This window comes from Cucumis melo, chromosome 8 (assembly GCF_025177605.1).
Source record: "Cucumis melo cultivar AY chromosome 8, USDA_Cmelo_AY_1.0, whole genome shotgun sequence".
NCBI classification, from domain to species: Eukaryota; Viridiplantae; Streptophyta; class Magnoliopsida; order Cucurbitales; family Cucurbitaceae; genus Cucumis; species Cucumis melo.
Genome location: NC_066864.1, coordinates 15273699 through 15345787, shown reverse-complemented (window position 1 = coordinate 15345787; position 72089 = coordinate 15273699). Strand labels below are relative to the sequence as shown.

General features: G+C 34.1%; 1 protein-coding gene, 2 long non-coding RNA genes and 1 pseudogene across 3 annotated transcripts; 1 reads left to right on the top strand and 3 right to left on the bottom strand.

Annotated features, from left to right (window-relative positions):
• Positions 1 to 3525: 3525 nt before the first annotated feature.
• LOC107991763 (uncharacterized) lies at positions 3526 to 3918 on the bottom strand. The gene has a single exon (XM_017047114.1). It carries the CDS (start codon positions 3916 to 3918, stop codon positions 3526 to 3528), a length of 393 nt encoding a protein of 130 aa, XP_016902603.1.
• A 14820-nt stretch (positions 3919 to 18738) lies between these two features.
• On the top strand, positions 18739 to 24481 carry LOC103499543 (uncharacterized). Its single transcript, XR_539858.3, has 2 exons — positions 18739 to 20856; positions 24199 to 24481. It is a non-coding gene; the product is annotated as an uncharacterized LOC103499543 (long non-coding RNA).
• An 18459-nt stretch (positions 24482 to 42940) lies between these two features.
• LOC103499572 (uncharacterized) lies at positions 42941 to 61590 on the bottom strand (annotated as a pseudogene).
• Positions 61591 to 65848: 4258 nt separating this feature from the next.
• Positions 65849 to 68014, bottom strand: LOC127150551 (uncharacterized). Its single transcript, XR_007822940.1, has 4 exons — positions 67412 to 68014; positions 67242 to 67314; positions 67109 to 67158; positions 65849 to 66113 (listed from the first exon to the last, which is right to left on the bottom strand). It is a non-coding gene; the product is annotated as an uncharacterized LOC127150551 (long non-coding RNA).
• Positions 68015 to 72089: the final 4075 nt, after the last annotated feature.

The window sequence follows — 72089 nt, the reverse complement described above, 5'->3', positions numbered from 1 at the left end:
GGACATGAGTTGCTACCATTTCAATAATCTATCAAAATGGAGTTCCGAGAGTTGAACGACTGTTTGGAGAGGGCCACTAGGAAAACGAGGAAGCTAGAAGCAGAAAAAGAAAAGAGTGGAGTCTCAAGTGTTTGTAAGTGATCCTTATAAATGCGTATTTGTTTATGAATGATCCTTTTAAACAAACGATTCTTTGTATGTGATCCTTATAAATGTATATTGATTTGTGAATGATCCTTTTAATCAAAGGAATGTTTGTGATTGATTCTCACACCTAAAACTGCATTTAGCTGAATGGATTTCATATGATAAATGAATACCTCCATGAATGATTTTCATTGAATATGTTGAAGAGTTACATTATGTTCCTTAAATCCGTAAGATCTATATTTTGAGTATTTATGTTGTTGTATCCTTTCATAATCAAGTGAAACTGAATGGTATTGTGTTGATATACCACTTTGCATTGTTAAACTAACGTTTGTTGTTATATCGATAGTGTATTGTTCGTAATGAGTTCAATCGCGATAAATGTTATTGGAAATCCAAGGAAACTCATGAGACGCTGGTTGAGATGTGTCGCAGGTCCAAGCAGAGGGAGAATCCCAAGCTAATGAGGCTAGAAATGTTTGTGGATATCTCACCTAACTTGCGAGACGCTGGTTGAGCTGTGTCTGAGGTCCAAATGAGGAGAGAATCCAAGGCTGACGAGTCAAGAAATGTTGGTGGATATCCTAGGAAACTCGTGAGGCGTTGGTTAAGATGTGTCCCAAGTCCAGGCAAGGGGAGAATCTCAAGTCAATGAGGCAAGAAATGATTTATGAAACGATGGTGGATATCCTAGGAAACTTATGAGACACTGGTTGACATCTTTAGCAAGTCTAGGCTAGGGGACAATCCAAGGGTGATGAGGCGAGAAATGATTTGGAAGACGTTGGTGAAAATCCCAGGTAACTTGCGAGACACTGGTTGAGATGTGTCTTAGGTCCAAGTCAGGGGAGAATCCTAAGTTTTGGTGATGAGTAGTGATTGTCTGATGATATAAATCATGTGGGAATTCTTGTAATTGTCGTGGCTGTGTTTGATGTGACAAAGGCGAGTGATTATGATTTGATGAGTTTATACATATATATATATCAGTTTTGGCATTAATATTCCTAATACCTATCCCCCGAAAAGGTGTTTCCTAAACTTATCCCTTACTAGTCTTTCACTTACGCTTTAAGTTTCTTACTTCCCATGTTCTTAGGCGTTTAAGCCAAGTAAATGAGAAGAAAGAGGGTGGTTGTGTAGACTTGTGCAATGTGCAAGTCATCTCATCTTCTCTCTCATTTAAGGAGTCGGTTGGTAAGTGAATCACTCCTTAATGCCCAAGGCTCGATTCAGAAGGAAGGCGAGTGCTAGCCCAAAAGACTAAAGATGATGAGTGTGAAGAAACTGAACCACGAAAAGAAAGCCCCAAAAGACTGTCCTTGATTTCAGTTGTTGAGTGACTCAGGAGATGGATGAGAAAAGGCACTTACACCTTTAAGTACCCCGTCTCAAGAAGCAACGTTAGGTGGTGAAGGAAGAAAAGTCAGTCAAAATTTAGTTTTAGTTTATGTTTCGCGAGAAAAGGAATGATTTTGTAATGCATGGACATTGTAAAAGTGTTGTGTTAATAAAGAGAAGTAGTTATGTTATTCTGCTGCTTTATTATTTTTTCTTTGAGCTTATTGCCTAGAAGCTAAGTTTAAGTTGTAACATGAAAAGAGTACTAGCGATGTAGCAAAAGGTCCAAAGTCGTAAGTGTTCTACTGTAACAAAAAAGTCTCAGTTTGAGGCAAAGGCATCGCGAAAGGATATGATATGAGTGTCTAGGTAGCACACCCTTATCTGGTGTCACGAAGTGGCATTTAGGGTGGGACATGACAACTTACTATTCTTTGGGCCATGCAACCAACCAAAGCTTGACACGTTGCCAGCAGTTAACTCATAATATTTAAACACTTTCATTGGAAGGCTAAGCTTATCATCTTAAAATGCTCAACTTTGGATTAGTCATTTCCTTAGAAATACTAGGCTTCTCTTCTTGGAATACTCAACTCTTCCTTGCCTACCTTTTCCTTGCGACAAACAACAAATAACCACTCATTCTCGCCAAACTTCATGTCTTGTTGCTATGCAAAACGCCTAGCTAACTCTTCCTCAAAACGCCTGCGTTGCAGCAACCAGTTCGAGACACATGTACTTCTCTCTACGTCGTCTTTCCTTGAAATGTAACACTTTAGAATATTCATTCATTTTTATTTAGAATAATCATTCCTTTCTCGAAGGTTTCTTCTCAAAAGAACTTACTTTTGGATCTGAGCCTTACAACCAGATCGTTTAGACTAGGTACAAGATCGCTTAAACTGGATATAAAATCATTTTCCATCCATGTATGACCGATTAATTACGGCAGTATTTTTGTTATTTCATGTTGTGGGTTTTTTTTTTCCTTTCTCTAAATTATTCTATATGGTGTAAATATTTTTGCGATTTGTTATATTTTTTTTAAAAAAGCCCTTTTCCATTATATATATATTAACAAAATAGGTAAATAGTAAATGTTTCCTCCCTACTCCTTATTTCTAGACCTATCTTGTCGTACAATTATCTATTTTTGGACCTAGCATTTTGCCTCCCAATATTCTCTATGGGGGTTTAATTTTCTCACTTTCTACCCTTTTTTAGTTTTTATCCATTCCATTTCTCTGAAGACTAAAATATTTTCAACTATAGGTTCTTGATATTTTCATACAGGTTATCGGTTGACAACAACCTATATCACTGTATGTTAGGATCCTAGGCAGTCCTGTAATAAAGTCCATAAACACATTCTCCCACCTCCACTCTTGCACATTCAAAGGTTGCAACAACCTGTGAGCTTTTTCTTGGTGCTTTCATCTATTGGTACACCAAACATTTACTAATAAGATTTTCCACTTCTTTCTTCATATTACGCCACCAATAAACTTGTTTCAAGTCTTGATACATCTTTATACTACCTGGATGCATAGAAAATGGGGAACTATGAGTTCAGTCAACAAATTTGTCTTAATTGCACTGTCAACTAGCACACACAATCACCTCTCAATGAAAAGCCTATCACCAACGGATTTGGAGAACTCATTAGCTTGCCCTGTTTCTGCTAGACAACTTCTCAACAAAATAAGGATCATGACACTATGCAATAATAATTCTCTACCTCAAAGTCGGTTACACTAACAACTGTATCAACTGTGAGGCGACTTCCCTTATTGAAATTGCAATCTTAGCTCTTCGAAAGTCTCAGTGCAATAGAGTTTGTCTACTAATATGTGCTGCTGAATGTGATACATTCCAACTAAGAGCATCAACTACCATATTTGCCTTATATAGGTAATACTAGATCTCACAGACATAGTCCTTAACTAAGCAAGCTACCTTCACTATCTCATGTTCATCACCTTTTAAGTGAAGAAGTATTTCAAGCTCTTATGGTTAGTAAAGATCTATATCTTCTCACCATACAAATAGTGCCTTTAATCTTAGTGCAAAAACCACTGCTGCCAACTCTAAATTATGTGAATGGTAGTTCTTCTCCCGACTCTTCAATTGACGAAAGGCATAAGCAACCACATTAACTTCGTGCATCAAGACACAACCCAGTCTCTTCTTAGAGGCAACACCGTAAATCACAAAACTTCTAGATCTATTTGGTATTATAAAGACTGGTGCAGTAACAAGCTTCTGCTCAAGATCCTTGAAACTACTCTCACATACTTGGCTCGAAACAACGGGAGTCTCTTTCTTGGTCAATTGAGTCAATGGACTAGTGATAAATGTGTCACAAAGTGTAGATTCTAGTGCAAAATCATAAATATTAAAGAATACAACTTGCATAAGTCTCCACATCTGTTTTAACTTGTTTTCAGTGTTTTACCGCAGTATTTTAGACAAAAGTAGACATAATGAATCGCAAAGTTTATGCGGAAGGAACCTTATGTAGAAAAATATCTCTAGGCGAGGAACGACGTCATTTCACGAGGAAAGCTCACTAGAAGACAAGAATGGTAGTTGGAGTTGATGTGACTTGACAAAGGCTACAATCGACGCTGACATGATCAGAAGAATAAAAGTTCCCGTTGAATGTTGGCTTTAAAAGAAATCCATCTCTACCAAGCAATGTGTGCCTGAATGGGCCAAAACTTATAGAAATGGGGAAAGGACTAGCCTTTTTGTCGTATGTAAAAACTTTATTCTTCTTCTTCGATTAGTTTGTAAACGAGAGCTTAGAGAGAGATTAAAGAAGACTCAACCATTCCCCTTTCCCCTAACTTGTACTATTTCTCATCTTCTTTACTTCCCACTTGTATATTTCATTGTAATGTATACTGTTCATATTGTATAGTGGCCTAAGGCCTACATTCTTTTATACATTACGTGTTTATCCACTTTCAATCCACCACTTTCCTACTTTTCATCTGTCAAAGTGTTATAGGTAGTTTAGGTTAGTGATAAGTTCTTGATAAGTAGTCTAACTTATAAGATCTATCACGTTAGTTGGGGTATATTCCATCGTATAGCCACCGCTTGTTGCCAACTACTCGAGAGAGTAAGTAGCAAGGACATGACTAACACGCACAAGGAGGATCGTGGAGATAAACTCCACCTTGATGAGATAACTTCCATCACTTATGTCTCGAAAAAAGAATGTGTGTAGGTACTTGGCGCCAAGAGGTTGTCACCCTTAAAAGAGAAGTACTATAAGTTTTGCAAGTAAACACTTCTAGATAGATGTCGCTTAGCCAAGCTTAGTCATTTATATCTCGAGAGGTGAGTAAGTGTTGCATTTAAGGCACTGAGAGGTGCTCGGCTTAATCAGAAGCCAGTTGACTGGTCTCTATCGCATCAAGGTTGTCGTATAGCTTAACCACTTAACAACCCAGAGATATTCCTTCACGCTTCCTTAATAAACGTTAGTTCGCTCCATCTCACCATCATTCTTACCGCCTTTTACAGATTCTTTAGTGTAGATAGTAGATTCAATACTTAGATACACATTTACTTTGTAATGTATAAATATTCTATATCGCTAGATGAAAGAGTAAGTCCTATAACTAATATTCGATATCAGCTCCCTATCTTTGACCTCAGATTACCCAAGAAACCTATTATTTGCCTTATACTTAGGCAAGTAATCGAAAAACTTATACTCAATGAGGATTTATTTGTTCACGAGAACCAAAGACATAATGAGCATCTCATATGCAATAACCATGACTCGCCACGTAAAGAATATATATATAAAGTAGAACACACACCAAATCCATAAGATTAAATCAAAACCTCACCAACTAGCTATACAAGAGAAGCCTTCCACGAGTCTTTTGTAATAACCTGCTGAACCTTAAAAACTATGAACTTCATTGATTGTGAAACAGTAAGGTCAACTAGTAACAGCCTCAATTTTTTCTAGGTCCACATAAACTCCCTCACTAGACACTACATGGCCAAGAAAAGACACTTGCTTCAACCAGAACTCACACTTTGAAAACTTGGTGTACAACTTATTGGCTAAAAAAGTCTCCAAAAACTTATGTAAGTGCTCCTCGTGCTCAGCCTCTCTCTTGAAGTAAAGCAAGATATCAATAATAAAAACATTACTAAAGTGTTTAGGAAATCCTTAAATACCCTGTTCATCAATCCATGAATACAGTAGGAGTATTTGCCAACCCAAAAGACATCACAAGGAACTTATAATCCCCATATCCAGAACGGAAGGCAGTCTTAGGAATGTCACTGTCCCTAATCCTCAATCGATGATAACTTGTGTGTAAATCAATCTTAGAGAACACAATGGCTTCTTTCGGCTAGTCAAACAAATCATCAATTTTGGCAGTGGATATCTGTTTTTAATTGCCATCTTATTCAGGTCTCTATCATCAATACACAAGTGCATCAACCCATCTTTCTTCTTAGCAACAATACTGTTGCTCCTCAAGATGACACACCAGGTCAGATAAAACCTTTGTGCAGTAATTTCTGCAACTGAACCTTCAACTCATTTAGTTCAATTGAGGCCTTTCTCGATGGAGCTCCCGATATGTCAATAGTTCTTGGCTCTAACTCAATGAAAAAATCAATGTCTTTATGAGGTGGTATGTAAGGCCCTAATCGTATGCCACCAACGTGATGAAGGCCCTATGGTAGGGATATTGCACAATGACACTTCTATTCATTACACGTATTATAAAAAATAAGTGTGTAATGAAATGTCTCTTCGTGAAAAGAGTTAGGGGACGAATGATAGAAAAATCTCAACTACTTTACCAAGAAACAATGATATGACTCTGATGTCAGTAGGCCGCAATTGATTAGACCTCGCCACCCTATCAAAGTTCAGGATAAGGGTTAGATAGAGACACTTGGCGTTTTGAGGTTGGGCTAGTTCTCACTACCAGTTAGAATTATCATTTCGTTATGGGAAATTCAACTGGGGAAAACTAATAAATAGAGGAAATTTAGGTCAATTTAAAGATGCTTGTTCCCTGAGTTTGTTTAAGAAAGGATAAGGGAAGTATCTTAGATTCTAAAGTTAGAGAATGAGCTTATTTTCGATAAGGATTTCAATGGGTTTCAAGTAGACTCTTGGCTAAGGAAGCTAAGAGGAAGAGCATGTCGATTCTGGCAGTGAGTGGTTCTTCTTATAAAATGTTTCCAAAATGAAAAGATTTCAAAAATGTGTTTTAATCCTTAAATCCATTTCTATTTATTCCATGATCTGTATGAATTACCTTATGCTTTTGAATCCTTAAAATGCATATAACTTATAAATGAAGTAGATTTATTGTTGAAATGATGTATTCGAAAGAGTATCTGAAGTTTAATAAAGTTTAAAACGAAATGATCTTTTGTACCCTATGTGAGCAGAATGCCTCATCTTGCTGTGTTATCTGGTATGAGATGCCTCATCATTGTTGTGTGATATGGGATAAGATGCTCTATTCATGCTTTGTGATCTTGAATGGAATGCCTTATTCATGTTATGTTATGTTATATGCCTTATAATTACTATGTCATATGGTGTGGGATGCCCTTTGCTTGCTGTGTGATCTGGCACTGAAAGATGCGTTATGCGTTGTGGAATTGATGGAGCTTGCTAAATACGTTGAGTTTACTCACCATAGTTTCAACTTTGCAAAAGAGTGTAGTAAACGTTTGAACTGAGTAAAGGGGTACAAGGATGTAATTAACTATGTAGAATGATTCTATGTTATGACGAAATGATGAGTTTGATAAAATGTGTTCTATGCAATATGAACTTTTGTGCATGATTTTCAAGGGCACGAGTTAGAAGGAAATGATTTCCATGTGATTTACGAACGTGTGATGATGAGATTTGACTTGTGTTAAATTGTCTAATGCATTGAAATGATGGATTTTAGACTTAATATTTTACCATTGATACTTATACCATTTGTATCTATTGGAATTTATGTCCTAAAACTCATATTTTGTAGTTTAAATTACATTCTATTAAATAAAGTGGTTATTGAGTACTTATTAGCGAAAATAGAATACTATAATTTTAAATGCAATAAACTAAGGACCCGAGGCTATTTAGTGCATAATTGAACTTTATGTAGAGACATAAACGTGAATCATGTTCGAGTATATAGTCCAAAAGGACTATAGTGTATGGATAAGGGTGGGTTCCTTATTCTGGGAACATTATAGATGTGGCCGACTTTGTACTTACTACAAACGATGTGATCCTAAATCGTTCACATAGAGACATGGAAGTGAGGGCATCCTTCGTAAAGAGTTTACATTAGACTAGAACTATGAAATAGTCACTTTTAAGTTATAATACTGTTGATTATATAAAACTGACTATTTCGATTATTGATGACCTATGTAACTTAATCTTAATCCTAAGCTAATTATGAACTTCTGTTCAAACCGAATTATCCTTAGATATGCATAGGTGAGGGCAGCTCATCAATGCTGGCCCAATACACATCCCATTTCGAGGGTAACTTCGGGTAGATAGCTAGGGATATAGGGTGCAAGAGGGAATTCACTCCTACCCATTTTATGGTTAGTAGATAGGTTGTTCCCTTAAGGTCTGAATCCAAGGGTTGAACAAGGGGCCCCGACGTCTCATTGACCTGAGAGAGATTCAGTTTATAGGTTGAACTTAAAACAAATTGTTCAATAGTGGATCAGTGAGACTTAAGGAACAAGATGTAATCTCAGGGGTAAAATGGTATTATGACCCAGTTGAAGTTACAAACAATCTAGTGAATGATTAACTTACTAATCATGGTTATGTTAGGTGGACATAAATATATCTTTGATTTAAATGGTCAGATGACCATATTGCCCTTGAACTAATTTAGTGAAAAAATCCAACATTTTGTTGAATAATCTCACTAACACTTAGTGGGATAAGTGGCTACATGAGATGTAGATACCTACTCCACTATGTTCTACTAATAATTAGTGAAATGTTAGGTGTTGATTTTTTTATAAACTAATTGCATGCATTCATATGTAATTATGTTAGAAATAGGTTCTTTTCAATTTTTGAAAAACTTTTAAAAATTTGTTAAATTTTATAATTTACAAAATTTTACCAATTTCTTAATTTTCTCTCTTTCTCAACCCTAATTTTCCACAACCAATTTCCATCACTCTCTTAATCTCCTTCACCTAATCAGATCCCACAACCGACACTAAGTTCGGAGAATAGCGGGTCAACTCTAATGGTGGTCGCGACTTTTAGTTAATCACAAGGATTTGAAAATCTTCAAAGGTAAGTTTTCTCTTAACTCCAATTTGTTTTAATTAGGGCTTTTAAAGCATGTCAATCACTAAATAGTTTAGATGCATATATAGTAATTTTTTTATCCGTAATTCTGCTACGCATGTATAGTATTCCATCAGTATTGTACCTTTTGGTGAAATGAATTATAACGCGTTAACGCAGAATTTTATATACTAAAGGTTATGATTAAAGACCCCACTTAGTAGACATATTTTCAAACCTTTCAAATGTTTTTTTTTATGCCCCCAAGTAGCAAAGGACATCAAGCGTTGAACTTGCAGCCTTGATTGCATCATTTTGGTAGTGGCCACTGCCAGGTCACACAACATGTACAAGCTAGGCGAGACAAGTCTAAATTTTGTAAAGTTGTGTTTTGTTCTCTCCAGAGAAACCATGTAATAAGTACAAAATGTACTCACTTCTTTTGAAAAATCAATGAAGTCGTCTCATTCCATTCATGCTTGATTCCCGCATTCAAAATTGTTGTTTGAATTTATTTTCACTTACTAGACGTCCAATGTTTTACCTTGTGGAAGTAAATGCGTTGAGCGTCTAACGACATGCCTTCACTTGGTTGCATAAACGGACATTTGGGTTGGGCATCACAGTTGGTATTAAAGCATACGTTCGTGGAAAAGGTTTTTATCAGAATCATGCATAAGAGTTGTATGGTTGTACGAAAGTGCCTAACGTATCGATGTGATATAGGAACTATGGCACCACGAGGAAGGCCAAGGCAAGTCAGGTAAGTGGCAATGGATGTTCTAGCTGTGGGAAGCACAAATAGAGCACAGGTATCTGATGAAAATCTAGTAACCTAGACAATTCAGTAGGGAGGAAAGCTGGGGAACCTGTGTTTGATCCCTTCCCTTATAAGTTAGACAAAAGATTTAGCATTGAAAGGTTAAAGACACTAGGGTCAATGACCTTTGTAGGGACCACTAATCCAGCTAACGCAAAAAAATGGTTGAGATTGATCGAAATTTTGTTTGGGGTAATAGACTGCCCTAAAGAGAGAAAAGTGAAAAATTAGCAACGTTCCTGTTGTATGATAGTGCATAAGACTGATGGATTCTTCACGCACTGAGGGCATGAGGAGAAGGCCTTGTCATGTGGTAAGAGTTCAGAAAGGCATTTAAGGATAAAGTTTACCCTCGTTCCTTCTATAACGCAAAGAGAAATGAATTTATAAGTTTGGTTCAAGGCAACGTGACTGTCACAAAATACAAAAAATGATTTACTGAGTTGGCTAAGTATGCATTAATCCTTGTGGTTGACGAGGTAAATAAGTAAAAGCGGTTTGAAGAAGGTCTACGAATTAAGATAAGAGCACGGGTCACGACCAACATGGATTGGTCTGACTTTTCTAGACTAGTTGAAGCTACCATGAGGGTTAAAAGATGCATGGCAGACGATAAGAAAAATAAAATCTTATGGAGGGGTCATTATAGATTCTCAACATTTCTTTTTCATTCATAAACTATCATCAAGTCAATCAATAATAGCACTGCGTGAATCATAGCATAGCTTGAGAAATCAGTTTATAATGCATTTAGCTTTTACAACACAATGGAAGATGATAGCTTAAACATTTATCTTGAAACATGCCTTGTTCAATAACTTAGAAACTATGCTTTATAAACATTATAGAAATCATTTTATCACTCATTATACTTAAGCTAATCCTTGGTTTGGGAATTCCTTCAAAGCCTCTTTGATCTTAAAATTTCACACTTAATTCTTAGTTAATCTCTTGATTAAGAAAATACCTAAATCATTCCTTAAGATTTCCAAAAATAGTAAAACAGCCTAAAAACAACCCAAAAAACAGCCCAAAAAAGCCTAAAGTAGTCCGTTGACGCTTAATTGCATAGTGGTTGTGCTTGGCGCGGTGTATGGCATGGGTAGGCCTTGCCGCATGCTAACCTCATAAAGGGGTGTCGTGTGGCACGTGCTAACCTTGCAATAAGTTGTCGCACATGTCTTGGCCGCACACCTTGAGCGCACTACCATTGCATGCCTTGCGCATGTTGTGTTGCGCTCCCCATCCTTGCACTCTAACTTATGCATGCATTCTTGTTGCTTCAATGTGCCCTGTGCCTTAAAATAAGCCCAATAACCTCCATGAAAAATAAATTCACGTTCATCTTGCCTTGACATGCTTGACACTTGTCCACTGCCCAAAAACCCATTTTCGTCTAGAAACTTACATTGACTTTGAAAAATCATAACCTAAAATCCATAACTCTTTTGAACCAACATTTGGCCACCTAACACATATCACTTAGAGGTTATTTTTACCATTTTGACCTCCTACCCAACCTCTAAACGCCTAGTTCTCTTCCTTTTGACACTTATTCAATTTACTATTTTTTCTTCCTTAATGTAAGTTGAAAACCTCTAAGACTTATTTTGGTAGTGGCCACTGTCAACTCGCATAACATACAGCAGCTAGGCGATGAGAGTCTAAGTGTTGTTTTAAGTTGCATTTACGGGTTTCGTAAAGAATGTTGCACAAAGTACTTAATGTACCTTATTATTTGAAATATCAATGAATCTCCCATATTTCATCTAAGTTCACATTCGACATTAAGATTTTATGGTATTTTTTATTTTCGCTTACTTGGCGTTCTGCACGTTGCTTCGCAAAGAAACTTAAAGTTATTGTACTATGCTCGGAACTCAAGGTTAGTTATATACGTAATTAGTCCTATGCAATAAGTCATCGATCATGATCACGGTATGCAAAATACTCACTATGTATCTCTTTATTGCATAAAAACTAAGTCCTAGTTGATCTCAAGTTTTCCTATTACTTACCCAAGTATAAGCAAAACAATAAGTTTGTTGGAATGATCTAGAGTCGAACACAGAGAATTGATATCAAAGATTAATTCGAGGATTTACTTATCCTTTAGGGAGTATAAAAGAATAATGAATAATGAATAAATAAATGTAAGAAAAATTATAACTACTTATGCACGCTAGAGATTATGTAAAGGGGAGTTAGATGGATGCGAAATGGAGATGCGAACTAACTTATATTAAGAATGAGTAAAGGAATGTCTATGCATGACTAGGCAATTAGACCATGAAAGTCTTGATGCGATATGACCCTCATAACTAACTTATGATTAAGACGAGCTCCTCTCGGAGTCTTTAAATGCCACACTTGTCCTCCTATCGAGATACAAATGTCTCAACCTAGATAGGCGAGATATATCTAGAAGAATTCACTTATAAAACGTATAGAACTTCATGTTTAAGGACAATAACTTCTCGATGCTTATTGCCCACACTTGCTCGATGTTCGGGATACAAATAGTGGAAGTTATCTCGCCAAGGTGGAGTTTGTCTCCAAACTCCTTCTTGCATGCGTTAGCCATATCCTTGTTACTTGCCCTCTCAGGTAGTTGGCGATATACATAGGCTAAGCAATGAAAATAACTTAACTAATTGGATAAGAATTATAAGCAAAACAACTTATCAAGAATTTATCATGAGACTAAACTACGAATAACACATTGACAAGTGAATAGTAAAGAGAAGAATGGATTGAAGGGATATAAACATGTAATATATATTTAAAAGAATATAGGCCTTCAACCATTGTACAATATGAACAACATATATTACAAAGAATACAAAAAATGGGAAGAAAAGAGAATGAAAAATGTTTACAAGTTAGGGAAAATGGGAATAGGCTTCCCTCTATTCAAACTTCAAGCTCTCACTCGCAGGTTGTATGGAGAAGAAGAAAGTTACTTTTACAGATGGTGGAAAGGTTACTCCTTTCCGCGCTTCTCTAGTGTTTGGGTCCATTTAGGCCATGGCAGACATCAGCACATGACTCTTCACATAGTCGACCTTTCTTTTGCCCTATTTAGGCCTTCCTTTGTTGATGGAAATGGAGTATTTTATGTAGGCAACTTTTGGCGGAAAACTTCTATTCTTTTGATCATGTTAGCGTTGAAAGCCACCATTGTCAAGTCACATTATCCCCAACTACCATTCTTGCCTTGTAGTGAATCGTCCTCGTGTAGTTATGAAGCTCATCTCCTAGCAATTGTTCTCACCAAACGACTCTTCTCGTGTAGCTCTTGCATAATATCCTCTACTATTCACTAATCTCTTCTTTTGCTTTTATTCTTGCATTAAGAAACTGAAATGCAGTAAAAAAGACATGGATGCTTATATAAAGTGTATTTCTAAATACTTATGTTTTTTCAACATAATCATGGCGTTTTGATACACTTGTTCTACATTTTGTCCTTAATATTCTATAAAAAAGGCTACAATAACTTGTATTTTTTATAAAGAAGTGCTCTGGGGGTGATGGATTAACTTTAGGAAGGAAAGGTAAAAATAAGAATATTCTTGTTGCAAGATAGTGATGAGGATTGGTGGATTTTCTATGTGCCAGAGCAAACGTTGTAAGCTTTGTCACATGAATAGAGATCTGCAAGGCGTTTAAAGATAAGTTTTATCCTTGCTCTTTTTACGACACGAAAATAAAAGAATTCATGAATCTGATTCAAGGTGACATGGTCGTCAAAGAATATGAAAAACGATTTATCGAACTGGCTAAATACGCTTTAGCCTTTGTAGTTGATAAAGCTTATAAGTCCAAGCTGTTTGGAGAAGCCTTGGTAGAAGTTTCCATTAGAGTCGAGAGGTGCTTGGTAGATGAAAGGAACAAAATTCTGATGGAAGACCTATGCGGTCAAAGTTTTAGTGACACACGAGGTGCCGAATGATGCAACGATAATAAGCATCACGTGCCAGGCGTTCATTAGTGAGCGATTTTAAATCTTGCTCTCATAATCCATGTGGACATAGAATGAGTTACGGATGAGGTTTCTCGAGGTAGAACAGAGGTGAAGGATGAGGAACTTCTTTATGGGTGGAGAATGTTCCTAAAAAAGACGAGCAGCTGGACCAGATTCAAGTTTTTAGGAAAGGAATAATTTTTCAAATAATTACTTCAACTGCAGACAACAAGGATATTTTGCTAAATACTACCGTATCTTGGGAATCTAAGGTAACCCAAGAACCGTATTTCAATCAGTCAACCAGCCATACTGCCTAAATAAAGCTAAAGTTGAATCTAGTAATTTAGAGGACTAGGAAGGCCCAAGTTGCAAAGAAACGTTTGTGCTATGACTTAGAATGAGACCAGAAACAACCCTCACGTGATCGTAGGTTTGTTAATGATTTGTAACTCTTCACTCTTGTGTTATTTGATTTTGGAGCCACACATTTTTTCATTTCTCTATCTCAAGCTAAGCTTTTAAAACACAAGATATAGTCTTTAGAAAGTGGATTAATAATTAGCACACCTTGAAGCAAAGTGTTTATAGTACAGTCAGTATGTAGAGATTACGAGGTAATGAATGAGAACGTCACATTGAAGGTTAACTTAATTTTATTTTAACTCGATGAATTAGATGTGATCTTGGGAATGGATTTCCTTACCAAGTATCATCTAGTATTGGATTGTTCCTATAAGTAGGTAATACTAAGAGAGCAAGGAAATTTTGAACTCAAATTGATAAGCAATAAGAAAATAGAATTAGGAGGAATTTTATCCATTTAAGGCAAGGTAACTGAGAAGAAGAGGGTGCACTAGGTATCTTGCTCACGTGGGCAACACTAAGGTAGAAAAGAATGACCCAAGACGTGTACCAATGGTTTGCCAATATTTAGATGTATTCCTAGAGGAATTGAGCGAACTAATAAATAGGAGGGAGGGGTTTGACAAATTAAGAGCCGTTTTTCTACCTTGTTTTTCTTAAGAAAGAGTGGAATAATTTCAAAGGATTTTAGTGAGGTACCACGAGCTCAAATTTTGCATGAAATTGTAAAGAATTGCTAGAAATTTGAGCTAAGACCTCAATGAGGAGAAGTCTACCAATTGTGAGTGGTTTCTACTTAAAATGTTCTAACTAAAAGAGTTTCCATTGTATTTGAATCTTTTATTAAATTTTTGAATTCCATGATTTATGTTATGTTCTCATATTCTAAAAATATAATTGGTTTACAAAAGAATTGAATTTGAAAATGAGCTAGAATATTGTGATGAAGTAATATTTGGTACCCTTCGCGATGTGATAACTCACACTTACTGTGTACTTTTGTGTGGGATACGTTATCCTTGCTCTGTGGTCTGGGATAGGATGCCCTATTCTTGTTGTGTAAATAGTATTTATAGAAATACAACCATGTTTTATATTTCCATATGAATTATAAATATTTTTTAATGAGATTTGGATTGTATAAATCGACTAAAGCATTGAAACACATAATATTTTATTGCATGGTTTTGCGAAATGAGTTGCAACACGTTATGGCAGAAACTTATTAATTCTAATGGTGAAAAACCCCATTCACTAGACATTTTTTATCTAATCTTTTAAATGTTTTGCTTTATTTCCCTCCCCCTGCCCCTAGGTAGCGAAGGACATTAAGTGTTAGACTTGCCAAATTGAATGTCTGTTGTGCCATAACTGTATCACATTAACTTATTAGTATTTCTAGTAAGTTCACATAACATGAAGTGTCCTAGGCGAGATGAACAAGATTTTTGAGACTTGTATATTTTTCAGTTTGAAGAAACTCTTTTACTTGTTTTATGTACTCTTATATCGAGTACCAATGAATTCTTATCTCGCGTTAAGTTTGATGTTTGTGTTTCTTCCGCTTACTAGGCATTTTGTATGCTATCTCGTAGAGAGACTTGTGTTGAATGTCTAGGTGATCATGTCCCCACATGATCGCATCAAGAGATTTTGGGGCAGGGTGTGACAAATGTAACTCAAAAACTAGCTCAATCTCTAGGTAATAGTTATTTCACAAACTATCAGTTTGTGTACCTTTAGTCGTAGAAAATATCTCATCAGGTGAGCTTTCATGTGAATAGATGTTGCTCGAGGGACCTTAGTGAACGTCTTAATATTGTGAATCTACTTACAATGTATAGCTCTTTGGCCAAATGTAGATACATGTAGTTCCAAATATGAGTATTTTTTAGAGCCTTGAATTCTTCATTGATCATTTTCTTCTAAAGGTGTTTAGAACTAGTCTCGTGATAAGATGAAAAATATATACTAAAGACATAATGGTTCAAGAAAAGTGGGCTTGGACCATACTTCTTGAAGGATAGCATACTAACGCAGCGGAATTAAGGATCAAAATTTTACCCTAGATGCATCTAAACTAACTTAGATGTTAACATGCTTAAGACAAAAAGCCCTAATTACACTATTAGAAAAAAAAAACCATACCATTGTAGCTTCTCCCGACTTCTCTAAATCTCTTCACGATCACGAACCAGGTCTACCATTAGTGTTAACCTGCTATTCTCTGGACTAAGAATCGGGTTGTAGGACCCGTTAAATGAAAGAATTAGAGAAAGAGATGGAAATTGGAGGTGGAAAAACAAATTTGAGATTTGAGAGCATAAGGTTTGTAATTCAAAATTACAAAACTTACAAAAATCTTTTCCCAATTTGATGTCCCTTAAGTAGACTAATTACATGTAAAATGGCATGTAATTAGTTTATTGAATCTCAACACCTAGCATTCCACTAACATTTAGTGGAATTAATCACCATTCCATTATCTCTTAGTAGGTTTGGTGTCATCATCATAAGCTTCCACATAGTCTACTAAGAGTTAGCGGGATTATGCAACAAAATGTTGGATTTTCTGTCTAACTTTAGTCAAGGGGCAAAATGGTCATTTGACCATTCTAGTCAAAGTCAAACTTTGACTTTTTATGTCAAAAGTCAACATTTTGACTTTTTTACCATTTTGTCTATCTTGACTAATTTCGACCTCCCGAGCATGAATCCACATCCATTTGTTTAAAATTCAAATTACATTTGAATATAAAGCCCGTAAAAGTTTGACTTTTCAAAACCAAAATTCAACATTTTGACTTTTCACAACTTTGACCATGTCCATAAATTTTGTGCTTCTGAATATGAATCCATGTTGATATTTTTAACATTCAAATCACGTTTAAACATAAAGCCCTATAACCGACGATTATATCACACATATTCGTCGGTTTCTCTCTCTATCTAATTCGAACAATTTGAATTATTTCAACATATTGTTCTAAGTTAGTTCCGTATAAGCTAGCAGGGGAACCTAATGGACTTATAGATCGTGGGCTCCACTGATCCGAGATTAAGTGGCTAAAGCCTTTTAGACCGAGCTAATCAACATTCGTTATCTAACGGGTCATTCCACTAAAGTCTTGTAGTTGCTCTCCCCTCACTATAAATATATTTGTGTCCATTTGATATAACCATGATCAATAAGTTAATCCTTCACGGTTGTTCGTAACCTCGGCTAGGTCAAAATACTGTTTTACTCCTAAGACTACATCTTGTTCCTTAAGTCCCACTAATCCACTAATGAACATTTGGTTTAAAGTCCAACCTATAAATCGAGTCCCTCTCAGGCCAATGAGAGGGCGAGATCCCTTGTTCAAAACTTGAATTCAATTCTAAAGGGAGCAACCTATCTACTAACCCTAAAGTGAGTAGGAGCAAAATCCATCTTGCACCTTATGTCCCTTGCCATTTACCCGATCTTACCCCTAAAATATGAGGCTTATTGGGCCAACGCCATTGAGTTGCCCTCACCTATGGAGATTAAAAGATAATACCGGTTGAACAAAATTTCATAGTTAGCTCACGTCTCTACATGAACGATTAAGTTACCTATGTCAATCATAAACAAAATAGTCAGTTTATATAGTCAACGGTGTTATAACTTAAAAGTGACTATTTCGTGGTCTCAGTCTTATGCAAACTCTTTACATAGAATACCCTCACTCTCATGTCTCTACATGAACGATTCAGGATCACATCGTTTGTATTAACTGCAGAGCAGGCTGCATCCATAGTGTTCCCAGAAAAAGACGCCTAACCTTATCCATATACTATAGAACGTTCAGGCTATAAGCTCGAACTTGATCCACATTTATGTCTCTACATAAAGTTCCAGTCTACACTAGATAACCTCGGGATCTTAGTTGATTGATTCAATATTATTGTATTCTATTTTCACTAATAAGTCCTTAATAACCACTTTATTACATAGAATATAATTTTAACTACAAAGTACGAGTTTTAGGACATAAATTCCAACACTTCTTACACTGGAAACAATATTAACGTAAGTGCGACTATTGATCTAAAAACCAACAAGATCTTCCATTCATGATAAGATGAAGGGTAGATCCATTATGTTGTTAATTAAATCTTCATATGCTGCCAAAAAGGATTAGAATTGTTTGTGCAAAGAGTATTAATAATTCGAAAAAAAATCTATTTTGTAAGAACGAAAAAATAAAGGTAATTTTCAATTTAAATATCTTGAATAATTTTCAATTTAACTATCTTAAATTTTTATTTAAGATTAATTTATTATTGTGTTTTCTTTTTGTTGTGTGAAACTTAAATTAATTGATATTGGTTAGTCTATTATGAATTAATTAGTTTTATGTAAGATATGGATTTAATTAAGGATATGGACTTTTACGGAATAATATTGGTTGTTTATATTAATTGAAGAAAAGAAATTAAGAAGAAAGGCTTATGAAGGGAATTAACTATGAGGGAGGAATGGTTGATGTGATGGAAGAGGATTAGAGGAAGAGAGAGAAATGTTGATTAAGTATAATTGATATATATGTTTAATAAGGATATTGTGGGAAATAATTAATTAGAAGAGATCGGAATTAATTGAATAAAGAGAAATGGGAAATATTATTATTATTATTATTATTATTATTATTATTATTATTATTATTATTATTATTATTATTATTATTATTATTATTATCATCCATTTATTTAAAAGGCCTAGGGAAGCGTGGTGTTTAGAAAAAAGGGTTTCCTCTTCTTCATGACCTAGCCGCCGCATGCCCATCGTTGTCCCGACCTCCTCCACCATCCATTGAACTTCAAGCCCAACTGCACATCTTTGTTTCATTGATTGAGCCACGCAAAATAGAGAGTCGACCCACGCCTTCCTGTCTTCTTTTCACCCTAGTCGCACGAATAGTCGTACGCCATCTTAGTTCTGCATCAGTCTATTCCGAGTTGTACCAGGTCTACACTCCTACAAGTGCTCCTCTTTTTGGTTGCAATTTAAGACCTGTCGCCCCTAGATCTTAGTCGTTCGCGTCGTTGGTCATAGTTGGCTTTGATGTGGGTTTTCTTATAAATTAATGGCTTTAAGGATAAAGTTAATTTTGGATCAAATTAGAAGTTTTCTTTAAAGAATTAATCAGATTTTTTAAGCAAGTATGGATGCTCTCAAGGGGAATTGGTTTCGACCTCAAATTTGGGTAAGATAAATCGGAAAATTTAGGTTGATGGCTAGTTATTTATTAAGTAAGTTATTAATTTTTTTCCTTTATGTTTAGGACTGATTTAATTGGGAATTAGAATATTTTTAGTTAATCTCAGGTAAGTTGGACTTTCAAAATTAAGATTTAAGTGATGCATGGTTTGACTAATTATGCAATAGCTAAAATGCATAGATGGGTTTATAGGAGATGTTGTCTGAAATTATGTGACTTGCATGTATGACTGACTGTATGATTATGGATTATTGAATGATGTTGCATGTTATGCTTATTATTGGATTGGGTTGATTGTGACATACTTTTGGGATTGTTGCTGTATGTTAGCTTTAGCTAGTAGGTTATACCCTATATGTATGATGTCCCTCGAGATCACCACCCTTCGACTGATATGATTGATGTGTGTAAACCCTAGATCCCAAGAATTCTTAAGTCTTTCAAAGAACTTAAGAGATGAATACAGGTTGAGTTTAGGGATTTAAGATTTATAATAAAAGGAAAAATGGAAAGAAATCTCACTAATGTGATGGTTGTTAAACCTTGGTCATAGAGAACATAAAACATCTTAAAACAAGTATAATAGCCTTAGTTAAAAAGGAATTCTTTTTCAAGAATTAGTTATAACTAGCATTCGGGTATCATGATTTATGTGACATAATTTGAGTGTTATAATTTAATTGTCATGGTAGCCTTAGACTAAGAAATGAATGAAGTTTAACAAGGAAAAGGGTAGTCGACAAAAAGGGAACAAGTCAGGAGAAAGGAACTTTGTGGGTTTTAAGCATGGGGTGGATAACATACAATGCGTTTGATTCATACAAGTAGGAGGAGTAGGATAACTAAAAAGGACGTGTCAATGCAAAGCCACAGAAGCATGAGGTGGAAAGTATAAGGAAGAAGTATTATCACCAAGGCACACAAGGAGCTCTATAAACAAGAAACTTTGGAGAATGAGAGCTTCAAAACTACTTGTGCCATTTGCTTCATTCGAATTGCAAAATCTTAGACAATTAGTCTAATTTTTTGGGTATGCCTTTCGCACTAAAAGGAGTTGAGGAAGAAGTCCAACATCGAAGTTAAAGCTACAAAATACATTTCTTGGCATTAGGAGGTTGTTTGGCTCCTAGGTTTGGAATTATGTGGGCTTGGCATTTAATGCCCAGCCCATGTTTGGCCCATGGTCTAAAATGAATGGCTCAACAGATGGGGTAAATGAAGGGTTTATCTTTTTACATGTGAAAATTAAAAAAAAAAAAAAAAAAAAAAGTCTCTCCTTTTACTTTCTCATTCAAACCCTAACCTTTTCATCTCCTCCCTTATGCATCTTTTTCATCTTCTTCATGTCTTCCCCTTGTTGGCATGTGATCTTTCGTTGGAGTGAAGGATAACAAACAAAAATTAGGTCACTTATTTCTTTCAACGAAGGAAATACGGTCTCTTTTAGTATTTTTCTTTTTCTTCTCTTTTGGTGGCAAAGGAAATCGAATCCCAATGGAGGAAAGATCAGATTTACGGTGGGTTCACGGATTTATTTTGGCGAAGGAAATCAGAATCCTAAACTTTTGGTATATTCACACGGCAAAAATTTCTAAAAGAGGGAAACAAGGAGTTGCGGGTCTGTGCTAACCTTCCTTGGGTACGTAATGCTTTTTCTTTTTCTATTTTTTGTTATGTAATGCCTTTTTCTTATTCTGTAATGCCATTTTTTTGTTCTACAAGGCATTTTTTATTCTAGAATACATTTTTGGTACTGTAATGCATTTTTGTGTGATGCATGCTTTTTGTTATGTAATGCATTTTTTGTCATGTAATACATTTTTTTTAGTTGTGTAATGCTTTTTTTTTTTTGTTTTATAATGTGTCATGCTTTTTTTCCTTTTTTTTACTCTAATGCTTTTTTTTTTCCTTCTGTAATGTTTTTTTTTCTTTGTTTTGGCTCCAAGATACACTTGTTTAGACCAATCTGTTAATGGTTTTATTTTGGTTTACTTTTTCTTTAATTTAGTGTTGTTTTTCAATTGAATAACTTTTTTATTCTCTTGATTTGTTTCAACGGATCGTTCTCCTATTAAACCTTCAAACTGCAATTAAGAGCTTGTATGTTATTTAACCATTATGCATTAATGTAGCTAAAATGCTTAATGTTTTGATGTTAATGACGGGTATTTATGACTTTTTTTATGTTGATGATGATGATTGATTTACGTTGATAATGATGCATGATATATTAATCACATGATTAAGGACGTTATGATTAATATTCATGCCATGTTACGATGTTTATGATATGCTACGCACATGCTATGGATGGGTGTTTTGTTACCTTTGTCTATTAGGATCGTACGCATATGGGTGTACCTCGGGATCACCACCTTTTTATGACTATATGGTTCGACAGAACCACCAGTCTGTCATGATATGTTAAGTACATGAGTGGTTCGACAGGGTCACTTACAACTCGATTGTCTTAAGTGTTCCTTTGGGTTCACCAAAGACTAGTTTGTCCTAGGTGTTCCTTCGGGTCATCGAAGACCAGTTTTGTCCTAGGTGTTCTTTTGGGTTCATCGAAGATCATGTGTGTTCCTATGGGATCACTAGATTACGTGTGTTCGGGAATGATGGTAAAAAATGATGATTATTAAGGCAAATGACGATTAATTTCTTGTAGGATCTCGTCTTCTCAAATTTTAGTTACATTCTTTGTTAATGTTTTTTCTAGTTGATACATTATTATTGAGTTTACAATTTTGTTTTGATTGGTATTATTTTTCATCTATTATTTTTTAATTATTTTTTTTCAATTATGTACTTGAGAAATTTAAGTTTGACAAAACAGATGGATTGAAGTGGTTTGACTGTGATAACTTTCATGTTTACTTGTGGTAGTTGAGAGAGATTTAAATATGGAAATCCTATTTTTATTTGCATATGTGGTAGTTGTATTTGTGAGGCCTTGATCATGTAGTACCAATGCGATAAAGATCCTTGGACAAAGATACTAAACAAAGTGACTCCTGATGAAAGAAATATTATGCAAAAGGAGTATGCGTTATTCTCTGACAGGGAGAAAGGAAGTTCAGATGGAGAGGATCCTTTCTGTGAGGTCAGTTTGGAAAAGAGTATAGCAGATTCTGCGAGTGAACGTGCAGAAGGGAAAAAGGCGACGCAAAAAGAAGTGCTTAAGTCTAAGTTCCATTGCGAGAAGGCAAGCGAAGTGATAAGAATAAGTTTGCAAGGAAGAAGCATGTGTTGGAGACCAAGAGTTAGGTGTTTAGTATAGTAATGCGAGAAGAAGTGCCTACGTCTAAGGAAAAAGGTGAGGAAGTGTCTTGTCAGCTGGACTTGACCACTCGCTACGAGGAAGTAAATGTTTGTTCTTCCCGAGAAAATATGAGGGTCAGGTAATTTAAGAGTTTGATTCACAAGGAGATAAGGTATGCGTCTTGAGGAAATGTCCAATCGCCGCTGACGGATAGCCCACAAGTGAAGTTTGGGTTGGTTGCATGACCTGACGTATTGGTAAGGGTGACACATGTAAAGTATTGAAGCGACCCTTGGATATGGTAGGTCACTATAAAAAGGGCCAAAGGCCAAAGAGGAAAAGAAAATCCTGTTAAAAAGAGTTAGATTTTCTAATGAAAGTGACAAGGGAAAGTTTAGAGAGCTAAATGGTAGATGAGAAAACCACAAGGTAAGAAAAGGAATCCAATGACAGAAAAGGAAGGGGTTGATGCTAAAGTATATTTGTGAGTGGTAAAAAAAGATTCGACGTGATTACTAAACTTTCATTTATTGCTGATTCTTTTTTGCGTTTGTTTAGCAGTTATGAATGAATGTTGTGAAACGTTCATCTTAAATGAATGAGTATCCTTATAACAATGTTGTTTTCTAGTGTCTCGTATATGTAGAATATATGTTAATCTTCCATCAATGGAAGAAAGACCTTATGAATGACTTCAGTAAATAGTTCATATTGTATCCGCAATAGTGTTAAGTTAATATAGAAAATTTTTGTACTCATTTCGCTGCATTATCTTGTGTTTATCGCATAAGTAGTTAAAAGGTATTGTTAAGCTGGGTATTAAAGGTTAGACAATAAGGCTAAGTTAATGAATTTTAAGTTGTTGTATTTCACTGTTGTGTTAAAAAAGTTTGGCGTTTAAGCTTAGTGTAAGGTTGTAAAAAGAGAAGTTGTTCAGTTCACTTGGTGTTTGGCGCTTACTCCGCGGTGTGGTAAGCGTCGAGACATAGGCGGCATGACTCCACCAAGTTGCGAGAAACAACTTTAGGAATGGGGCGTGACAATATTTGAATAGGATAATTTTAATGTTTACTTCTGATAGTTGAGAGATTTAAATTTGGAAATCTTATTTTTATTTGTATATGTGGTAGTTGTATTTGTATTTAATAATTTCAATGTTTACCTTCGGTTGTTAAGAGATTTAAACTTGAAAATCTTATTTTTATTTATATATGTAGTAGTTGTATTTGTATTCAATACATAGTAATCATTATTTCTTTATTTATTAATGGTGGTTGAGTGATTAGTTAACACTACCATTTGTTTTAATATAAATAGATCACTTTTCCTTCCTATACACACCACCTCTCTCTTTTGTATCTAAAATTTACTTTATTGAAGCCGAGGTCATAATGTTCCTACTTATTTTGAGTTGTAAATTATTTTCCATTTATTTTTGTATAGATTTTGTCCTATGCATATTAGGACGTTATTTTTTTTTATACTATTATTTTCCTCATCAACCAATGCACTTGGTTTTTCCATGTTTTTTGATATTTTGTTTGAGGTATGTGCATTTTGCTTGGTTAATGTGGACTTTTCTTTAGTTTCAAACTATCATGAAGTAAGCTCTATTGTATTACAAGGTAACGTCACATTCAACAATATTTTATACATTATTTCCACTTATCTCATCTCATTTATTGTTTTATTTTGCTTTTTTTTGTTTTTTTGTAGGTTTATCTTGTCTTACCTTGCACACTTAGACACTCAAGATTACATAATGTGTTCTTTTCTTTCCCACATTTGTACATGGACTTTTGCATTTTTTTTATTTCTTTGTTAGTACATTCATGTTTTGTATATTATGATTGTGTTATATTTGTTAGATTATTTATTTTAACTTTTGAGAATATTTTATTTGAAATGTAATTTTTTAATATTAATTTTTTCTTTTTAAGTTAATTTATATTGTTCACTTGTTATAATAAAAACAAAAGGGCTACACACATGTTTTTAATAAACATAAAAATCCCTTGAAACCCCTATTTGAGAATAACAATGATACTTTTTATATAACAAATGGGACGAGTGTGTTTGTAACATTTTTCTTAAAAAAGTTGGCTAAAAAATAATTATGGTTGATGCGGTATTGGCTTGTTATATAAAGAATAATAATGCCTTTTACCCCTTGACAGAATTGTTTAGGTACATTAGATCGTACACACATCAAGGTAAATGTAAGTATGAGTGATCGCCTAAGGTATAGGCCGGTAACGTTACCACAAATGTACTTGGTGTGTGTTCGCAAAATGGTGAGTTCACATTTGTCATGCTTGGTTGGGAAGGGTCTACAATCGATTCTAGGGTACTTAGAGATGCAGTGTCATGACCTACTGGTCTAAAAGTCCCAAAGGGTAAGATGATGCATTCTCTTCTCCTCATATAGTGGTGTTAGACCATATGCTCATGTAATTTGGTGTGCCCTAATAATTTTCATTATAGGCGCAACATGGGCAGGTTACTACTACTTGTGTGATGCTGGTTATCCAAATGCTGAAGGATTCCTCGCTCCATATCAAGGTCAATATTAGCATCTAACTAAACGGGTGGAGGAAACCTATCAACATGCCGAAATATCTATTTAACATGAGGCATCCCTTTGCTAGAAATGTTATTGAAAGACCATTTGGATCATTAGAAGGGTTAGTAGGCCATTCTACGAGAGAGATCCTATTACCTCGTTGACATACAATGTAGAATAATAACAACATGTTGCCTCTTACATAACTTGATATATAGGGAAATGGGTTCAGAGGCAATATTTGAGCAGCCACATCTTGGTCAAGGTGATTCAAGCGATATGAACATTTAGAATATAAACTTCGTGGAAACGACTAATGTTTGGACTGAATGGAGTGATAATCTTGCAAACCAAATGTTTAAGGAGTGGAATAATGTATGACTTATATATGTAGTTTGGGTTCCTATATAATTTTGTTGTTTTAGCACATGATTTTTTAACTATTTTTTGTGTGTAATTGGAGTCAGAAATGCATGGGTGTTCCCTCTAAATTATGAGAACTAAGCTATCTATATGTCAATCTATAAATTTTGTATACATTAACTTTTCTAAAATTCATGTGCTAACTTAGATGACGTCGATTTAAAAGCAACTAAGAATCGGTGGACAACCATTGAGCATTAAGCATTAACACTACATGAAATAACATATACGATAGCTAACGGAAAAGGTTACAATAGAATTTTTATGGTCTTTTTCAAAAGTCCTAACAGTCCATGTTATTAAAAATTTGAGGTTTTTTATAGCGTTTTTCCGAAGCTATAATGAGTGCTATTAGAAAGTATGAAGATATAACTTATATATGTTGCTATAGAAATATTTGATAGCGTTTTTCATTAGACATATAATAATGTGCTATCTTTGACATATAATAGCCTTTTTTCAACGCTATAATATAGTATTTGTAGCTATAATATTAAGCCATAATATAGTATTTACAATTGAAATATTAAGCTATAATAGTGCTATTTAATAGTTTTCAATTATTATAAGAATTATAATAACCATTTGATACCATTTCGTTACTGGCTATATAAATCTTTCTATAGCTTTAACTTATGAATTTCAAAGAGGTAACCTTTTTCCCAAGAATAATTTTTGAATTAATTAGATTTTGATAAATTTTAGTTCAAGGACTCAACTTTAGTTAAATTTACACACATAGATACTTCATTGCACAATGAATACTAATAACTTCCATTCATAATATATTAAAATTACAAAATAAAGTAGTCAGTAATTTACTTAGCTAGTGTTGTGGTCTAAATAATACTAAGATAAATAAAATATTTAGTAAATGTACCAAGCACACAAATTAACCCTCAAAATACAAACAAAGTTCATCATAAGTGTTCAAGATTATATGAGCTAACTGTCACCGTTGGTTCTTTAGTCCTTTGGTTAAGACTCCATTTCATTCACCTACATAAATTAATAAAACATATATCAATAAATGATTATGTATACACCAATAATAGTGGATATTAATTAAATGAGTATATAAAATTTTTAACAAATGTAGACAAAAAAGATTAGATTTAGATAACATACCAATGATCACATTATCAGATGACCATACATGTCATTTCTGATGCTGGCCTCCACAAATATGCCTTTCATTTAATTGCTACATCAATCCATACTCTAATCCCATGTGGACTAACAGAAACATGATGAACCAAAGTAGCTGGCTCATCAGAAGACCATCTGCTCCTGATATCTAACAACTAATTAAATATGTCGATGCGATATGAAGATCTAGTTATTCTTGAACCTTGTAATGGTAAAGATAGTGATATAAATGCAGAGGTTGATGAATTATTTGGAAATGAAGAAAATATAGAGCAAGAAAATGAAATGATACCATCTAAGATATAAACAAATAGATTAGGATATTGCAAACTCTATTTGTGAACATTGAGAGATAGAAATGTATGTGTAGACATATTTTGTTTAATTCAAGAGGGAATGTTATTTGACTGTAAAGAAGATCTTTAGCCATTAAAAATTATTGTGTGACAGAACACTACGAAATTGTTGTAGTTGAATCAGACCAAAATATTTGGTATGTTAGATGAAAATAGTGGAAATATGATTGTAATTGGAGCCATAAAATGTTTGAAATTACTAGGCTCAATTGAGAACACTCATGTTAGTATTCACACTTAACACACTCACAACTCAATTTTAATTTCATGAGTGTTGAAATTCTGAAATTTAAAACATGGTTAAAGTTGGTCCTAGTGTTACTGTGTCATTACTCCAAGAAATAATAAAACAAAAGTACGATTATAGTGTCAAGTAAAGATGAGTATGACAAGAAAAGAGAAAAACACTTATTGCTATTTTTTGGTTATTGGGAGAAATCACATAACGAGCTTTCATACTGGTTGAGCTTACAATCTTGGAACCCAAGTTGATTGGTCTTTTTTTCCATCTGATATACTAGGCACGACTACTTTATGAAGAGTTTTCTCATCATTTGGTCCTATAATAGAGGGGTTTAAACATTATAGGCCCGACTTAGTGGAACCCATTTGTATGAAAAGTATAAGGGCAAAATGTTAACTTCTTTATCTATTGAAGCAAATGGTCATATATATTTCCTCTTGCATTTGCTATTTTGTAAGGGGAATACGTTATTGATCGAGATGATATTTACTTAATCTGTGATAGGTATAGAGGCATTCTTTCTACCATTAATAATGAAGAGGTATGTTAGAGTGAAACTGGAGCATACCATTGATATTTTTTTGTCCTGTTGCTAGTAACTCCAATACGAAATAAAAATTGTAGCAACTGAAAGATTTGGTGTTTAAGGAAGGTAATTAACACTATAGGTGCTTGTTTATAAAGTTCATGAAAAAACTAAAACAATTGATCTAGAGTGTCTTGAGTATTTTTAAGATATTGACCTTGAAGAATGGACTCACTCACACGATAATAGGTATCAATATGGTAGGATGACAAGCAATGTAGCTGAATGTATGGATGATGTATTGAAAGGAGTTCGAATGTTACTCATAACTTCTTGACTCGTGTGTTGTTGCTTCAGACATAAAGAGGTAAACTATATTTCATTTGTCACAATGTGTCATTAATTCAATATCATTACATGCAAAATGCTCCTTCTGAATCTCTTCATTATATTAAAGTCAAGTACTTGTCGTGTACATGTTTTCCTATTGCTTGGCCAAGCCTAAGTGAAATAATAGGTTTATCCGAATGATTTAAAGTCAAACACAGGGACCTGATATCAAAGCTTAATTCTAGGATTTACTCATCAACTAGGCGATATAAAAAAATAATAAAGAATGAATAAATAAATGTACGCGAAATTAAAACTACTTATGAATTATAGAGATTTTATAAAGAGGAATTAGATGGATGCAAGATGGAGATGCGAACTAACTTGTATGAAGAATGGGTGTAGGAATATCTATGCATGATTAGGCGATTAGACCATGAAACCTTTGATGCGATATAGCTCTCCTAACTGGTCTATGATTAAGGTAAGCTCCTCTCACAGTCTTTATATGTCAAACTTGTCTTCCTTTTAGGGTACAAATGACTCAACCTAGTTAAGCGAGATATATCTAGAAGGATTCACTTATAAAATGTATAGAGCTTCGTGATCAAGGACAACAACCTCTCGGTGTCTATTGCCCACACTTTCCCTTCTTTCTGGGTACAAATGATGGAAGTTATCTCACCAAGGTGGAGTTTGTCTCCAAATTCCTCCTTGAGGGCGTTAGCCATATCCTTGCTACTTGCCCTCATGGGTAGTTGGCGATAAGCACTGGCCAAGTGATGAAAATAGCTAAATTAAAGCAATAAGAGTTATAAGCAAAGCAACTTATCAAGAACTTATCACAAGACTAAACATGTAATATAAATTAAAGAATGTAGGCCTTCGACCATTATACAATGCAAACAACATATATTACAAAGAATACAAAATGGGAAGAAAAGAGAGTGGAAAATGTTTACAAGTTAGGGGAAGTGGGAAATGGAATTCATTTTCTTCAAACTCTAAGCTCTCACCTACAACTTGGTCAGATAATAAGAAGATGACTTTTACAGATGGAGGGAAGGCTACTTCTTTCTACCACTCTAGGTTTTGGTCCATTCACACCTTGGCCAGACATAATCCTATGGCTTTTTCACATAGTCGACTCTCTTCTCTTGAGACTTTATATAGGCAACTTTCGATAGGAAAATTCTATTCTTCTGATCATGTCAGCTTCGAAAGCCGCCATTGTTAAGTCACATCATCCCCAACTAACATTCTTATCTTCTAGTGAATCGTTCTCGGGTAAAGATAAAGCTTCTCACCTAGCATTTATTCTCGCTAAACGGACTCTTCTAGCATAGTTCTTGCGCCATATCCTCTACGATTCACTAATCTCTACTTTTACTTTTACTCTTGCGTTAAGACCTACAACGCGGTAAAACAGGTATAGATGCTTATGTAAAGTGTATTTCTAATTACTTATGCATTTTCAGCATAATTAAGGCGTTTTGATACAAGTCTTATATATTTTAGCATCGTTATTCTATAAAAGAGGCTACAGTAACTTGTATTTCTACAAGTTATCACTTCTTTAGTTAGATTGACATTTTATCGCACAATTTTGTATTTTGAACATCGAAGATATGAGATAAGTGAAGCAGTTGACCGGGAAGATGTTTATAGAGAATATCCAATAAGAAAACTTAAGCGGTAGGAAAAATACACTTCTGCACATTTAGTGACATCCATCGATAGAGAAACTCAAATGTTTGAAGTTCATATGGGAATGAGAATGATTTCTCCATACAAAGGCAAACACACACATGTAGTAAATTTGCTGGAAGGGACCTATTCTTTCAACAAGTGGCAATCATTTAAAATTCCATTCTTACATGTAATTGAAGTTTGTAATTACATGCACTTGATTTAGATACCTTATTTTGATGAATGCTACTTACTGTCCAACCTCAAACATTGTTATGACAATTGATTCCAACCAATACAACACCCATAATATTGGCAAGAGTTATCATTCACCAAAGTTCACCCAAATGCAGACTTACTTAGAGAACTTGATCAACCCAAGAACTACTAGGATTGACAATGAAATGGATTGAAAAGAGTCTGGTTAATCAGTTAGATGCACAATCCATAAATCAAAAGGACATAATAGACGTACTTGTCCTCAACGTGCTTCTTCTTCTAGAAACTAATGTGCTATATTTTAGGGTTTTTGTAATTATTAATGGACTACTTTTATGTAATTGTATGATTTTATGGTTTGATGTATATTTTAGGGTTTGATGTATATTGTAGCTTAAGTTTTAGTCTATTGATATGTAAGTTTTACAGCTTAAATTCATAGTATTGCATTGTGTAATTATTTAATTTTATGTTTTTGAATTTTGGTTTCATAAATTGGACATGTAATATTTTTAATTCAGCACTTTTATGTAGTTTAACCTTCCTTTTTCATTTTATTACTGCAATATATTTATGTTATTAATGAAATATTTTTTAGGACATTTGTACAATGGAACCTAGCCTTGTTTTACTATGCTTCAGTGCTATTAACTTGTGATTTTAGACAGAAAGGAGTGAAGTTCGGTGATATCATATTTATGCGAGAAGACTCGTTCAACCTTTCTGACGAAAAGAAGTACAAGTTTGGTGTTTAAACCAACTAGCAACCTAAAAGTAGTTGGTAGGAATTTCGGAGAAAGGACAGAAGGACATCTGCGCAACATTGTTGCAGCTTTTCAAAGGTCTTAATGGCGCGTAGCGTCCTTTCAACATCAACTCTCGTCTTTAAATAGAGTCTCTACCCCAGAAAAAAGTGTGCACATTTGACTGGAGAGCAAGTTCTTACATCATTCATCCTCTCCCTTCCCTTGAGTTTTATGTGAGAGCTTAGAACAAAAGAGAGAGAGAATCATCCCCTGCATCTTCCCCCTCATCAATAGGCAAAAATCAGAGCCAAAAAGTATAAGAAATCAGACTGTACGACGAAACATCTTCTGTGTATCTCAATTAGTATTTTTTTGTGTTGTTTGTAAGATGAACACCATGACCGAGAGGCCTAAAGCAAGTTTTATTAAAGCAATGCATTTCTTCTTCCATTCTCTCCTATTTCTTATTATTTCCATATTCACTCTGTTTGGTTAGCTAACTAGTAACAAAATTGTGCTTTTTATACTTAGAGAATTAGAATGATGTGCTATGAGTTTTGCTAAATTAAATGCTCATATCTTAGTACTGTGCATTTGAGAGAAGAGAAATGATATAGATTGTAATCGTCTGATAAGTGAGAACCCTAGTTAACTAAACGAGTGGCGAGAAGATTGTAGTAATATGATCTTATAGCCAAACTCAACCTTTACATACATTACTGAGAGTGTACTGTGTGTGGCCATAGCACTAAGAGGTTTCCATTTAAGATGATCAAATACAAATCATAGCTTAACTTTGTGTATTTGCATCATGAAAGGCAAGCATGACAAAAGCGCTGAGAAGTTGCTCGCCCTAATTTTTAGTTAATACATGCTTTATATCGACTTGAAGTATTAAAGCACAAATTATGGCATGTAGACAAGTAAACTTTTCCTTCCTCGCCATGCTTATAATGAGTTTATATTCCATTGTTCCATCTCAACATGCTCACCTTGCACTACCACGCACAGTAGTGTAAATAGTTAGGATAATTAGTATAATGTTCATACTTATGCTTTATAGCTTATACCACATGATTCAGTGCACGATAGGATAAATTAGGAGCTTAAATTCTCTATGTTCGACCCTAGACGTACCAGGAAACCTCTCTATGCTTATACTTGAGCAATATAGAGGAAAACTAGTGTGATAATGTTTATTTTTTTTCGTTCAGCAACGCAAGAATAGGAGTGCACCTTTTATCGCATCACTCTATTTAGTCGCACATTTAAAGCCCCTTATGTTAAATATAAAAGCATAATACTTGTAAAAATGTAACGCATAAAAGAAAATTAAACCATATACTTCCTCTACTATAGTTTTGAGTTGTCGGAAGAGAGAGGTAGCATCCCACTGCATGATCCCCTTTGGTTCGTGTATTGTGTAATACTGAATGGTTGCTGGATTTCTTGGGTTTCTGAGATATTATTCATGCAGTTGAATTGGTACTTAATTACTGCTTTGGTTGAGTGGTTGGAGACTAGAGATCCACACATTTCATGTGCCTTGTATGGAATGCACGATCACATTGTAGGACACTACGATTCAGTTGAGGTTACCGGTGGATGGTGAGCCTGTTGTAGGATCGATATTGTATAATTGGTGAAGCAAGTATGTGAAGATTTGTTCAGAGTTCTACCCCATGATATGATAGGTCAATGGTTGACTCTTCCATGGTTGGTCGAATAATTTACAGAATTGCCACCAGATGTTGATGTTGTGAGCATCCATAGATATGGGTGTCATACATTATGCAACTCAATGGAGGCTTTTTGTTTGCCAACAAGTTTACAATACCTTGGTATACTATAAGTTTCTTCTCCTTTTAAGTGATTTCGACCAGGCTCGTACGTACGCTTGTGGCATTGCATGCCTTGCATGGCTGTATAGGGAAGTGAGTCGAGCTAGTAATGCACAATCTTTAGATATAGTTGAGCCACTAATGCTACTGCAGGTACGGACATATGACAGATTTCCTACCGTAAGACCACAAGTAGCGTTATAGGCTCCATTTGCTCGGCCTTTGAGTTTTAGCTATTATTTTATTTATATACTGTTTTTAATAAAATTTACACTATCTATAACTTATTATTAATTTTTTCACACATTAGATGAAATGGTGTTCTACCTACAACGGAATAATCAGCAAATATGTTGTTGACGTATCAACAGGTATTTGACTAACTGATAGACTTTCATGGTAGTAAAGCACTAAACAAATGTTGTCTACTTATTTTTAGTTGTCTACTTATGTTTGTTTTTCTTTTCAATAGATTAATTTGACACCATACACACTTAATATTATGGCATTGCTTCCTGATCGATGTCATAATGGTGTAGTGGTTTGGACTTACACGTGGGCCCTATGATATGCTTTCATATCGTTAAGATGCGCTTACCAAATCATGTGTTGCAACAATTCGATATGCTAAAAATATTACCAATATTTAATTTTATAGATCTAAAAATGCTCCAGATTGATTGAAGAGGCAAACACGATCAAGATTGACGTAGGATTCATGTGCAGTATCTCACGATGTGGCATTTGCGAACTGATTTTTGTGTATGAGAAGAAGCAACACATCATCCAATTGTATCATGTGACTATTTTTCCTAGTACACGTCAATTACAAAACGATTTATCACACATGATGATGCTTACAATTATTGCATGGAAAGAATTATAATATGATTTTTTATAATATTATAACATGCACATTAGTTTATTATATTATTTGTTATCGTTCAGAATAATTTTGTTCAAGATGTACATGTTTACTTGATAGAACATAATTCATAAGATTTGAGCTCAATGTGTGATCAAACATTGGAAACTATAGAACATAATATTCAACAAACCAGTCGACTAAATGTTGCCAGCACAGATCGAAGACTCATTCGACGTAGATGACGACACGACGATGATGTCGTAGAGGGAGATCAAGATAATATTTAGTTTATAAATCAAATTTTTAATTCATACAAATTTCAATTTTAAATGTAGAATTATATAAAAATGCATTTTTATTTACACCAAAGCCATAGTCATACTACAAACTTAGCTAAAAAATTGTCTTTCAAAGCTTAAAGAAAAAAGTTACCTAAAAATATACAATCTAAAAAGAAAAACAAAAAATATTTATAACAAATCTCACGGTACTCTTTTAATTAACTACTTCCAAGTTTCAAGAGACATCCTTCAACCATGCATTATGTTATCACTATAATTTCAAAATTTAGACCATAAAAAAATTTCTAATTAATTACTTTAAATTGTCAATATAGTTTCAAGGGGATTAGTTGGAGAAGGAATTTTAAAAGTTTGTGTTAAAAGAGGAAAAATTTGTGGAGGAATTTATAATGAAAGTGGATATAAAAAAAAAAGAAAAATTGAGGATCGCTGTAAATGAGCATAATAATCATAATAATAGTGTTTGGATTAGGACAACAATAAGGGCATGATTCATTAAGTTTTTAAGAAATTAAACCAAAATTTGCCTATTTTTTAAGGAAGTCCTATATCGAGTACACGACTTCCTTTAATCCAGTCACATCTCACGTGGATCAAACCGGTCAATATGGGCTGATGTTTATTAACAAAAGTTGTGTAGTTACTCTAATTTTGATAATAATTTGAAGTTCTACCCTATTTTTATCATTTCTTTATATACTACCCTATTTTTGTCATATTTTCAAAAAAAAAAAAAAAAAAAAAAAAAAACTCATTGAAGATAGTCAATAAGTTTCACCCCAATTTAAAAATAGATTCTTTTTATATGGTTCACGTCTCCAAATAAGGTAATCACATTAAAAATATATAATAGTTATAAGAAGTGTAAAGTTGGATCTTATCTCAGATTAGAATTAATGAAATTGTTTGAATACATAGAAACACTTTGATGGTGGAATAAATTAAAAAGAATTTGAATTAAACAAATGCAATCCTGTCAATAGTGCTTATCCAATGCTAAAGATTTGACTTTGATCATTACGTTACTTTTTCTTTTTAATCTCTTTCTTTATTGTTGAATTAAACTGAGTTTGAGCACAGTGTTACGGATTATTTCCAAGTATATTCAATCATCTTTCCCTATAGGAATTACGTTTGGCTAACCATTCCGATATTTATTTAACAACCACACTAAATCAAACTTAATATTTTATATTTACCAAACAAACTTATTTTTTAAAAAAGAAAATTACATCAAATGATAATTTTTTTTTCAAAAAAAAATACAGTCAATTATATATATTTCTTTTTGACAAATATGATAAGTTATTAATGATATCAAACTACTATCAAACAGTTATCGAAAGACTATCACATAGTTATCTGCTTTTAAATTTGCTACTTTAGCAGTTTAGAAAATGTAGTGATATAAATCCTATTATCATTTTTCTTTTACTATTTTTGCAAATGACCCTATGAAAAATTTAAAATAAAAACAGTGAACAAAAAAATTAATTGGTTACCTATAAGATTTTAATGAAAATTTCAAAACATGGCCTCTTAAACATTGAAAAAAAAAGCAAATTTAAAGATTTCAATAAAAAATCGTTAGAGAAACATTTTATAAACGTAACAAATCGTCAAAATATTTACGGTCCGTGTAACAAAATGAAAAAACCCATGAAAGTAACAATTTTCTTTGAATATTCCACATTTGTCCTTCTTCTTTTCAGCGATTTTTTTTCTTTTCATTGTCTTTCTTCTCATCTTCTTTATTTTTTTTTTCAAACTGTTACTTGTTTCAAGATCGTGTACCAAATATAAAAGATCTCTAGAATAAAATGTCATTTAAATTTGAGTAGCCAAATCAAAACGATCATGTACAAAAGAATAAACGATCGTGTAGTCAAATCTAAACGATAGTGTAGCAACCTTTAAATGATTGTATACTAAAGAATCTTGAAAATATCGTTTAGATTTGGTAACGATCAAATCTAAACAATCGTATATCAAATCTATACGATCGCGTAACCATAACGATCATATAAAATAATCTTGAAAAAAAAATTGTTTAAATTTGGCTACCCAAATCTAAACTATCGTGTAACTAAATTAAGCGATCGTGTAAAAGAATCTTGAAAAAAAAAATTCATACAGATTTGCTTAACCAAATCTAAACGATCATTTACCAAACAATAATCAAATCTAAATAATCGAGTATTAAATATATTACGCGCGTTGTTGACATTGCATTTTTGTATTTTTCATCGTGGGCCTATGAGTTTTTTTTGTTTTCAAAATTGTTTCTGTATAGTGTAAATATTTTGCCACTTTGTTATATTTTTTAAAAGATCTCAAAATCTTATATAGCTTGAAGTTTGTTTAACTTTAGTCCGTGGTTATACTTGTAATTATTCAATTTTCGTTTGTTTTTCTTTAAATAAAATTGTAAATCTGGTATTTTAAGGCTACTAGCTAGTTTATTGTCCCTTTTCTTTCTTTCTTTCTTTTTTTTTTTTTTTTGTCATCTATAGCAATTTATTATAAATTTTAACGTGCACAATAAAATTTTTCTAACCTTCTTATGAATCATATATATTTTAGAGGAGAAAATTAAAAGAAAGATGCATACATAAAATGTGAAAGTGAAACTAATCTGAAGTCAAACTTAAATTCATGTTTGGATGTCATGGAATGTGAAACCTCATGTACAATATGCATATTTATATAGTTTCAAAAAATTAACGATAATGCGTCACTATATGGAAGAATTTTCCAAATAAAAAGAGCAATATGAATTGAAAATCTTTGATTGGACCAATTCCAACTTCTTTGACGTTTAATGGACCACTAAAAAACGAAGCCAGAATGAAAAAGAAAAAGAAAGTGACAACCAAAGTTATCGTATTACGACGTAACCATAAAACTAAGACCCAATTGTTTGGTTTATATAATGTCCTTGGTCCTACAAACAATATATTGTATACATTATCCATTTGTTCGTATTAAATAGGTTAGTAAGTAATTTAAAGGGAAACTTATATAAATCTAACAAAACTGTACATTATTTACAGCCCGTATAACAAAGTTCATCAGGTTAGCCATTTTTTAATTATTCTAGGTTTGCCCTTCCATCTTTCTTTTCTTACTCGCGATTCGTCTTTCTCCTGTTATTTCGTCTTCTCCGTCTTTCCCTGCGATTTCATCTTTATTCTTTTCTCTTTTTCTTTTTTGTGATTTCTTTCCATCATGTTTCTTATTTTTCAATTCTTTATTTATGTCGTTTAATATCTCCATCGTGTTTCTTTTTTTCCTCTCTTTTTTTTTTCACTTCGATTTCTTTCCATCGTCTTTCTTCTTTTTATTTTTTACGTGTTTACATTTGGGTAACCAACCTAAATGACTGTGTATAAGACTATGTACAACGAAATAGCAAAATCTAAAAGATCGTGAATAAAGAATCTTGAAAAAAAATAATTTAGATTGGAGTAGCCAAATGTAAACGATCGTGTAAAAGAAATAAAAGATTGTGTATAAAGAATCTTGAAAAGAAACCATTTAGATTGGAGTACCCAAATGTAAACGATCGTTTAAAAAAGTAAACGATCGTATAAGCTTGCTGCAACTTTTGTTACACTTTTTTGCTTCGCTTCAACTTTTGTTAAAACGCCTTATTTTTAAATGTCTTGATAGGATTTTCAAAAAGTTTCAAAAGCTTTAGCTCAAACCTCGCACACCTCCAAAGTTAGTGGTTAGCGATGTTCTCATTGCTAAAAATGAATGATAAGATTATGCGCATAAAAATCATAAAAAAAAAGTTTGAGGTAAAGCTTTCTCGCCTAATAAACTTTAGAATTGTTTCCTAAGTAGGTTTCCTTAACAAGTTAAACACCTAAATAAAAAATGAAACCTTATTTCACATGGTTTATATCATTGAAGTTATCGTTGAAATGCAAGGAAAAATTAAAGTACTAAAAGTCGGTGAGCTAAGCTTGCGACAAGCAAAACTAAACGTATGCACTAGAAGAAATCTGCGCTTTAACGTCAGTATTGAAAAGGGGGATCTTTAATGTTGGTTTTCAACCGACATTAAAGAGAGAGCTTTAATGTTGGTTTAAAACTGACATTAAACATTTTTCTTTTTCAAAACTGACATCAAAACTCCTTTTTAATTTTTTTTATTTTGTAAAAAAATAGCTCTTTCTCTCTCATACTTTACTCTTTCTCAATTTTCTCGCCGAATAACCATTTCTTCTTCTTCTCCTCTCAATCGCTTCGCTCACTCTTTCCCTTTCTTCTCCCAAAAACCATCCCCACTTTCTTCTCCGTATAACCATCGCTGCCACCATTGTGCTCGTCGCCACCACTGTCGTTGTGCTCGCTCACACCTTCTAAAAAAAGTCATATGCATCTCCCTCCTTCTAAACAAACTGGCTCACGTCTCCCTCTCACATTCTCATCCGAGACTATTAATGCCACTCTTACCTGATATAGTCACAACGTCTGCACCTACCTTTTGAAGTCTTCCCTTACTATTCTACATAAATTCATAACTTATTGCACTTTGAATCAAGTTCAATCAAAAGCTAAGAAATTCCAAATAAATTTGGTATTTTCTTAAGTTCCCTAATTCCAAACACTTCAGAAGAAACAACTGCCATAGCTAATATCACAAATTAATTTGTTGGTTTCTCATTCTGATCCCTTCTTCCACCAATGTTCAGGCTGAAGGGATGAAAACCCTTTACAGCGGAAAATATACAGAAACTAAATTTTAATTAGAACCTTAAAAATACCAATACATTGGCAAAAAAATATTGGTTAAACATGCTTTAAAAAATTATAGAGAAGAAAACTTACGCTCGTTGACGACTTTGAATCTGCCAATCACCAAATTTTGGGGCACCACCACTTGAAAACCTTCCTATTCTCTGATTGAGATGGTTTGTGGGAACCAAAATTGGAATAAGGGAATGGAGAGAATTTTTTTTTTAGAGAGAATGGATAGACTTCTTTGCAGAACTCTCTCCCGTTCAAAAAAATTTTGTTACGCAAAAAATTCCCTCTTCTTCAGTCGGAAGAAGAGGGAAGTTAGAGAGAATAATTGGGAACGTGGGAAAACCACCCACGTTCCTTATTAATTTAATAAATTAATATTAAATTAATATAAATTAAATTAATTAATTAATTAATTATATTAATTAAATAAATAATTAAATAATTAAATCATATTTAATTAATATTTCATTTAAATCATATTTAAATGAATATCTCTCACATAACCTATAGTTTTAATTTAATTAATTTAATTAAATCAAATTTAATTAAATCAAATTAAACAAAACTATTAATTAATTCTCTAATTAATTAATTTCTAAATTAAATATCTTATATTTAATTTAATCCATAATTTGAATCATATTCAAATATAAATTTCTCTCATAACTTATAGTTTTAATATCTATCATATACACATTAAATTTTAACTTATAGTTTTAATATGAATCTAATTCACATTAAACTAATATTTGAACTTATTCAAATATTTTATTCTCTCATAATTTAATTTTGAATCATATCCAAAGTTAAATTTATATAATAAAGTCTAATTAAAATATAAACTTTATATTATAATGTATCAATATACATTATATTAATTCCCAAAGTAAATTTGAACATTTCAAATTACAACCAATATAAATAAATCTCATTACTCTTTATGAGCTAGGAAGTGGACCTAATGGACCTACAGATCAGAAGCTACAACGATATGAGATTAATTGGCTAAACTCATTAACCACATTAATCAATATTCGTTAACTGTGTGTACACTCCACTTAAGACTCACAGCTGAACTCTTCTCACTGTAGATATATTTCTGTGTCCACGGATATAGACCAATACCAGTAGGTTAGTCCTTCACAAGTGTTCGTAACTCCAGCTGGGTCAAATTACCGTTTTACCCCTGGGTTACCTCTAGTCCTTAAATACCAGTGCTCCTCTAATGAACAACCTGTTTATGGTCCAACCACTAAACAGAAACCCCTCTCGTGTCATTGAGAGGGTAGGGCCCTTTGTTCAAGTCTCGGAGACACCATTTAAGGGAACACTTATCTACTTACCCTAAAGGTGGGAAGGAGTGAATTCCATCTTGTGTGATTATGTTCCCAGCTCTCCACTCGGTATTGTCCCCAAAATGATAAGAATATTGAGTCGGCAATCTGGCCACTCTCACTCGTATAAATCAAAGGACAATCCCTCGCAAACAGGAGTTCATAATACACTCAGGATTAAGACTAAGTTACCTAGGTCATCCTAGGGAAATAGCAATCCAACTAGTTAACGGAGTTACATCTAGTGATTACTATTTCGTGGTCCAGTCTTATGCAAACTCATTGCATAGGATACCCTCACTCGCATGTCACATACATGAACGCATTTGATTAATGTGTCTGTATCAAATACAAAGTGAGCCGTATCCATAGTGTTAACAGGATAAGGTACCCAACCTTAACCCTATACTATAGACTCTTTAAGCTGATCTTGAACATTAATCCCTGTATGTCTCTACATACTGTTCAAGACTCATCAAACAGCTTAGGATGTTAGTTTATTGGATTTGGGTTATTAAGACAAAACTAATAAAATAATCAATAACACTTATTGAAATTAAATAATAAAATACTTTATTAATGACGGTCAATTGATTATATTTACTATCTACGAGTTTCAGGACATAAAACCCAACACAGGCAACCCAAATGAAAACATTGAATTGTTTGTTTGTTTGATAAGTTTCATTAAATTATTGTTGGTTTGATAAGTTTTGGAAGAAGAAGCCTTTTTTTTTTTTTCTATTTTTATTCCTTCATATTGTTTTGTGAAGAGTTTCTTGGAGAAGTGTTTGTTTGTCTATCAAGGAAGAAAAATCATTGTGTTTTTCGTTTTGGGAGATAAAAGAAGTTAAATGTTAGTTTTACTTTTGATTTTGTGGAATGGTCATGGTTTGTTTTAAACTTTGTTTTTTTAGTGTTTTTAGGTTCTATTTCCTAATTCATTGGATAGAAAATTTCAAATCTTCTATGATTGAAATTCTGGGTTGAGTTGGGTTTGATATTTAAAGAGCAATAAATTGATGATAAAGAGAAGGTTTATACATGGAGGTAGCAAATTAGGTCAAAATTACAATTACAAAAAATATTTGGTTCCTACTATATATATTTCAAGGTATCGATTTTTCTCTTTGTTTATGTTTTACATTCTTTCTCCATTTATGTTGTTTTGTTATATAGCCTAAATTTCAATTCACCTTTAGGTATTTTTTAAGAATTCAAATGAAAAACCATAAACCATATAAAATAAGAAAATTTATCATTCTTCTCCAATGCAGGCTTTAATTAATAGAAATTAAGTAGAAATTTTTTAATTAGAAATACAATAAAGAAACAGAATAAAGAAATCAAATCCTAATGCACGTGGTAAAACTAATAATGCTAATTAAGAATTCTATTTTCTATATATATGATCAATATCTTCTCATCTCTATAGTTTAAGGATGAAGTTTGCTTTAGTTACTATGGAAACAAAAAGTTAAGAGTAAAGATTCGAAGGGATGGGACTTTGATTTCTATGAAAAAGATATAAAGAAAAAAAGTATAAGGCAAAAAAAAGGGATTTATTATCATGTGTGCATGGCAATTGGTGGGGTGCGCTTCCATGAAGTTCTTATATATATTGTCTCAGACTCTCACTACTAGAAAAATGACCTACGATGTCAGTTAAACGCTGTCATAGTAAGATTTAGTGACAATTATTTGCAGTCATTGTTCCAAAAGTCTGGAAAGTATTTTATGACAGTTCAAAAAAATTGTCATGAAGGTATTTTTCATGACAGAAAATCAATGTCACGAATCTCTTATTGATGACAGATAATAATTATAATTATTTATATTTTACGACAGATAATAACTATCATTATTTATAATTTATGACAGATAATAGCTGTCATTATTTATATTTTATGACAGATAATAGCTGTCATTATTTATCTTTTATGACAAATAATAAATGTCATTATTTATAATTTATGACAATGATTAACTGTCATCATTTCACCTACCATGACTTTAATTAACTGTCAAGAATACCTTTTCTATGATAGTTTTTTAAATTTAATTGTCATAATTTTACTTTCATTCCCTTTTTTTTAATCCCTGTTTTTCTTGTCGTTCTGCCATTACACATACCAATTCAATCACAAAGTACTATACACAACACACTCATATGGAAAGACACCTTGAACGCTTTAATATATAATATATGTACAATTGTTGGTAAAAGGTTTATACAATGAAGGAATGAACATACATGTTTTGGTACCAACAAGCTATTTACATAAGTACATTTGAACCAAAATTTTGCTACCAAACCTACAAAAAGGCCTATAAATCAATCAATTGTCGAAAATATGACTTCACTACCCCAATGGATTCTTCCAAAACCTAGTAAGAAAAGAAAATGCAATTTTAGAGTATGACTCTACACATCAAGATAAGAATATACATAGATTGACATACACTGCACATTCACTTCAACAACACAGCACATACACAACATAGCACATACACATTTAATGATGATTGTAGTAGGAGCTGCAATATAAGCTTCTATCAACTATGATAAAGGGCAATTCTAATTTTGTATAGATAAGAATACACATTTTCTCTGTTCTATAAAGAGAGAAACATAAATTAGATAAGGAATATTTTTTTATTGATGCATTCCATCACTCATATGTTAATATATCTTTCTTTAATGGATTTGCTCGAATGAATGTATATAAGATCAACCAAAACTTGATACATATGATGCCAATAGACTAGATAAGAGAGAACCAAATACTAGACAGAGCAAGAACACAACACATACACAACACATAAAAAACATTCACCATCCAACACAACACATACACAACATAGCACATACAGAGAATTCTTTAGTCTCCATTTCAATAGAAGACCAGCAACATATGCACGTATATAATCAGATCAGCTTCAAAAATTGCATTTTACTAACCTCTAAGATAATCTTACCTCATTGATAAGCTTCAAAAAAACATCTTTTGTGGTACCTATGGGGTTCGTTTATACCTTAATCGGAAAAACATTTATATCCACAAAAATATGTGACAAAATATTTCAAAAAGTTAATCAACGATCTTATCCTAAGTACAATACACATGTTTCCCTACAAACTCTGCCCACTTTGACCTTATACAATCAATGTCATTCTGTGTGTAAGTACGACGTGAATCTTTCATCTATAGACAATAAAGTGATTGTAATTGAGTTTCATTCATAATAAATTATACATGCACAATAGTTTTAAAACTGTTATGCTTACTATATCTATGATAGAAATACTCTTTGACAATATGATGTCAAGCATAAACCGCATCATGTAATAACCACATTCTACTACTTCTGATTGCTTAGGACACTGTGGATACACATACAAAAGACTTAACTTCTGTTAAAAATATTCACATACCTTCACACCCTCCAATTTTGTTTTGTCTTCTTCATTATGTCGAACGACCTACAAAAGAATATCAGAGTTTAAGTAAGAGGTATGTGGTTTGAATCCTCTATATTTAGTGTACTAAAAAAATTAATAAAAGATACACATATGAAGTTTCCCAAAACTAACATACATCCATAATGTGCAAATTATACTTAGTTAGTTGTGTAAAATAAAAATGTTAAATTATAAATTTAGTCATTAAACTTTGATGTTCTCCAAGCTTTCAAAATTATAAATACAATCCTTGAACATTTGATTTTTTAAAAATTAATTTTAGCTATACTAGATAAAATTGAAAATTTAGAGTTCTATTAGACATAGGTCAAATAAGTTTTACTAAAAGTTTAAATGTATCATCTACCTATTAAAAATAACATTAAACGTTCAAAAACTTATTCCACACAAAGATTAAAAGTCTTAAGCACAAGGCAAAACAAGGACGTAGAGTGCCAACATGAACTCAGCTTAACTGACATCTGTTTGTTTATGAGAACAAGAGGTCTCAAGTTCAAATCCTCCACCCCAAGTTCTACTTAATAAGACATTTTCAAAAGGAAAAAGGTCTTTATTTCGAAAAACTTGTACATATGGCCTCTTTTTAGAGCCCAAATGAAATTTGGTCTAGGTTTGAAAAACACTCCAAATATATTTGGAAAATGGCCTCTTTTGACGACCGAAATGAAATTTGGCCTAGGTTTTAAAAACACTCGAACAATGACCCTTTGCTTATGTGAGTTATGTGTGAAAGCAAACCACAAACCACAAATGAGGGCCTGACACTCGAATTACATTTTTGTTTCTTCCTCTCACTTCTCATTCCTTCCTAATCTTGTTCTTTATCGGGCATAACTGCAATTTTCTCCTTTCATCTTTTCCCTTCGATCAAATTGTTCCTCTCGCTCTCTTTTCTTGATTGTGATACTCAGGAAGAAGAAGATGACGACAAAGCAAAAAAAAGTTTAGAAAAATCAATGTAAAAGAAGTGAGAGGAAGAAACCCAAAGCAAGAGGAATGAACGAGAGTTCGTGCAATGCTAGATAAATTTCTCACAAGCCTAATGTACATAACCAATATGCCATTTTTAATGCTTTGGAAACTCAGGTCTGATACCATTTGGGCCCCTGAAGAAGGGTCATCCATACAATTTCTCCTTTATTTTGTATGCCCTCTTGGTCCGTATGTTTCACAAGTAGAGAGTAAGAAAAGTTACGAGTTTACCATAGATGTCGGAAACTTGCCTTGCAACCGACGACACCTATCAATGATCTATCACTCAAAGGATGTCCAAAAAGACCAGCAACAAACTTCACTCTCAGTATCCGTTCAACAGCATTATCAATCCTAGTGATTGGAATCTCCCCAGATTCAACCAATGATAGCAAGTCCTTGATAAATTCTTCATATCTAAAGGGCACCATAACCATGCATATGAATATCATCGTTTAAATGTATAACTCAAACAACCAATAAAAAGGACAAATTTGTAGTTTAGGCCTTTAAATCCACCATGTCTATTCCAGCATTAACTGCGTACAAATGCACGAACGATAGTTTGAGTCCCTTGGTTTACTAAGCCGATCAAGTGCTTCCCAATCAGAAATTACAAACCCCTTCAACAAGTACAATACCAACACAATGTTACAACCATTTACCATAATAGAAAGCTAAAAAGAACTTTGAGGATCACTACAAATTCATGAATACTCTAAGCAGATTTTGTACCATTCTTAGATTATATATCTATATTAGTTGTGAAACATAGACACTGATATGAGATACCATAAGCTGATATAGCAGATACATCAATTTTTAAAAATACTTGCTTAAGCTACAAATAAATTGAGGATATGTTTTTTAATATAAAAAAGTCTAAGATGTACACAAATTTAACATAAACATACTAAATATAATTCACTTAAAACCATAAAAGTTAATGAAACAATATAAAAGGCGGGATTAGAGATATTGAAACTCATAGAAAAGGTTGGTGGCACATTGGAGTAGGATCATTAGGGAAGGAGAAGAAGAAGATTAGAGGAAGAAGTAAAAAAAAAAAGAAACTTTTTTGTTGAATTGTTTGAAGATAATCCATTCTTTCGTTACTTTATGTTGAGTTGGGCTCTTGAAGATAAAGTTTATTTGATTCTAGAGTTTGATTTCTTCTATCTTTTTTTTCTTTTAGCTTTGGGTTGAGACAACGTAGAAGGGAATAATACATACATATTCGACATGTAAAATAAACCATGATATGCCAAAGTAGATAACTAAATATGTATCTAGGAAGTATACATGACCATGAGAGTATCAATATATGATACATATTTGTTTCACATGAAATACTCGTGCTTCAAAGTTGATTAGTTTTTAAATCTTTTTGATCAATCAGTAATTTGAAGGTTTAAGATGAAGTAACAGATGATTGAAAAGAAAATTTGAGTTTGTCAAATGTACCTTGAACACAAGCTTTTCTTATAGAACTTGAGTAAGTAGAAAATGGTGAGCATGAAGGGGATTTCCATTCCAGCTGGAATAAGATGTCATAACAGTTGAAACTCCTTGAGCAAAAAAGTCCAAGTAAGGAGCCACATGGATCCTTTCCAATTCATCATAAGAATCAATAATGGTATTTCCTTCATTCAAACCTTTATCAGTTCCTCCATCTCCAACAAAATGTTTTGCACATGCAATTACATTATTTCTGAGGTAAAGAAAGAAATAATGATCATTAAGAACAAAAGTATTCAAAAACAAAAACATGTTGATGCTGATTAATCCTGATTGCCATCATTATAAGTGGAGCCAATGAGTCACAAATACAAATACGACAGGTTATGATAACATATCAAATTGTCAATTTCTCAAAGAACTACGATAATGTATATTGAGGATACATTATTTTTAATTAAAAAATCTAGTATATATGAAAATTAGACAAAAAGATACCAAATGCAATACATTAAAAAACATAAAATGTGAAATATAAGTGTGAGTAGATAAATGAAGAACTTTTTCATTGAATTGTTGAAGACGTTGGGTTATTTTTTGCATTACCTTGTGGAGACTCAAACGTGAAAAAGTAAGAATAGATGATTTTAAGGGTTTTTTATATGTTTTTTCTCCCATTACCTTGTGGGAACTCAAACATGGAAATATCTGATGAACTGTTTTACTTTTAAAGGTCCCAATGCATCTCCTTCCCGTATATGGAACAAAGGACACACATAAGAACATATATGCCAAATAAATATACACCAAATTGAATATCAGATACGTGTTTTAGAAACCACGTAAAAGTATTGGTATCTAATGGGTATCCGAAACAATTTCTTTTTTAAGTTACCTTCCAGCTACAAATGGATAGCCTTTTGGGTATCCTTCAGATGGCTTCCCATGCAACCCTTGAACTAAAGAAGTCATTTTTCGAACAACTTCAGTATCTTGACTATAACTCTCATAGCACCTTCCCTATCTTGGATCTCTTGATACCTAACATAATCATTTGTACTTTTAATTGAATACATTATCCACTTTGATAACACATATACAAAGGGAAGGATAAACTTATAATAAAATGAGAAAAACATATCAGTAGACCATTCTCCAAATAGATAATTTCTCAGAACATACGCTATATTGATGGAGAAAAAAAATACAATATGTATAATGGTTTGTGGGAGTCAAAATGCTTTCTTAAAATTGTTTTACAATTGCTTCTTAATGGTCTCACAAAGTTTTTAAATTAGATAATTTCTGGTATGTGATAATTTTGAATATATACATGAAGAAATATAAGTAAATCTAAAAACTGAGGGCAAACTAGGTGTTTCATATCCTTAAAAGAGGTAAAATTAAACACGTTATTGGAGAAAGAGGTCACTTTGATAAACGTTTTTAGATATTTCACATCTTCAAAAGGAAATTTTTTTGGTATCATCATTGTGTTTTTTCTAAGTCTTGTTTGGTGTGCTTTTTAACTAAGATTTACGAAGGGTTTCAGGGAGTGGCGGTATTCGAACGGTTTGAGGGAACGACAGCGTTCGATTGTAGTAACGGTATTCGAACTGTAAGAGCGACGTTCGAAGGGTAGCAGTGGCATTGAGGGAGAGGAGACACAGATGGGGACGTTAAGGGAGTGGCAGCGTTCAAACCTTCACGGTAGCAGTGGTCGGCGACATTCGAAGACGAAGAAGTTTAGGGTAGACGCAGCAACCGACAATGTTGAGGGAGGAGGCGGGAACGGAGACAAAGACGTTCACAAGGAGGGATTTTGCGTTTAAAGAAGGAAAGGGGATGAATGGTTTTTGTGTGAGGAGATGGAGGGTTTTGGTCCCTTTTCTTTCTTTTTTTATTTTCAAATAAGTTTTATTTTAATAAATTTGAATTAAAAAATATTTAATTAATTTTTTAATGACTTTACATGTTATGACAACAAATAGCTGTCATGTATTTGTGATTTCTAAAAACACCAGTTTTCCGGCAAATAACGCGCTTTTTGACATTTGATGACATTTATTTCTTCCCTCCTTTCAATTTGGGATGGAATCAACTATCATAATATATCCACTTTCTTGTAGTGTCTATACAACTATCATAATATATCCATAGTTGATTCTTCATTCATATACTCTTTTTCTTCCCTTACTATTCTATATAAATGCATGACTTATTGCACTTTGAGTCAAGTTCAAACAAAAGCTAAGCAATTCCAAATAAATTTGGTGTTTTCTTGAGTTCCCTTCCAAACACTTCAGAAGAAACAACCACCATAGCTAATATCACAAATTAATTTGTTGGTTTCTCATTACGATTTCTTCTTCCACCAATGTTCAAGCACCAAAATGAAAACGTTGAATTATTTGTTGGTTTCATAAGTTTCACTGAGTTGTTGGTTTAATAAGTTTTAGAAGAAGAAGCATTTTTTTTGTTCTGTTTTTATTCCTTCATATTTTTTTGTTCTGACTTTTTTTTTCTTTTTTTTTTTTCTGATTTCTTCTTCACATCATTGAATTGTTTGTTGGTCTAATTCTTTCAGATTTTTCCTATGTCATAGTGTGAAGAGTTTTTTGGGGAAACTTTTATTCGCTATCAAGGAAGTGTTTTCATTTTGGGAGACAAAAGAAGTTAAATGTAAATTTTTCTTTTGGTTTTGTGTAATTGTTCATGTTGTTCATGTTTGTTTTAAAGTTTTTTTTTAGTCTTTAGGTTTTGTTTTCTAATTCATTGAATAGAAAATTTCAAATCTTCTATGATTGAAATTCTAGATTGAGTTGGGTTTGATATTTAAAGAGCAATAAATTGATGTAATAAAGAGAAGGTCTATACATGGTGGTAGATGAATCCGGTTAGAATTACAATTACTAAAAGAAATTGGTTTCTACTATATATATTTCGAGGTATTGATTTTTTTCTCTGTTTATGTTTTACATTCTTTTTCCATTTATGTTGTTTTGTTAGATAGCCTAAATTTTGACTCACCTTTAGGCATTTTTTAAGAATTCAAATGAAGAACCCTAAACAATATAAAAGAAGCAAATTTATCATTCTTCTCCCAGCAGGCTTTAATTTAATAGAAGTTAAGCAGAATTTTTTTAGTTAGAAATACAGTAAAGAAACAGAATAAAGAATCAAATCCCAAGAAAACACTTTATAGGGTAATTTCATAAACAAAGAGAAAATGAACAAACAACCCTCTTATCCCAAGTTTCAAGCAAAAGAAAACACAAACAAATCCTAAGAAGATCAATAAGGTAATCCAGATAAATAGAACAAAATCTTCAAAGAGGTAATGTAATCCAAATTACAGATCCGATGTTTTAGACCTAATTTATAATGACAAATTCTTTTCGTTTCACATTTTTTAATTCAAAACACACTGTTTTCACCCTTACGATCTCATTTTGAACTAAATAAAGTGTTTTTAGCTCGATCTAACTCTTTTTCACCTAAATTTTCGTTATAGTCTCTTTCAGACAAACTCAAAATGGGTAATTTTCATAACATTCTTCCCAAAATTTTAAATACAATCCACATAATAAGATCCAAGATCCATCAAATTATGTAACAAAAGTATAGTAAATTTAACATTAATTACAATCTAAGCCTAAATCAACATAAACATGGGTCTAAAAAATTATACATTTAACAACTACAAAATAATTAATAAAAAAAAATAGAATTTTAAAAGAGAAGAAGATGAAGAAGAAGAAGGGTAAAGGCTTATGGTTCTGGTGTGAAGTTCATAGGTAGCGAGACCCCGATCAAAACTTTACCACAATTTCAACGAGCAAGATCATGATTTCGACTCACGAACTCTTCTTCAAGATTGAGTGATATAATTGCGTTTTGCTTTTTAGTTGATTGAGTGATATAATTGCGAGTTTTGTAGTTGTTTAAGTTTATAATATAGAACTTTTTGGTTTGGGTTATATAGAACTTGTTAGTTTTTGGAATGTGGGTTAGAGTTTAAGTTTACTTAATTGCATTGTTTTTTAGACTTTTTTTTATAGAATAAGTTGCATCTTATATAATATGAATAAATTGTGGATGAAAAAGAATAGAATGTCAACTGATTATATTTTTGGGGTTCAGATGTTTATTAAAAATGGGTTGGAACATTAGCAGACGTCGAACGTCATGACATGTCCTTGTTTAAAGTGCATGAATGCAAAAACTTTAAATGTGAATACAATTAGAGATCACTTGTTTTTTAATGGCATCGACCAAAGTTATCAAGAATGGATTTTTCATGGTGAATCACTACCAATAAAGAGAAACAATGAAAGTGTTTTTAGTTGTGTAAGAGAAGAAATTGACGAGGATGATGGTGATCACACAATTGGAATGTTTAAGGCTGCACATAATTATTTTAATGACAAGTCGGAAAATTTTATGGAACTATTAGATGATGTAAAGAAACTATTATATCCTAATTGTAAGAATTTTACCAAAATATCTATATTGATAAAGTTATATAAGAGTTTCACATAATTGTTACAATTAACTTGTGATATTTTACCTACTCCTAATGAATATTTTACTTCTACTTATGAAGCAAAAACGATTTTATGTACTCTTGGAATGAAGTATGAGAAGATTCATGCATATAGGAATGATTGTTGCTTGTTTAGGAAAGAACTCTCTAATGAAAATGTATGCCCCTCTTATGGTATGTCAAGATGGAAGATTCCTAAAATTTCTAAGGAGATTAAGATCAATGTTCCAGTGAAAGTCATGTGGTCTTTCTCCTCAATTCCATGATTTGAAAAAATGTTTCAAAGCAAAGAAACATCAAGATTATTAACATTCCATGCTAGAAAAAGAACAGTAAATGATTTATTACAACATCCAAAAGATGAATTATCGTGGAAAAAAACTAGACAATTTGTGGCAAGAGTTTGGGTCGGAACATAGAATTCTACGTCTTGATCTTTCCACATATAGGGTAAATCTGCATGGAGATCTTAGCAGTAGATATAGTTGTCAGCCAGTGATATTAATGAGATACAACCTACCTCCATGGTTGTGTATAAAGCGAAATTTTTTTATGTTCACTACACTAATATCTGGTCCCAAACCACAAGGAAATGAAATAGATGTTTATTTAGCTCCGTTAGTTGATGATTTGAAAAAACTTTGGCATGATGGGGGTGGAATGTTACGATGCATATCAAGATCAATATTTTAGGCTAAAAGCTATATTTATTATGGACCATTAATGATTTTCTTGCATATGGCAACTTGTGTGGTTGTATGGTTAAAGGATATCATGCATGTCCAATTTGTAGGAAGAAAACTTCATCCATTTATTTTTCAAATGGAAGAAAGATGGCATATATTAGACATCGCAAGTTTCTACCACGTCATCATCCATATAGGTAAGAAAAAAGAGTTTTCAATGGTGTATAAGAATTAGAATTGGCTCCAAAACCATTGAGCGAGGAAGAAATTCTTGTACAAACAAGTAAGTACAAACACTCATTTGATAAGAGAATTATCAACGAAAAGAACAGTTCAGTGAGTTCTTTAGGAACTTATTGGAAGAAAAAATCTATTTTTTTTTTAGTTAGAATATCGGAAGTACCTTGATGTGCGACATTGTTTAGACGTGATGCACATTGAAAAGAATGTGTGTGCAAATCTCATTGGCACATTGTTTGATATTCCCAATAAAACGAAAGATGAATTAAAAAGTCGATTAGATTTGGTTGAACTAAACATTAGATCAGAGTTAGTCCCTCAAGTAGGGGAGAAAAAGATCCTTTTACCCCCAACATATTATACATTATCTGGAGCAGAGAAGTTGAGTTTTTGTAAGACACTATATGAACTTAAAGTACCTGAAGGCTATTCATCGAACACTTAAAGTTTAGTGTCACTCACGAATTTGAAACTGTATGCACTTAAGTCGCATGACCATCACGTTCTTATCCAACAATTGCTACCTGTAGCAATTCGTGGTATTCTACCGAAACATGTAAGACTTGCAATTATTCGGTTCTACTTTTCATTAATGCTATATGTAAGAAGACAATTGATACATCAAATTTGAAAGGAATGCAAGAAGATGTAGTTGTCACTTCATGTCTATTGGAGAAGTTTTTTCCACCAACATTTTTCACTATAATGGTACACCTTGTAGTGCATCTCATAAGAGAAATTGCGTTTTGTAGACCTATTCATGTAAGGTGAATGTATGTTTTTGAATGATATATGAAAGTCTTGAAAACTTATGTACGAAACAGAAATCAACCACAATGATGAATGGTAGAAAATTATATTGTTGAAGAGACTATAGAGTTCTGTTATGAATTTATTGTTGGAATTAGTTCTATTAGACTTAACTCTTCTGTAATAAAAAGGGATTCAAACTTGGATAGAGCATTATCTGCTTCTTCTTTTATTAGACCGAGTAAGGAGCAATTAGATCAAGCTCATCTTTACGTCATTTAGAATGTAAATGATGTTCTACCATACTTCAAGTACGTGCTAAACCCTATCTATTCTCATTCTACATAAGTTGGTTATGCAATTACTTAATAACTTGTCATTTATGGCAAACAACATATGAAGAGTTTGTGTGACACCCCAGTAGATTAGAGTTCCATTGTTCATCTCAAGAGTATTTTTTTATTTTTAAAAGTGGTTATGGAATGAGATTATTTTGACTTACACTTAATTAAGGTTAAAATTTTCCTTGGTTGGTTATTTTAATTGTTGAGGTTTAAGGGTGAAATAAATTAATTAATTGTGAAGCAACAAATTAATTAATGCCTTGGAAAGGGTCAAAGGTGGCTTTAATGAAGAGAGAGAGAGGAGAGTTGCCATTGGATTAAAGTAGAAAAGAAATTAATAATAAAAGAAGAAAAGAAAGTAATTTTGTGTGGGTTTTATTTTATCTTTTTTATTATTCTTTTATTCTTTTAAAAAGGGGGCATTGAAAGGCGTGAAACTCATCACCTTCCCAAGAAAACCCTAACCCCAAGTTGCTCCCACCATAGCCGCCGCCGCCGAACGACCATAGCCGCCGCCACCGAGCCGACGCCACCCTCCCAGCCGCGCCGGAGAATTCAAACCGAGTCAAGCCGCCGCACGCCGCACCGTGTCTGCAGCCGTCTCTCGCAGCCGTCGCCCGAAGCCGAGTCAGTGTCACCTTCGCGCGTCTGCAGCCGATCCGTCAGCCAGCCGCGTCGCGCTGCTTCGATCCGACACAGCGCAGCCGAAACGCTCGTCTGCAGTCGTCGCCGAGCGAAGCCGTGGGTAGCCGGACCACCAGCAGCCGTCGAGCCACCGAATCCGGAAGCCAGCGCCTCGTTGCGCGAGGACCCGACCCGATCGAAGCCCCGCTCCGTGATCCGAAGCCCAGCCCGCGCCGCGCGCCTCCGATTCAGAACCCGAGTCGCGTGCACCCATGAGCCGAGTAGCGCCCGCGTGCGAGCCGCACGTGCGTAGCCTTTGTACAAGCCGAGTCGCGCCTGTCTGCGCCGCGAGCCGAGCCGATCTTCAACCTCCAAGCCGAGCCGGTCCCTGCCCTTTTTCCAGCCGAGCCGCCAAGCCTAAGTTGGCTCCTCCCATCCAATTTTGGTAATTAAATTAATTATTTTGGCATTACCCAGTAAGATTCAATGGTTTTGGGCACTAAATAATTTAATTTGGAATTAAATTAGATTATTTTCCTTAAGGGACGTCTTGGACCAAGTAACCGCAACAGCGTGGGATTTCTTCAGTAGGGGCTCAACCATTGCAACCTCTTTCTAGGGTAAGTCATTTCAACTGAGTTTCGAACCGTTAGTCGTTGGTGACCTAATTATGAATTTTGGCGTATTAAACAGTTAGGACCTCGTTGCTTGGAAAGCACGCTTGCCTTGCGGTTAGAACTCGCCAAGTAAATCTCCAGGTAAGAGATTCTACTACTAGCTCCATGTTTAGAATTATGAGATCACGTATACCTTCAATTGTGCATGTTGAGGACTAGACTGTACGATGCATGAAATCAATGATAGTATGATGCAAATGATGATATGGTTATATTATAGCATGTTGTTGTGATGACGAGAACAGTTATGGCTGTACGACGGGTGTCGAGATGGAGAGTGTAATGATGATTTATCTGTTATGTTATATGATGACGCCATGTGTATGTATACTGCGATTAGGGTACCTGTTAGCTTAACCTGTTAGAGTCGTACCTGCATGGGTGTCCTTCGGGATCACCACCTATTTAGGACTGTGCGGTCCGACGGGACACCAGTCTAGCATGGATATAGATATGACTCGAGTGACTCGACGGGGTCCTCGCATCCCGATTCTCCTAGGTGTCCCCCGGGGCACCGAAGACCAGAGTTACGTTCCTACGGGAGCGCATGTTGCACGTGTTCGGGAACGTGCCAGAGATTGGGTACCAGTTATAGGACTCTGACAGGAAGTTAACAGGCACCTAGTGGGACTAGTAGTGGGTCCCTTACTGAGTATTTTATACTCACTCTCTTGATGTCATGTTTTCAGGTAGAGGACGAGGCAAGGGCAAAGGCAAACTGGCGAGCGACCCGAAGTGACCGTGGCGAGCCTTAGGGACTTTTTGTTTCCGCTTATTCTTGTTTTGACTTTGGTACCTGAGTTTGAGTATTTTTCACTATTTACCATTTTTAGTAGATAGGGCCCGAGTAGGACTTTAGAACGAAATTTCATCTTTGCATATTATTTTATTGGGTTTTCATAAATAAATTTCTCAAACCTTATGCGTTTTTGCTAAATTGTACGACTTAAACCACTTGTTCTACATTTAGTAATGACTTCGGCTCAGTATAAGGAGTTGGGTCGTTACAGTTTGTGTAAGCTTAACTCTGGTAAAACTCGAAGTAAAAAGTGGATTCAAGAATAGCATAATCACATATTCAGTCGGTGGCTGTCCACATGGATAAATACTAGAATCATAGTTTTTCCTGTTTGTTTTGGTTCTAACTAAATCTAATATATTGTGTAGGTTGCACTTGATCTCGAAGTTCCAAAAAGTTCCATCACGTCTTCTTTAAGATGATAGCTCACGAACCTTCTCTAGATGTGGCCATTTATTCTAGTTACATGATTAATGGTTATTACTATCATACAAAAAGGCATGATGATATTAGGACAGTTTAAAATAGTGGAGTTAGTATAACCGCCACTATGATGCAAGTCTCTAGTTCTAAGGACAAAAACCCTATCATGTCAGATATGACGTTTTATGGTATAATACAAGAGATATGAGAGATTGATTACCATTGATTATCTTTTACTTTATTTAAGTGTGATTGGGTTGACAATAGAAGTGGAATCGAAGTGGACGAGCTTGGGTTTACCATCGTGGATCTCAAACGTATTGGGCATAAATCAGACTCATTCATTTTAGCCACCCAAGAAAAACAAGTATTCTATGTCCAAGAGTCTTCAAATCCTGAATGGTCAATGGTTTTAACATCTCCACAAAGAACTATTGAAGAATATTTCTTTGAAGATGAAATAGGAGATATGCTTCAAGAGTGTGGTTACAGATTCATTCAAAGGATGCCCAATGTAGATACACCTAATGAGATTGATGATACAACTTCAACTTATATTAAACATGATCGTGATAGTAGATGGGTAGGTACAGGTATGTCATTATTTTGCTTTAACATGTATTTATTTTTAGAGTTCATAATATAGCTGCTATGCTTATGAGATGTCATTACTTTTCTTTATAATATATTTATGTTTAGAGTTTGTAATATAACTACTATGCTTATGGTATGTCATTACTTTGCTTTATAATGTATTTATGTTTAAGTTTGTAACATAATTGATATGCTTGTGGTATGTCATTACTTTGCTTACTAATGTATGTCTGTTTTTTTGTAGATTCATAGATGGCGGATAGCAATGAGGATGAAAGAGAAATGCTTCTAGAAGTAAGAAACACATCATTTGTTCCACGTCGCCCAACTACTATGTCTGAGTTGACATCGGTGAGAAATTCTGGGCAACGGTTGCCCATTCAATTTAATGAACACGGGAAACTATTGGAGCCACTTCTAAGAAAATTCAAAGTTACATAGGTGTTTGCATTCGACAATAGATTCCTATCACATACAAATCTTGGAAAGAAGTTCCGAATAAGCTGAAAAATAAAATCTATGATTTTCTATCGGTATGAATTCTATTATAATGTTTCTCATACAATGTAGTTTGATCTACACCTTAAGTCCAACTATGCTTTTCTTTTTTATTGTGTAGATGTCGTTCGATTTACAACCCAAGGCCAAACATTCTATACTTATGTCTACATCAAGAAAGTTCCAAACTTTCAAGACCACATTGACTCATAAGTATATACTTCCGTCTAAGGATCAACCATCACTCCTACAGTTTACTCTTAAAATCTATTCTTATATAAATCAAGAAGATTGGAAATTGTTTGTGGATGCTAGACTAAGTGAAGAATGGGAAGTAAATAATTTTAGTTACATGTTCACTTTAATATTTTTTTGGTATCTACCTACAAACTAATGCGTTGTACAGAATTATAGTCTTATTCAAAGGGAAAGAAGGTTGAAATGCGTATACAATCACCACATGTCTCGTAAGGGATATGCTAATCTTGCCAATGAAATAGTGAGTCTTTCTTATTAAATTAAAGAATTTATCTTAATATGTTTACGTTAATTAGATATATATCTTTGGTTGTAGAAAATAACGGATGATGTTTCTTATCGTTCAACTCTTTGAAAAGAAGCTCAGAAACGAAAAAATAATGATTATTTTGATGATACTACTTGAGATTGTACCTCTCGGATTGTAAGTATACTTATGATTACAATACATAATATTTTGTTAACCTAACTGATGATGAAAATACTTTGTATTGTTTTATATGATGAATTAGTTGCAACACATAAAAATAAGGACATCTTGACTGACGCATTGGGTTCCAAGAACACGGTGGACGTGTAAGAGGCGTGGGTGGTTTTGTCTCTCAATCACAATATTTCAACACAGTAAAAGGGAAGGAGAAAATGATAACTCCTGAAGTTGAAATATGTCATAAAGAAGAGGATGACTCGAGATGCAAAAGTTACAAGAGAAGTAATCACTCGAGGTCGTCCATTCAAAGTATTAACATAGATCTTTATGCCAATGAGGATATGGTCAACACACCTAGCAACAAAGGAGTAGAGGTAATCGACTTTGTTGTTACTTTTAATTTTTTAACAATATAGGATGAATTGTTCTTAACGATGCTTTTAATATTTGTAAAGGGAACACCATGCCAGTTGTCTGTAGTATCCATTCATATTATCGTTGCAGTAGCCAAGCTAGTTGATGATAACATTGGTTGTCCCAATGTTAAAGTTTTAGTAGACGTGGTTACGAAAGAAAATTTGACTATACCAATCAAGTGAAGGAAAAGATAGAGACCTTAAATCAAGCATTGGCTAACATTATAAAATGGCCTCGTCGGCTTGTTTCTACGATCAATGACAAACAAATTTATCTCTTTTTTTCTATTTAAGTTTTTATTTTATTTATGGATGTATTTTAAATTTAAAACCTTGGTTGTGGTAGGAGTATTCAACCATGAAGGATGTCGTCTATTCTTCAAATTACACTAACGTTAATGGGACTATTAAGCTCTTAAATAGACATGCGTTGAACAACATGAAGGATGTAGACATGATTTGCATCCCAATGAACGTGCCAATATTTGGAAGAAAGAAATTTTTTTTATTTAGCTCGTGAAGACTTGTTGCATTACTATGGCATAGTTGAAATAGGGTACATATGTATACTAGCGTACATGACGTAAGCATAAGACAACTTTTACTCATCTTTATCTCCAATACTACTGTTGTAGTTATTTTGCTCATATTATAACTATGGTTGCTTTTACTTAGATATCTTTGGGTTGAATGTGACTATGCAAGGAATTTTTTGTCATTAACCAATCAAAAATATCGTCACATATCAAGGATCGTGATCTTTGATCCAGAAATCTAGCCAACCAGTTAGAAGCAGCTAGCTTGGAACAACTAATTCTAATTCCACAGAATACCGGGTAAATAAAGAAGAGGAACACATTAATTTTTTTGCCATTCAGCTTAAATGTGTACTCACATTACAGATGTTGCTTATTGTAGTTTTCATTGTAAAAAAACAGTGAGATAATCAATTAAACCTTCAGTTAATACTAAAGCTAATAACAATTGTAATAGCTAGAGGGGCAACAGAAGAGAATAAAACAAGGAACTTTGGTAACCCAGTTTGGCCAATGTTGCCTACGTCTGGGGAGCTGTGCATAACCCTGATGAGTAACTTTATTAAGATTCACTTTAGTCAATATACATCGATACAGCATATGTACTCTGTTCAACTATATGACTATATAACATGCATATTAGCTTCAGACTTCAGGCTCCCCCTGAATGCATGAGTGAATGTCTTCGACGATATCTTTATATACTTCTAAAGATTACTGTGATCACACAAACCACTATCTTGTCCTTTTTATTTCTCATCAACAATATCAACTTAGATCAACATGCTAATCTTATAGCCATAAGAGCATACTGCCTTTTCGTTCCTGCAGCTTCTGCAATCAGTTCTACATTACCCTCAGCCGTGAATAATCTTTTTTAGTATATGTCCATCCGCGAACCCTATATTTGAAAGTCCTATTTATACATATAAGATTTATATGTATAAATCTTATTTTCTTTAAAGATAATTAGCAAGACTCCTAAAATAAAGGAGGATCTTTTATCTTTTTTGAACTAAATAGCTCATTAATAAAAGATAATCTTATAAAATAAGATAAAGGAGAATCTTTTATCTTTTTGGAATTAAATAAAAGATAATCTCATAAAATCTTTTTGACAAAATCCCAACAAACTCCTCCTTTTGTCAAAAAGAGGAGATTTCTTTTCAAGTTCAAGTCAATGCCTCTCAGAGACTTCTCATAAAGCAATGGTCAGCAAACGTCCATATTCAACCTCATAAAAACACAGCAGATTAACACAATTATCATTTCATTGCTCTACCGTGTAGCCAGTATTCAAAAGAACATCTGAACTACACAATTTCAACAGAAAGAAGAACATAAACAGCTTCAGGATATTGGCCTGCAACAGTCTTCAAAACCACATCTAAACTGCACAACTTTAACAGAAACAACAACATAAACAGCTTGAGGATAATGCTTTCAAATTGAATGTTCAGTAATACCCACACGATTCCAAGAATAACACTTCAACACATAAACACTCTATTAAAACTTCGAGATCTTCTTTAAAAGATATAGATAAAAGATTCCTATTTATGAGGAAGATCTTTTACCTTTTATGTTTTAAAACAAATATCCTTTTAACCTTCCTTTGAATCTCATTATTTCCTTTTGACAAAAATCTCAATAAACTCCCCCTTTTTGTCAAAACCATCTTGAGAATAGATGCCCCATAATAAAATATCATCAATAGGAAACCAAATAATCAATATAAAACCATTTTGAGACGTAGAGACTTCCAGAAGCATATATCAATAAGAACTCAACAAACGTCATCAAACTGACAGTAGTCAAAATTGAAGTCATTGTAGACGTCAAACTATACATCACCAAAAGCAGTATAACTAGAAGCATAAAAAAAACGTAGGGCACATCACATAAACAAAATATGCTGCTCTTTTGACCCAAAACAGAATAAGCACATCTACCACAAACTCCTTAATCCATCAAAAATAAAATATGCACAAAACTCTTCAATCAACATTAATAATAAACATATAGGCTCCACAAAAATAACAAACTTTAGCATCTTCTTTAGGTGGCCCATCAAAAATAACATTTTGCACAAAACTCTTCTCCCCCATAAAAGAATGTCTACTCTTGAGATTGATCTGCTGCACTAGGACCACGCGACGAAGGGAACCAGTTTGTAAAGTCAATCTTATGGAGTATGACAGATTTAACACTAAGGGATACAACACAAATTTCATTCACTGACCAAACTGACAATGTTCCTCGAGATAAGACAGAAGCCAAAACATCAATAGATAGATGCGAAGACTGAGAGCTTGCCACCACAACGATTCCCAAAATCATGATACTCAAACATGAGTGTTGTTCATCTGATACATTCACTTCATCAACAATGCGTCCGATCTTCTTTAAATAAATTAAATGAATGATTATTATTAAACACCCAGTGATAGCAGTTATCAATCTGTCTAGTGCCACTCGAAAGAACATTTTTATTAATATCAGTCACAATGCATTCTTCCTTCCTAAAATTAACAGTATAAGCTTGATCACATAGTTGATTGACACTAATTAGGTTTGCCTTGAACCCTTTAAACATATTGTACATCATTTAGACATGGTAGATTATATTTCTCAATATTTCCTTTTGCAAGGATTCTTCCTTTTGCACCATCTCCAAGCATAACATGTTCAGATGTACACTCTTTTACTTCAGAAAAGAAGGATCTATTTCCAGTCATGTGCTTAGAACAACTGCTATCAAGATACTAAGCATCAGTTGAAGATTGAACTGTTGTAAAGGCAATATTGCAGTGTTCAGACGGTTTAACTCTCCAGACCATACAACTTCTTTTTCCTTTATTCTATTTTTTGAAAGTTGATTTATACTTTAAACTGCCATACTCTGCCTCCCGCTGCCACAATTTGTCTCTTTGTAGTTTAAAACAAAAAGGTTTGATATGACCTTTTTTACCACAGTAATACAAGTCCATCTTGTAGTTTTAGCTGGAGCATTAACAACTGTCGTTGTAGAAACTGTTTAAGTTTCATCTTTTAATAAAGCAGGAACAAACTTTGTTTCAGTTGTAGGTTTAATACTTCTCTCTGAAGCATCAAAACCAAGACCATATTTACTTGAACTGTTCTATCCTAAATTTAGTATTAAGTCTAAATTTTCAGTTCCTGAATTCAGCATCTTTACAGATTTTATTGTCTGATCATGTTCATTCTGGACTTCTTTCAATTTTTGCTTTAGAGATGATATGACATACATTAATCTTTCATTTTCTTTTATAAGATCTTGAATTCTTTCTTTTTGTATTGCTCTAGTTTCATTATCTTCTTTCCACAGCACTCTGAGCTCCTCCAATGTCAACTCATTATCTTAATTTTCTTCAAAACTTTCACTTTCATAATCAAAATCAGTTTCTATAACGCGTACAGTGAATGCATTCATGCCATCTTCTTCACTATCATCAGTGTCCTCATCTGACAAGGTAGCACGAATTTTTTTTTTTGAAAGTTTTTCTTTTGTCTTCTTAAAAACGTGGGATATTCAGCCTGATAATGGCCAACTCCTCGACATTCTCTACATCTGAAAGACCTTCTTGTAGTGTTCTCACCATCTTTTCTTCGATAGTGATTCAGATTCAGATTGTTGGATCCAGTAGTATTCACATTTTCTAATTTTCTAACCACCTTAGAGAACTGTTCCATCAGAAGAGCTATTGACTCATTCATGTTAACTTCATTATCAGACTGATTTACTATTGTCACTTCTTCATATATAGCTTTAAAAGCGACTCGATTACCTTTCTTATTCTCTCTGTCAGATATGGCCATCTCGAACGTAAGCAGAAACCTAAATAACTCATCTAGTTTTAATGTAGTTACATCGTGTGCTTCCTCTATGGCAGTACCTTGCGCAGTATCTTAGAATCAGGAATTTTTTCACCAAGCAGCAGTGATTCATTAGCAATTTCAAGAACTCTCTCATTGTAATCTGAAACAGATTCATCTTCAGACATTTTCAAGGCTTCAAGTTTCGATGTTATCAACTGCACTCTAGATATCTTGACTTTAGTAGTCCCTTCATAAGCAACTTCCAATATTCTTCATGCTTCTTTGGCTGTACTACAAGAGTTTATAAGTTTGAACACATTTAGATCAACACCATTGAATATTGCATTTAAAGCTCTAGCATTCCCAACTGATGCTTGTTTTTCAACATCAGTCCAGTCAACCTCTGGTTTTAGAATTGATACACCATCCATAGTAATCATCGGAGGTTCATAACCAGTCACAAGAGCTCTCCATGCTCTCCCATCTAATGTTTTAATAAAAAATATCATGCGAGGCTTCCAATAAGTGTAATTTTTACCATCCAGCACAGAAGGACGTAAAGCTGAAGGTCCCTCTCTGATTATCTCCATGATCTAATAACCCGCTCTGATACCAATTGAAAAGACAGTGAGATAATCAATTAAACCTTCAGTTAATACTAAAGCTAATAACAATTGTAATAGCTAGAGGGACAGCAGAAGAGAATAACACAAGGAACTTTGGTAACCCAGTTCGGCCAATGTTGCCTACGTCTGGGGAGCTGCGCACAGCCCTGGTGAGTAATTTTATTAAGATTCACTTTAGTCAATATACATCGATACAACATATGTACTCTGTTCAACTATATAACTATATAACATGCATATTAGCTTCAGACTTCAGGCTCCCCCTGAATGCATGAGTAACTCTCCTCAATGATGTCTAAGTTCAGGCTCCCCCTGAATGCATAAGTGAATGTCTTCGACGATATCTTTATATACTTCTAAAGATTACTGTGATTACGCAAACCACTGTCTCGTCCTTTTCATTACTCCTCAACAATATCAACTTAGATCAGCATGTTAATCTTATAGCCATAAGATCATACTGTCTTTTCGTTTCTGCAACTTCTGCAATCAGTTCTTCATTAACCTTCAGCTGTGAATAATCTTTTTTAGTATATGTCCACCCGCGAACCCTGTATTTGAAAGTCTTATTTATACATATAAGATTTATATGTATAAATCTTATTTCTTCAAAGATAATTAGCAAGATTTCTAAAATAAAGGAGGATCTTTTATCTTTTTTGAACTAAATAACTCATTAATAAAAGATAATCTTATAAAATAAGATAAAGGAGAATCTTTTATCTTTTTGGAATTAAATAAAAGATAATCTCAAAAAATCTTTTTGACAAAATCCCAACACATTTGATGTTGCATGTTATTGATCTTCGAGTAAATTGTGTTTATGTCTGGGTTTCTCTCTAGAGTAAAGTCAATGAAGACATTCATGGAGTCATAAATGTGTAAGTGTATTCACTTTATTACTTCTTATTTCATTTTATTATCTTTTAATGTTTCAAAATATTTAGAGGGTTGAAGACATGGCAAGCTAAACACGATCTACAATGCTATCAGTCAACTAAAAAATGAAAACCTGTAAAGGTAATTTGCATTGACACAATTATTTTTTATGAAACATAAGAATAATGTGTATCCAATTTATATACATACAGTGTCCTCGTCAATTGGCCGATTCTCTAGGGTGTGGGTACTACGTGCAAAAGTACATATATGAGATAGTGCGTAATTCTAGTACTCCTATTACTAACCTTGTAAGTTTCTAAATTCCCTTTTTATATGTTACAATTTATTATCTAAACTCATACTTTCCATATCTTTCTCTTTATGTGTAGTTCAATACCAAAAGTGCAGGCAAGGGAAGATTGACGAGATTCAAAAAAAATAGGTAGGTTTTGTTCGCATATTTGTGTAAGTTTTTAAATATTTTTTTTGGTCGAGTTAAGTTAGTAGTTGATTTTAGTTTGTAAATGAACAAGTTTTTGTAAATACTTCAGTTTTGGGTTTTTTTCGCTTGAAGTTTTGAATTAAGTTTTTGTATGGACGGGTAGTCCTATAGTTTTTGGAAGGGTAAGCAGTCCCGTACTAATTGTTGTTTGTTATATAGTTTGTACATATACTTTAGTTAGTGGAGGAACTTTCTGTTGTACATATACGTTAGTTATTAATCCTGATCTTATATATTATCTTTAGATTCTGAGTTGTCACTTACATGGTTGAATATAGTGCGTTTATTCAAATATTTAATTATATATAGGTGTTGGATGAATATATTTGTTGTAGTACTATATGGAAGTGTGGAAAAGTGTGCTGGTATTTTAGGTGTTGGATCTATGCATTGTAGGTATTTAGTATTGGTTTGTCGTGGAGGGCAGCGTGCATTGTTTGATATGTGTGATTATATATAGGTGGATATATTGGAAGATTTGGAGTAGTTGGTCTTCTGGTGTTGAATATAGTTATCTTTATTGATATGTGATTATATGTTGGTGTTGGATGATGCGTATTTATTGTAGTTGTATATGAAAGTGTGGAAAAGTATATGCTAGAATTTTAGGTGCTGGATCTTGTGCATTATATGTGTTTATTATTGGTTTGTCATGGAGGACAACATAGGTTGTTTGATTATATGATTATATATAGTTGGATATATTGGAAGATTTGGAGTAGTTGGTCTTATCATGTTGTATATAGTTGTATTTATTGATACGTGATTATATGTAGGTGTTGGATGATATGTTTTTGTTGTAGTTCTATATGGAAATGTGGACAAGTATATGCTGGAATTTCAGGTATTCTTGTGTGGGTTGCAAGTGAAAGAGAAATATAAGTTTTGCCATTGAATAGTAGCATTCTATTATACCTAGCGTGCAAGCAATTTTTTTATTTTTCACAATATACGATGACGAACATTTCCAGACGTAATTCAAGGCATAGAATGTCGGTTTCACCGTCATAAAAAATGGCCAATAATGAAACAATTTAATAAAAATAAATTTGAAAATCGGGCCCAGAACAAGGCAAATATGTCTTTTTTAAATTGACAATAAAGAGACCTTTAATGTTGGTTTAAAAACCACAATAAAACCGTCAATAATGTCGGTACAAAAATGACATTAAAGACATCTTTAATGTCGGTTCTCAACCGACATTAAACATAAACTGACATTAAAGGTCTTCAATAACACCATCAAAGATGTTGGTTTATAACCGACATTGAAGACCTTTAATGTCTATTTTGAATCGGCATTAAAGGTCTTTAATAACGCTCGCAAAGATGTTGATTGCTAAGCGACATTAAAGGTCATATTTCTTCTAGTGAAGAAGAAAGAGAATAATTAATCGTCCGTAATATTCAAGGACAAATCTGGAGATTATGAAAATATTTTATCAGACTCATAGACTTTTGTTTTATGCTAGACAGACCGTAAATATTTTTGTATTTTGTTTCATTTAGATAAATTAACGATTTGAAAATGCTCTATAATTAAATATATATAAAGACTCAAATTAAACCAACTTCAAATTATTAAATAAAAATGATATCTAAATACTATAAGATATAATGCTAACACGTGGAACGTACAAATTCAAATCTTAAACCTCAATGACCGTATATGTTCTAAAAGAGAAAATTAAAACTAAAATATATAAAATGTTCACTTATCTAAAGCCAGTGTTTAAATTCGTGTAATAACGTCACATAGTTTGACAAAGCTCGTCGTATAATATGTATATTATATACTTAACCAGCAAGAAACAATGCGTCACTATTTCGAAGAAGTTATCAAACCAAAAGAGTTCAACATGAATTGAAAGTCTTTAATTGGACCAATTCCACCTTCTTTGACTTACAATGGATCATTACAAAGATGCCAAAAAGAAAAAAACAAAATGAGTATGACAATGAATGTATAAATGCAATATTATTTATAGGGCCACCGACATTAAAAAACAAACAAATTGTCTTTGCCTTACCTTTATGGTTACGTCATTTAATGTGTTGATAATTTTATTTATATATAGGAGTTCCGGCAAATGAAGAGCAACTTCATCATTAATTATTATACTTTTTCTTTAATAAGTATCGGTTTAATAATCATGTATATTTAATCTTAACTTTAAAATTTCCATTAGCCTAATAGAATAGAAATTTATGTTTGTAAAATCTTCTAATTGTAATTCCTCTATTTGCATAGCATTTTTGTAAATTTTACAAAGTTAAAAAATTAAGAAATTAAAATTATATATTTTAAAATATCCATATAATTTATCTTCCACCTGTGTTGATGTAACGACCAATCTTTCCGGACTAAGCTGAGATCATCACTTACTGCTAGACTCAAAGTAAAATACACAAACTCAAAAAAGACCTGATTACGATTCATTAAAAACGTTCACAATATCACAAAAATAGTTTCGGACCCTATTTTTAAATCACGTTTCCAAAAGTTTCAAAATATAATTCACATAATCACCAAAACAAAACAACCAATCAAATGTTCTAACCATGACTCCATTTAATTCTCAAAAGAAATAGAAATTAACAAACACGTCAGCGGAAGCATAAAGAAACTAGATGCGTCCACATGGCCTTCACGCATCCTTCTTGCCCCTCGCCGGTCTGCCCCTCGCCATACCTTTACCTGAAAAGTTAAAGAGAAAAAGGGTGAGTATAAAAAAATATACCCAATAAGGGACCCTCTACTAGGACCGTTAGGGTAATAACAGTTAGCTTCCTATTAAGGGGTACCCTACATAAACAGTCTAGTGGTTCCGTAGAACGCACACATTAATCAGTCTAGTGATCCTGAATGATGCACATATCAGTGAGTGATCCCGAAGGATACACATATCAGTCGAGGAATCTCGAAGGGCACCGTGTCAGTAAGGTTTACTACCCCATAGATAAAGCTAGCCGTTACCCCTCGGTCCATACTAAACTGTCTATGACAGTCACATCATAATAACGTTCAAGTTAACGGTTCAATCTATAAGCTTAGCCAGTCAGACAGTTTAGGTTTAATCAACCGTCTCCTTAGTCACTATATGTATATCTAATTCACATGTCATTGTGACCTTTCCTAAATTCAGTCAACTAGTTAAATCATTACTTTGTAAATCCACCTGACGGTAACTTCGTCTCGGTTCAAACCCTAACACATCTATATTTAAACTATGTTATGCATAACGTCCATATTATGCATAACAGTCGCATTCAGTCTACAGCACCACTTAACCACGTATACATAATCTACACAAGAGGTTTCCAAACTCTTGTCCCTCCACGACATAACTCCATAACCAGTATCCCAATAACAAATTTCAACTTTAAATAACATTAAGATTTTCATAATCCATCCACATTACTATCCCAATTGAAAACACAGCCCATCAACATAACCACAATACACAGAACATCAGGGCATCAGTGCCCATCAGCAGAACAACGCATTACATATATAAGTACATAGGCTACAACTAACGGCCACGTCACCTTTAATCAGTTAGGAGCATATATGTGATATGTGCTAGGCAAACATGCATCAATCAATTCAGTAAAGTTTCTACCGTATAGTTCCCATGTGGGTTCCTACGTTTCCAGTTTCGGGCTGAGGTCCAGTAGTGAGAAATCCCTTACCTGAATTGTAGCTAAAATCCTTGTTCAATTCGACGTCCAAATGATTCCACCTAAACACAAACATAAGGGTTCAACAATGACATCACCAAAATCCACATTACAAAACGTTCCAAAGCAACATCTACCGACTTACCCAAGCAGAGGAGAGTTGGCTCCTACTACGCTTGTCGTAAAACCCCAAAACTCGAGCGTCACCTCTCTAACACCTTCAAGGGCTCAACAATTAACCCAACCAATAAGTCCAACATTATAATTCGATATTTAAACTCGCATTGACTATAGAAAATGTTAAGAACTCCTTACAGTGTCCTTACAAAAAAAAACCCACCGAGACTCGGCACGGATAAATACGGCTCAAGTGGCTCGATGGACAAGGAAATTGGCTTGGAAAATCGGCTTGGCTTGGGAGGTGACTCGGGTCGGCTCGACTCGACTCATCTTGGTTCGGCTCGCAGATCGGCTGGGCTCGGTTTGCAACTCAGCTGGGCTTGGTTCGCGGCTCGGCTGGGCTCGGTTCGTGGCTTGGCTTGGTTTCACGGGGTTCTTATGTCAGAGATTCATGATTTTTGGGGGCTCGTCGACGGTCGCTTGACGACACTATACGGTGAAAGGCGGTGGCTCGCACGCAGTCGCACACAGCTGTAACGGAAACGACGCCGGAGACACTAACGGCTTCGGAACTACGGCTGGAAGAGAGAGAAAGAAGGGCTAGAGACGATGGCAGGTGGCTGGGCTTCAACTATCGCAGACGAACGAGGCGACGACGATGAGAGGCTTCAACGTGCGGTGGCTACAGACCAACGTTGAACGAAAAAGAAGAAGAGGATTTAGGAAGGTGGGGAGGCAGCCGCTGCTCGTCGGGTGAAGGAACTGTAGAAGAAGAAGAAGAAGAAGAAGAAGAAGAAGACGAAGAAGGAGAAAGCAGGGGGGGCGACGCGGGCATTCTTTAGGGTTTAAGTATATATATATATATATATATATATATATATATATATATATATATAATAACAACAACAACAAAAACAACAAGAATTATAATAATAATAATAATAATAATAATAATAATAATAATAATAATAATAATAATAATAATAATAATAATAATAATAATAATAATAATAATAATAATAACAACAACAATAATAATAATAATAACAATAATAATAATAATAGTAATAATAATAATAGTAATAATAATAATACTAATAGTAATAATAATAATAATAATAATAATAATAATAATAGTAATAGTAATAGTAATAATAATAATAATAATATAATGTAATTTATTTTATATTATTATTATTATATTATATTATAATATAATATTACCTTTCGTTTTCTCCTTTTTTTTTTTTTTGCTTCTACACCAAACAAAATTTAACACCCAAAATTCTTAAAATTCCTGAAAATTAACGTAAAAATGTTACACTCACCTTGAAATTTTTAGGATGTTACATTCTTCCCTCCTTAAGGAACTTTCGTCCTCGAAAGTTCTATTCCTCGAACAATTCTAGATAACGAGCTCTCATGTCATCTTCTCTCTCCCATTTAGCCTCTCCAACCCTGTGATTCCGCCATAATACTTTAAACCAAAGGGATCTCTCTGTTTTTCAACATCTTCACCTCCCTAGCCAACACCTCAACTGGTTGTTCTGTATAGCTCAAATTTTCATCGATCTCTAATGGCTCGTAACCCACTACATGGAATGGATCTGACACATACTTTCTCAACATGGAAACATGGAACACATCATGAACTGTCGAGAGTGATGGTGGCAATGCCAAGCGATATGCCATAGGGCCAATTTGCTCTAGAATCTCAAACGGCCCAACAAAACGGGGACTCAGCTTTCCTCTCCTTTCAAATTGTAGGACACCTTTCATAGGTGCCACTTTCAAGAACACTTTGTCCCCTACATCAAATTAAAGATCCTTTCATCTCATGGCAACATAACTCTTCTGTCTACTCTGTGCGGTCTACATACGTGATCTAATTTTCTGTATCGCTTTGTTAGTAGACTGCACTAACTCAGAACCCATCAATCTCTGCTCACCAACCTCATCCCAGCAAACAGGGGATCTACAACATTTGTCGTACAAGGCCTCAAATGGTGTCATGCCAATTGTAGCCTGAAAACTGTTATTATAAGCAAATTCCATCAAATACAAGTGAGAATCCCAACTACCTGGGAATTCTAATGCACAAGCTCGTAACATATCCTCTATAACTTGGTTCAGACGCTCAGTCTGACCATCAATCTGTGGGTGGAAAGCTTTACTAAAGTCCAACCTCATGCCCATAGCAGCCTGTAAACCCTTCCAGAACGTAGAAGTGAAATAGGCATCTCTATCTGAAACAATCGACACTGGCACTCCATGTAGTCTCACTATCTCAGACATGTACAACTGTGCCCACTTACTATCAGTATAAGTGGATTTCCCCGAAATGAAGAGTGTTGATTTGGTAAGCCTGTCGACAACAACCCAAATCACTGTGAAACCCATCACGGTTCTGGGCAGTCCTGTAATGAAATCCATGGACACGTTTTCCTACTTCCATTCCGGTACGCTTAAGGGTTGTAATAAACCTGCTGGTTTCTGCCTTAGTGCTTTAACATGCTGACACACCAAGCATTTACTGACAAATCTACCACCTTCTCTTCATATTACCCCACCAGTAAACTCGTTTCAGGTCCTGATACATCTTTGTACTACCTGAGTGCATGGAAAATGGAGAACTATGAGCCTCATTCAATAGTTCTGTTTTAACCGCACTGTCTGTTAGAACACAAAGGCGCCTCTCAAACAAAAGCCCACCATCAAAGGATATGGAGAACTCAACAGCTTGCCCTGCTTCTGGTAGGCAACGCTTCTCAACTAAGTAAGGATCGTTACTCTGAGTAACAATGATCTTCTGCCTCAAAGTCGGCTGCACCGTCAACTGAGCTAACTGCAAAGTGACTGCCCCTACTGACACTGCAATCTCAGCCCTCTCAAAATCTTGATGCAACGGGCCTGTCGAGTAATAAGTGCTGCTGAATGTGATACCTTTCTACTAAGAGCATCTGCTACCACATTCACCTTGCCTGGATGATACAATATCTCACAATCATAATCCTTCACTAATTCAAGCCATCTTCGCTGTCTAATATTCAATTCCTTCTGAGTGAAGAAGTATTTCAAGCTTTTATGATCTGTGAAGATCTGTATCTTTTCACCATACAAGTAATGTCTTCATATCTTCAATGCAAAAACTACTGCTGCCAACTCTACATCGTGGGTCGGGTAATTCTGCACATGACTCTTCAACTGACGAGAAGCATAAGTGACTACCTTACCTTGCTGCATCAAAACGCAACACAAACCTTTCTTAGAAGCATCACTGTAAATCACAAAATTCCCTGAACCATCAGGTACAGTAAGAACCGGTGCAGTGACGAGTTTCTGTTTAAGGTTCTGAAAACTGTCCTCACAGGCCTTGCTCCAAACAAAAGGAGCTTCCTTTCTGGTCAACTGAGTAAGAGGAGTAGCTATACGGGAAAAGTTGTCCACAAACCGTCAGTAATAACCTACTAAACCCAGAAAGCTACGAACCTCACTGACTGTGGAAGGTCGGGGCCAACTGGTGACTGCCTCTATCTTAGTTGGATCTACAGAAACACCAGCTTTAGAAACCACATGGCCTAGAAAGGATATCTGCTTCAACCAAAACTCACATTTTGAGAACTTTACATACAATTAATTAGCTCGAACGGTTTCTAGAACCATGCGTAAATGCTCCTCATGCTCTGCCTCTGTTTTGGAATATATCAAAATATCATCAATAAACACGATCACAAAAGTGTCTAGGAACTCCCTAAACACCCTGTTCATTAACTCCATAAACACTGTTAGAGCATTCATCAAACCAAAAGACATCACAATAAACTCAGTGTCCATATCTGGAACGAAAGGTTGTCTTCAGTATATCGCTATCCTTAATCCTCAACTGATAATATCCTGACCGAAGGTCGATCTTAGAGAACACTGTAGCTACCTGTAATTGGTCAAACAGATTATCGATCCTGGGCAAGGGATATTTGTTCTTAATAGTTACCTTATTCAACTCCCTTTAGTCAATACATAACCGCATCGATACATCCTTCGTTTTAACAAATAAGACTGGTGCACCCCAAGGTGACACACTCGGTCGAATGAAGCCTTTATCAAGCAACTCCTGTAACTGAACTTTCAACTCTTTCAACTCTGCTGGGGCCATTCTGTATGGAGCTCTGAATATAGGAACCGTACCAGGCTCCATCTCTATGGAAAACTCAATCTCTCTGTGAGGACGTAACCCTGGAAGTTCTTCAGGAAAGACATCTGAATAGTCCTTCACCACTGATTCTGATGACAAGGACACGTCAACTTCTCTACCTCCTTACGGGAACAATATATGCTAGCATGGTTAGCAGCTAGCCAATCCATACCCAGAATCACATCAAAGTCGTGCATATCAAGGACTAAAAACGTTGCTTCAATCACATGACCTGCTATCTCAATCTGGCATGCTTTTACCTTTTCTTTCGACAACATATTCTCCCTAGAAGGAGTAGATAGTGATAAAACATGGTGTAGGGGCTCTACCTCTAAGCGGGCATGCAACACAAATGCAGAAGAGATAAAGGAATGTGACGAACCAGAATCAAATAAAACTAAGGCATAATGCCCCAACACTAGAAGCGTACCTATCACCACAGTGCCTGCTTTCTCAGCCTTAGTCTTATTCGTAACAAAGACTTTACCCTGATATGGAGCACTTGCTCCCTGATTATGTGCACCCCGGTAAGTTTCATCGGGCATCGGTCAGCTGTATACCCCTCTTGCTTACACTTGAAGCAAGCCCTGGTCCCAAATAAACAACCGCCCAGATGGTGCTTCCCACAAGTGGTACATAAAGGCTTCCCTCTGGCAGCTTCCCCTGCCTCAAAAGGTTTCT

Bases quoted from the DNA above. Each gene is read 5' to 3' on its own strand.
- LOC107991763 (XM_017047114.1), bottom strand. From the start codon at position 3,918: ATGTGGAGACTTATGCAAGTTGTATTCTTTAATATTTATGATTTTGCA.